The sequence below is a fragment of the Theropithecus gelada genome, chromosome 1, assembly GCF_003255815.1.
Source record: "Theropithecus gelada isolate Dixy chromosome 1, Tgel_1.0, whole genome shotgun sequence".
Lineage (NCBI taxonomy): Eukaryota > Metazoa > Chordata > Mammalia > Primates > Cercopithecidae > Theropithecus > Theropithecus gelada.
In genome coordinates this window covers 114,559,797-114,631,885 of record NC_037668.1, presented here as the reverse complement: position 1 = coordinate 114,631,885, position 72,089 = coordinate 114,559,797, and the positions used below count along the sequence as shown (strand labels likewise).

At 38.4% G+C, this 72,089-nt stretch overlaps 1 protein-coding gene and 1 pseudogene across 5 annotated transcripts; one reads left to right on the top strand and one right to left on the bottom strand.

Annotated features, from left to right (window-relative positions):
• Positions 1–21,320: 21,320 nt before the first annotated feature.
• On the bottom strand, positions 21,321–65,201 carry SH3GLB1 (SH3 domain containing GRB2 like, endophilin B1). Of its 4 annotated transcripts, XM_025387047.1 has the most exons (11): positions 64,774–65,201; positions 53,781–53,922; positions 50,020–50,148; positions 46,966–47,099; positions 45,208–45,300; positions 41,197–41,235; positions 39,622–39,645; positions 35,047–35,136; positions 34,562–34,662; positions 27,072–27,300; positions 21,321–26,376 (listed from the first exon to the last, which is right to left on the bottom strand). In XM_025387047.1, exons 1-11 carry the CDS (start codon positions 64,843–64,845, stop codon positions 26,269–26,271), a joined length of 1,161 nt encoding a protein of 386 aa, XP_025242832.1. In that variant the 5' UTR covers positions 64,846–65,201; the 3' UTR covers positions 21,321–26,268. The 4 variants fall into 4 exon arrangements, with proteins under 4 accessions (XP_025242832.1, XP_025242821.1, XP_025242843.1 ...); XM_025387036.1 differs by lacking the exon at positions 39,622–39,645 and having other exon boundaries at positions 41,149–41,235; XM_025387058.1 differs by lacking the exons at positions 39,622–39,645; positions 41,197–41,235.
• A 1,177-nt stretch (positions 65,202–66,378) lies between these two features.
• On the top strand, positions 66,379–67,736 carry LOC112636205 (annotated as a pseudogene). The gene is made up of 2 exons (XR_003122143.1): positions 66,379–66,728; positions 66,773–67,736. The product of XR_003122143.1 is annotated as a mitochondrial import inner membrane translocase subunit TIM50-like (transcript).
• The last annotated feature ends 4,353 nt before the right edge of the window (positions 67,737–72,089 follow it).

Below are 72,089 nucleotides of genomic sequence, written 5' to 3'. Positions count from 1 at the left end.
ACATAGGAATTTTACTTTGTTGTCTATTGAACTGTAGGGCACAACTCGTTAGTGGCTTATGATTAAGGCATGTCCAGATAGCTGGCAATGCTTTGTTTCTGTGTATGTCTGTAAGGGTGTTTCTGGAAGAGATTGGCATTTGAATCAGTGGACTGAGTAATGAAGATCCACCCTCATCCAATCAGCTGAGGGTCCAGATAGAACAAAAAGGTAGAGGAAACATGAATTTGCTCTCTCTCACTTTCTCTTTTCTGGAACAGAAACATCCTTCTCCTGATTTTGGACATTAGAACTTCAGGTTCTCTGGCCTTTGGACTCTGGAATTTGTACCAGAATGGCCCCCTAGTTTCTTAGGACCTCTAGGTTCTTAGGCCTTGGGCCTCAAACTGTCAGTTACACCATTGGCTTCATTGGTTCTGAGGCCTTCAGAGTTGGCCTGAGCCATGTTACCAGCTTCCCTGGTTCTCCAGTTTGCAGATGGCCTGTCACAGACCTTCTCAGCCTCCATAATCACATACACCAATTTCTCTAATCAATCCCTCTTTATCTATCTATCTATCTATCTATCTATCTATCTATCTATCTATCTGTCTATCAGTCATCTGTCTGTCTATTCCTCCATCTCTCCTCCATCCATCCATCCATCCATCCATCCATCCATCCATCCTATTGGTAATACATGAATCATAACCAGCATTATAAAAAGAGAATAGAACAGAGTAACTTTAGTAACTTTTCAGTTGTGTGTGTGTGTGTGTGTGTGCGCGCGCGCACGTGTGTGTTTGTACTTTGTCTCAATGTAAAATGCATTTCTTACTATGGATCATAGTGAAAAAGTTTGGAAAATGAAGTACTGTATACTTTTATGCCTGAACTAAATAGTGATAGTGCTAGTGGAAAATAAAGGATTGATGGGAGAGACACGTTGAAGCAAGAGTGGACATGACATGATATTTTTGTCTTTCCTTCTTTCTTTTCATTTTTTCCCTTTCATTCTCTTTCCCTCCTTCTTTCCTTCCTTGCTTCCTTCCTTCCTTCCTGGCTTCCTTCCTTTCTTCCTTCCTTCCTTCCTTCCTTCCCTCCTTCCTTCTTTCCTTCCATCCATCCCTCCCTCCCTCCCTCCCTCTCTTTCCTTCCTTTCTTGGAGTCTTGCTATGTTGCGCAGGTTGAAGTGCAGTTCCTGGCGTCAAAGGATCCTCTTGTCTCAGCCTCCTGAGTAGCCAGGACTACAGGTGTGTGCCATCATGCCTGGACAGGACTTAACATTTGATTGACTGTAAGAGTTCAGTTAAAAAGGTCACCAAGACATTGGAAGAATATGGGTACCATTCATGTAAAAATTAAAGTAGGGGGTTGTAGCATCATTAATGCTGCTCACACATTTCTAGCTCTTTGCCTGTGTGTACATGATAAGCTTATACTTCTTGGACCTTTCATGCGGGTGGAGTCATGTGAAGCGTTCAGGGCAATAAGATGTGGGTAGAATTGATGTGTGTCACTTCCAGGCTGGGGCATATAAAAGCTGATGTAAGACCCTCTAGAACTTTCATTCCCTCTGCTGTGGCACCTGGTGATGTTTGAAATAGTGGCTGCTCTATCAGTCTGGGATCTGGAGTGAGGAGATTTGGAGCAGAGCTTGTTAGTCAACCTGTGGTGGACATGTTGCATTAGTAAGAAATAAGCTTTTGCTGTCTTAAGCAACTGAGAATTGGAGACTGTTAATTATCACAGAAAAATTTAACCTATTCTAATTGACAGAGGGGTAGTGCTAGCGGAGGGAATACTACTTTTTTGTATTACTGAGCTGGAAAGGGGAAGCACACAAGTAACATATGGTTTCTGAGGAAGCTCTAGGCTAAACAATCTGATCTACAGGATGAAAGGAATATGCATTGAAAGTGTAGAAAGTTCCATTATCAAAAAATTCTAGACCCAGAAGTATAACAAATGTAGAAATTTTACCTCTATCTCCTTCCACACTCCTTAATCCATCTGCTGGGCCAGTTCTTGAGCCAGCTGCTCTCCTTCCTGTGGTAGACAGAATAGTGGCCCCCAAAGATGTCCATTTCTAATCCACCCTGTGAATATGTTACCTTACAATTGGAAAAGCAATTTTGCAACTGTCATTAAGGTTAAGGATTTGAGATAGGACAATTACACTGGATTGTCTAGGACTCAATCTAATCACACAAGTCCTTAGAAACAGAGAACCAGAGATGGCAACAGGAAAAGCATTCAATACACTGTTGCTGGTTTTGAAGAAGTAGGAAGGGGGCCACAAGTCAAGGAATGCAAGCAGTCTTTAAAACCTGGAAAAGTCAAATAAAGGATTCTCCCTCAGAGCCTCCAGAAAGGAATGCAGCCCTGCCATCACCTTGATTTTAGCTCAGTGTGACCCAAGTCAGATTTCTGACCTAAAGAACTGTAATACAAAACATTTGTATTCTTTAAGCCACCAAGTTTGTGGCAATTTGTTAGCACAGTAATAGAAAACGAACACACTTTCCTACTCCTATACAGAAACATTCCTTACACTTTCTTCCTTTTGCTTCTTGCCTCCATCATCCCTGCAGGATGAAATGCTTGCCAGTCCTGCTGATATCAGCTTAAACTCCACCTCTTCAATGGAGTCATCCCCCAATCCCTCCAGTTGAAAGTAAATACTTTCTTCTCTGTCCAGCTATCATGCTTTGCCCATAGCTTTGCACTTTCGATCTGGTGTATAATCACTATTTATTTATCACTGATTTCCACTGTGCTGTTATGTGCGCGAAGTCTGATATATAAATCACACATAAATGATATGCAGTAGTTAAAAAGCAACACTTCAAGGAAACAACTAGGTTTTTTTTCTTCTTCTTTTAACCACTGGGTCACTGCAGGTGGCAGAGAACATCTGAAAAGGCAGGCCAGAGATGATAATAGAGTTTTTTTTTTTGTTGTTGTTGTTTTTACGTTTAGTATTGAATGTGGTCAACATTAAAGTTGTTATCTTTACCTTAAAAGTCTGTACTGTCTATGAAGTCTTTCATGATGCATACTAATTGCATAGTCAGTCCATGCCATGCTTCCCAGCTAAGAGAACACTCATTTTCTTTTCAGGTGTCTACCTTTTCCTCATATGATTTAAGAGACTTCATCCCCTGTTCCTAGGATAGAGTCAATAAGTCTAAGCTAATTATAGTAATCCCATTCCTGTTGCTATTAATTGGTTTAGAAATGACCAGAGAAAGTTGAAACAGAATTGTCCTTATAAAATGACACTGCAGGAGGCATCAGACTACCCAACTTCAAACTATACTCTAAAGCTGCAATAAACAAAACAGCATTCTACTGGTGCAAGAACAGACACATAGACCAACGGAACAGAATAGAGAACCCAGAAATAAAGCTGCACACCTACCACTATCTGATCTTCAACCAAATTGACAAAAATAAGCAATAGGGAAAGAACTCCCTATTCAATAAATGGTGCTGGGGATAGCTGGACCCCAGCAGAAGAATGAACTGGACCCTTTCCGTTCACCATATACAAACTAACTCAAGATGGATTAAAGATTTACGTATAAGACCTCAATCTATATTTTATAGATTCTATATTGTAGAATTGTAGAAGGAAACCTAGGAAACACCATTCTGGACATCAGCCTTAGGAAAGAATTTCTGACTAAGGTCTCAAAAATAATTGCAACAAAACAAAAAATTGACAAGTGGGACCTAGTTAAACAAAAGAGCTTCTGAACAACAAAAGAAATTATCAACAGAATAAATAGATAACTTATAGAATGGGAGAAAATATTCATAAACTGTGCAGCCAACAAAGGTCCAATATACAGAATCTATAAGGAATTTAAACAATGTAACAGGCGAAAAACAACCCCATTAAAAAGTGGACAAAAGACATGAACGAACATTTCTGTAAAGAAGACATACAAATATGAAAAAACGGTCAACACCACTAATCATTAGAGAAATGCAAATCAAAACCACAATGAGATTTCATCTCACACCTATTGGAATGGCTATTACTAAAAAGTCAAAAAAATAATAGATACTGGTAAGGCTGTAGAGAAAAAGGAATGCTCATACACTGTTGATGGGAATGTAAATTAGTTCAACCACTGTGGAAAGCAGTTTGGAGATTTCTTGAAGAACTTAAAACAGAACTACCATTCAACCCAGGAATCCCATTATTGAGTATATATCCAAAAGAAAACAAATCATTCTACCAAAAGACATGCACACTCGTATGTTCATCACAGCGCTATTCACAACAGCAGGGAACCAACCTAGATGCCCATCAACAGTGGATTGAATAAAGAAAATGTGATATATATACACCATGGAATACTATCTAGCCATAGCAAAGGATGAGATGATGTCCTCTGCAGCAACATGGATGGAGCTGGAGGCCATTATCCTAAGCAAATTAACGCCAGAACAGAAAACCAAATGTCACATGTTCTTATTTATTAGTGGGAGCTAAATATTGAGTACATAAAGCTGGCAATAATAGACACTAGAGACTAATACGGGGGAGGGAGGGAGCAAAGGCTGAAAAACTAACTGTTGCGTATTATGTTCAGTATTTGGGTGACAGGATCATCTGTATCACAAACCTCAGCATCACATGATATACCCATGTAACAAACTTGCACATGTGCCCCCATATCTAAATAAAAGTTGAAACTATTTAAAAAAGAAATAAAATAACACTGCAGAGGGCACTGAATCTCCTTAGGCTAAATATAATTTTAATGGAAGGGAGGAGATTCTCTTTAAGGCCATGATCATATATTAGGTAAAAGCAGAGTTTTGTTTGTTTTTTTTTTTTTTAAGTCAGTGAGGTCAACAGGGATCTTAATTTACTTCTCATGCTTTGCTTAGACAAGATAATGCACTTAGTACTGCTTGGTTGGTCTCAAATGCTTGGCTGCCTTTCAAAGAGCTTTTGATTTGGGGAAGGATAGGACAGGGCATTCCCAGGCAGTCTTATCAGTACCAGACAGTACTCAGACTGCAGCCTCCATTGTGGGAGTGTTCTTTTGTGAAACCTTTGAAAGGCTGGATCTGCTTACAGAACCATTCACTGTGGGGTCCCAGAAGTCACCGTGCAGGGATGGTTGAGCATCCCTAAGTGCACACTGGTCATTAAGCAGGAGCCTTTTACTCTTAACCATTTCCAATCCAAGACATAGTTAATAGATCCAGGGAGAGTTACAACATCATGTGGATGGGATGATGAGAGGAGGTTACCTGGAGGAAGTAGGTCTTTTTATCCATTAATTTGCTCATGAACTCAGGCTTTCTCAACAATGGTTCCTCATCTGAACCATAGTACATAGAAATTGATTTGAATGACTATCTTCTCAATTCTTCCAAGAATGGTACATAGCTAGTGCCATTCATGAAGCATAGTAGAAAAGTTAATTCACATAGTGAATAAATGGGACATTAAGGCTTAATTCTTTCATGGACTATAGTTCATTTATTCAGTATATTTACTGAGCGCCTACTTTGTAGCAGGCATTCTTCTTTTTTTTTTTTTTTTTTTTTTGAGACGGGGTCTTGCTCCATCACCCAGGCTGGAGTGCAGTGGCCGGATCTCAGCTCACTGCAAGCTCTGCCTCCCGGGTTCACGCCATTCTCCTGCCTCAGCCTCCGGAGCAGCTGGGACTACAGGTGCCCGCCACCTTGCCCGGCTAGTTTTTTTTTTTTTTTGTATTTTTTTAGTAGAGACGGGGTTTCACTGGGTTAGCCAGGATGGTCTCGATCTCCTAACCTCGTGATCCGCCCGCCTCGGCCTCCCAAAGTGCTGGGATTACAGGCTTGAGCCACCACGCCCGGCCAGCAGGCATTCTTATAGGTACTGGTTATACGGTTGTGAACAAATGAAGTCCCTGCCTTCATGGAGCTTATATTTTAGTGAAGAATTCAGATTCAGAATAAACATAATATCTATGTTACATACCTGGATCTTAAAGAAAAGATGGGATTTGCATAGTAGAAGAAAAGGGGAGGTCATTTAACATGGTCTGGGAAGGCCAGGCCATATGGAGATGGATCTTGGATCCTGCTGCTTCCTGCTCCTTCCTGCAATGAGAAGGGCTGAAAGGGCAGGCTCTTACCAGCTCTGACCACTGAAGTGCGTAATTCCTAAGCACATGCCTTTTTGTTTATGGGGTCATGGTCAGATTGCACTTTTTGGGACAGATAATCCTGAAGTTAGGTGTCACCTCAGATGGGATTAGGGATTTGGTGACAAGGCTGGGGATCTTGACCCACAGGAAGAGTGACACCTACCTACATGGTGTGAGTTAGGGCTCCTGAAGGGGTTCTTTGGCCCATCGATTATTTTCCCAAGGCCTTTTATGGTGCTCCAAATGCTACCCTTACTTACTTTTTTGGTTTAAGGTAGAAGTTCCCAAACTTGTCCAGGCGCAGTGCCTCACACCTGTAATCCAAGCAGTTTGGAATGCTGAGGTGGGAGGATTCTTTGAGCCTAAGAGTTTGAGATTGGCCTGGGGAACAGAGGTGAGACCCCTTCTCTCCAAAAATAAAAATAAAAAATTAGCCAGGCATGGTGGTGCATGTCTGTAGTGCAAGCTACTTGGGAGGCTGAGGTGGGAGGATCACTTAAGTCTGGGAGGTGGAGGCTGCAGTGAGCTATGATTTTGCCACTGCACTCCAGCCTGGGCAGCAGAGCGAGATCCTATCTCTTTTAAAAAAAAAAAGAAAGAAAGAAAATAAGTTCCCAAACTTTTTTTATTTTACAGCACATTTAGTGTCTCAATACTTCTTTCATGAAACAAGCCAAAATAAATATCTAACTCTTTTGTTTACTAAGTAAGTCTAAATAACTTAATAGTAGTATTTGTTTAGGGTCTGACAGATGTGTCTGGGCTTCCCTTGAAAAAATTTAAAATGTCCTGCAGTGCCCCTGTGAGTTCACTATGGAACACTTAGCATATGTTTGTCATTATGAACTTAAGGCATAGAATGTCCCTAAGATATAAAGGTTCTTCACAGGGGTAACTCATTATCAACCTTGAATGCCAGATGCATCCATAAGGTTTGTTATGGAGTGGTCTTAGCCTAAACAGATGGGACACAGAGTGACTGACTGTGTTGATGGAAGAAAAAAGTTTAAAGGCTAGACTCTAAAGTGCTTGTGGTCATCAGATAAACCTGTGAAGGGAAAAGGCTGCAAACCAGAAGGAGAAAGACAAAGGTACTGGGAGCCCTGTGTGGGGAGCCCTTAGAGGCATATGAAGTGAGAAAAAAGGGTAGACGATGAAGTGAATGCGAGTTAGCTACACCCTGTGGGGTCTGTAGCCCCCAGCATGTACCCATTCAAGTGAGAGCCTCTCCCTGGTGTGAGAGGCCATACCGAAGGACTGGCTCTCTTTAGTTGGACCAGCACACTGATATTCCTGGTGTTCCAAAGGTGCCCCCCATTCTTTGCCCTACCTGCTCCACCTCTTAAGTGAGCTTCCGGGATGGGCAGGACAGACCATCTCGGTATCCCACTCACTGTGTTTCTGTACACAAACATTTTCTAGACTCTACCTTGAGCCAGGTGCTCAGGTGCTAAGGATGAACGAAGCGCAGTCTCTGTTGATTTGCTTGGAGTGGAATCTCAACGTATACCTGGATGACCTTCAGACTCCCCTAGTCTCTTTCCCTCTTGGCTGGGGGAGTTTCCGGTTTATCATGCTTTAGGGAAATACGGGTCTTTTGACTAGCTCTGTTCCACACATTGCCTTCGTACTTTGACAATTCATTTCATTTCCCTGATTCACAGTGCAGGAAGAAACTGAGTGAGAACTATAAAATACCTAAGACTCTAAAATGACAATGATTGCAAGATGCATCCAATATTTATATATCACCAATGAAGAAAAAAATACTGCCAATTATAGTTGTAAGATCTCGCTGATTTTAAGGTATATCTTGTTTTTAGAAATGTTGAAATGTGAAAGACGGGTGCGTCTTAGAATAGATAAACTATGGTAACATTGAGTAAGCATCTATGATGGTTAGGCATTGGGGTTAGGCACTATTTATGTTATCTCAGTCAACCTCTACCTTCTGTATCCCTAATGATCAATATCTGCATAACTAAGACATATTCTGTTTTTTGCTACATCACCAATAGACTGACCTCTTAGTTTAGGTTTCTCCTAAAGCAGAGCCCAAGTCAAGGACTTACAGAGGAAGGTAGGTATTTGTGAGGAGATAGGGAGAGTGCACAAGGAAAAGGAAACAGTCAATCAAGTGTGCATTGTCAAGGTCACTGCTTTAGGCTAAAGGGGCTCAACTCTGCAGGGACCATTGAAGCCTCCAGAATTGTCCACCCATAGGAGGGAAGGTTGGGGCATTTGCCTAATGGCTCCTGTTCTTCTTTGGTTGACAATTGTCCTTGGGGGCTTTGACTACTCTCTCTTTCTGGCTGAACATGAGTGTGGGCTGAGTGGGCTCCTGTGCTTTTCGAGAAAGTCTTGTGGTGGAAGAACAGAGGCAGGGTCCACTCGAAGTGACGCTATTCATCACAGCTGCAGGTGTGGGTGAGGGGATGAGATGCAGGGCAACAAGGGCATCTGCCGCACTCATGAGAAAACATGGGGGGGCTTAAACTTCTCCTTGTGCCTGGGCTAGTTATTGGGATACATTTCTATCACTTGCAACCTCGAGTTTTGATGGACCCAATCGTTTGATGAGTCAGAGGACTTTGGATCCCCAGTTTTAGTCTTGCCTCTGTGTGGTCTTGGGTAGGAATAATCACTTCCCTGGGCCTCAGCTTTCTCCTCTGCTGAATGAGGGAGGTGGACTTCAGGACTTCACGGGTTCTGAGGGGTCCCTTGGTCAATATTCTATCACTTGACCCCAAGTTTCTATTGGCCATGACTATACTGATGATGAGTTTCAGCATCAGCTACCTTGCTACCCACCCTTTTCTCTTCTTAAATAGCTCCTTGAAGGCTACACAGACAGTAAGGGGTGAGACTAGGAGTTACGTGCAGGTTTGTCTGACTACACCAGATGACCCTGGTTCCACTTAGTAACACAGAACTTAAATCAAATTTTCATCGTTCTCGAATCCATTCATTCATTTAATGAAATTTTACCGAGTGCCTACCCTGTGTCAGCTACCATGCTAGACTCTGGTATATGGCAGCAAAAGACAAAGTTCTTGTTCTTTTGGAATTTATATTCTAGTGGAGAGGGACATATAATAAGCAATTGGACAATTAAGTACTGAGGAGAAGGTATCAGAGTAAGAATGAAGAATAAGGCAGGGTAAGGAGATAGAAAGTGGTGGAGTGCTATTTTGTATAAGATGCAGCCTGGTGGCCAGCAAGGTCTTTGCCTATGACCTTCATTTGTATGGCAGATGTCTGAATGCCAACCTCTGAAGGTTGACAACACTCCCTAATCCCTCCCACTGCTCCCCTCCATTTCTAGCTGGATCCTTGCGTGGAAGGTTGTATTTTCCAAAGATGGCTATAACAGTATCTTCTACTCCACATGCTCCTCTTAGAATGTGGCTTTGATGCACCTCACCTCAAGAGGTGGGACCTCTGCTCCCTCACTTTAAATATGGGTGGGTTTCTGACATTGAAAGAAGTATTATTTTGTGACTTCTGAGGCTAAGTCATAAAAAGTGATGCAACAAGCAGAGAATTGAACAGATATTTGCACACCTGCATTCATAGCAGTATTATTCACAATAGTCAACAGGTGGAAGCACCCCAAATGTCCATCAACAGATGAATAAAGAAAATATGGCATATACACACAATGGAATACTATTCAACCTTCGAAAGGATATCCTGTCACGTGCTGCAGCATGGGTGAACCTCAGGGACCTTGTGCTGGATGAAGTGGACCAGTCACAGAAAGACAGATGCTGCATGATTCCACTTCTATGAAGTATCTAAAATAGTCAAATACATACAAACAGAAAGTAGAACAGTGGTTTCCAGGGGCTTGGGAGAGAGGAAAATGGGGAGTTGTTGTTTAATGGGCATAGAGTTTCAGTTTTGCAAGATGTAAAATTTCTGGAGATTGGATGCCTAACAATGTCAATGTACATAACACTAGTGAATCATACACTAAAACATGGTTAAGATGGAAGATTTTGTGTTACTTTTTTTTTTTTTTTTTTTTTATGTGGAGTCTCACTCTGTCAGCCAGCCTAGAGTGCAGAGGCATGATCTCAGCTCACTGCAACTTCTGCCTCCTGGGTTCAAGCGATTCACCTGCATCAGCCTCCTGTGTAGCTGGGATTACAGGCGTCCACCACCATGCCCGGCTAGTTTTTGTATTTTTAGTAGAGACCGGGTTTCACCATGTTGGTCAGGCTGGCCTTGAACTCCTGACCTCCGGTGATCTGCCCACCTCAGCCTCCTAAAGTGCTGGGGTTATAGACATGAGCCACCATGCCCAGATAATGTTACATGATTTTAACCACATTAAAAAGAAAAAGGTGATACAACTTCCACTTTGCTTGCTGTAAAACCTGCACTTGAGTCCTGTGCCACCATGAAAGTGGTCCAACCACCCTGAGGCTGCCATGCTAGGAGGAAGCCCAACTCACCTGTGCAGAGAGACCACAGGAAGTATCCCTGAGATCACAGGAATAAAGAGATGTATGGCCAGCCTCCAGCTTCTCCAGCTACCACCTGACTACAATCTCATTAGAAACCCTGAACCAGAACGACCCAGCTAAGTTCTTTCCAAATTCCTGATCCACAGAAACTTTGAGAGACAGTAAAAGTAATTGTTCCTTGATGCTACTAAATTTTGTCATAATTTGTTCCATGGCAATAGCTAACTGGACACCTTGTCTCTGTCTCTCAGGTGAATTCTGACCACAGGGAGAAAGGATTTAAGTAGCTCTAGCCTATCACTGTGCAGTGGCTGATGGTCTGGCCCTGTAGATGCAAAGCTCCTTGAGAGAAGAGCTCTATGTCATCACTGTAGTAGTTGTGGCCTCATCCTCCAGGAGTGCTTTCTATATTTCATTCTACAAATATTTACTAAGTGCCTAATAGACTTCATTGAGCTCTAGCACAGTCCACAGTCTCTAGAATATATTAAGCATATAAGATATGCTCCTTGCTTTCAAAGAATGTAATTTAATGGAAGAAACAAACATATAAGCAAATAATTCTTCCTAATTCTTTTCTTTCGTTGAAACACAGTTAACACTGGGGCATAATTTAGCCTGGAGGAGAGTCAGACAGGGACCTCTGAGACAGTGACATGTAAGTTGCAACTAGAAGGATGAGAAGGCATTAGTAATATGCTTGATAAATGTGTTTACCTTGGCTTGCTCTAAGCTGCGGGTGTGGTCCAGGTCTGCTCCACAGGTCTCTCATCCTGTTTGAACTAGTGCTACCAGGGCAGACATTTCTCATGGTGCTGGCAGAAGCCCAAGAGGGCAAGCCCAACTGCACAAACATATCACAGGCCTCTGCCTATCATGCCTACTAACATCCCATAGGACCAAGAAAGGCACGTGGCAGAGCTCATCATCAACGGGGTAGCCGAGGACACTCCTCTCATAGAGGTAAGAGTAAGGGGTATGTCTACCCACTTTTTGGGGACAATCCTCTACAGCGGTCACATGTCCTATATCCTCCACTGTTAAGACCTTTGCCTGGGCTCCTGCTTTTTAATCTATGCTATTGCTTTTGTAGATTGTGCTGACAACCACCAGGCTGTTCTCCCAGGCACTTCTAGCTGGGTCATGCCCCCTTGCCTGCTCCCTGCAGCCCTCCACGTTGGCCCATGCCAATGCCTTGTTTGAGTCTCCATCCTTGTCTGTCTGCTCCATTTCACAACACTTAACTCTCTGTGTCAGCCGTATCCAGCTACGACAAGAAAATCTGATGAAAATGTAAGGTGCTGGCAAAAATCATTTTATGGAAATACATTAAAAAATCATCTAAGCTATTACAGTATTGAAGAATTGAACTGGAGCAGGATCATAAAACTCACTTATAGGGATGCCATGAAAATTAGCTAGTCAGTGTTCATGGTTTGAACATAAAACGAAAATTGTTATTGATTTACATATAATGTCTTTGTTGGGTCTTCCAAAAGCCTCCTCAGCTAATATATAACAGAAATGGGGAAACTAAATGTTAAGTTTAGGACCCAACCATCTTGCATTTAGTTTTGTTTGTTTTTGTTTTGCCAGTGGTGGTAAAGATAGCAACCCTCCTCTCAGAAGAGAGCTGGCTCTGGACCTAGACATCATGAAGAACTGCAGTGTGGATTGCAAAACACCATCGCATTCATAAGTCATGGCTCATTAGATTTTTGGTGAAAAACTTCAAGGGGCATCTGTTTTCTCTCCTCTGTTCTTGCCCCACCCCTCATCACCAGGAGAGACTGTTTTATAGTAAATTATGGCCAGTTCTCCAGGCTGACTATTCAGGGCCTGCTTGACTTGGCAACCACTTTCCTCTTGCCAATGGGCATTCCTTCATTTCACAGCTTCTTAGCCCTAGCTGCTGAGAGTAGAGAAGTGGAAATGAAGAGGTGGGACTCAAGCCAGTTCATTATGCATCTTGTTGGTGGTGCTAGTAAGGGCTTGGTGGGGAAAGGAGACTGGAACTTTCCCCAGGCAAGGGAGGAGGGCTCCCGTGGCTGCCGTTCAACCCTGCATCCTAGTGTAGAGGGGAAACCACCTTCCCTTCAAGCCTGTCTTAGCAAGGCCAATTGCGAAGGGCTTTTTCGTGGGCTTTGGCTGTGTTCAGAGTCAGATGACATTGTGGTGTAATGATAATGGTCTTAATCACAAGAGGATGTTCTCAGTGAGTGGGCACCAGGCACCATGCAAAGTGAATTATTTCACTCAATCCCCACAAAAACTCTAGAGTTGGGAACTATTATGGCCCTCCCTTTAAGAGGAAGGGGACGAACTTGCCCAAGGTCATGCCTCAGAGCAGCAGTAGAAACTGTGGAGAAGGAGCAAGCTGTTTGTTCTCCTGTCATCTCCCTGGCCCACCCCATGGACACACCTTCCTGTTCACGGACCTCTTCCTCTTCTAGAGGCACTGAAGCATGTGTGGATGTCTCTGTCATACTCTCCTTCACCTTGGTGGAGGGATTCACCAGAGCTCCTGTCCAGCCCACTCCCTACCTGCTTGTGTGTGTGATTTCCATGTGTGCATTGTGGGAGCTGCCTACACAGCAGAGCCTCTGCCCAGCCTCGGGTCCTCTTCCCAGTTTTCAGGCAACTAAAGGTCCACGGGCGGTTGGTCACGCTGACTTTGGATCCAGACTGCCTGGGTTCTAATCCTGCTTCTATCACTTATCAACTCTGTGACCCGGGAAGTCACTTAACTTCTCTACGCCTCAGTTACTTGAGGCTAACAATTGTGCTTACTGCCTAGAGCTGCTGTCGGGGTCCAGTGTACATGCTGTCGTGTACAGCGCCATCAATCACATGGTAAGTGCTCAGAAAACACGAGCTATTATTAATGTCCTACTACATGTTGGTTACTGCCCTGGAACTAGAGGATCATAGAAAAGCCTGGGCTTGGAGAAATTTAGGGGTCTTCAACAACTCTGCACTGTTCTGGGTTCGGCTGCACCATCAATTTTCCGGCACATGACAGATTAAGTAGGCTTTGGTGCAGTGACCTAAGAGCCTCATCACCATTTGTATTATACAAAATGTACTCTGTGTTCCAATCAGCTGACTTTCCAAAGAACCTTTGGACAAGTTACTGATAGAGCTGTGTAGACTGGAGACAGAACAGAAGAGGTGCTCATTTCCTATACCAGGGATGAGGTTAGAAAGAGTCCCTGCTTACACTGAGAAGGGGCTTCTCAGCCCATTGTCAATACCATAATAGTGGGTGCCACATGGGTTTAAGGAACATGAAGGAAGGGATATCAGTTCCTGGAATAGCACCCACTGGGCAGGAACACCAAACTGGGCTTGAGTTGTTTGCTCAGCTGTATTTCAGAGGCTGTACTCTACCTTGGTTACAGAAAGGGTAAGTCTCTGCTCCTATCCATTGTAAACACTGGCCATTGGCCAAGTTAAGTGGTATAATAGTGCATTGGGGAGTCTTCTGTAGATACTGAGAGCAAGTCTTTTGGAATTAGGGAGGCCTGGGTCAAAGCCCGGGCTCTACCACTCTACCAGGCTATGTGATTTAAGAGCCTTCACTTCCGCTTTTGTAAAACACAGATAAGAGTCGTACCCAACTCTCAGGTTGTTAAAATGAGATAATGAATGTAAATCACTTTAAGCACAGTGTCTGATATGCAGCAAGTACTTAAGTTACTGCAGCTTTTATTCTTTCACTTTTTGCCTCAGGTTGCAAGGTCTCTGCTGATAGGACTTTTGGGAGAGAGGAACTGGGGAACGGACTGGGGAAGACAGGCAAAGGAATCCCTGCTCAGCCACCCTGCCCATTACTGTAGTCCCTGTGATCAGTGATGTGAAGCTACCGCAAATATAGCAAGTGACTGAAAATAGAAGGTTATCTTTCAACTGCAGCCAGGTGGTTTTTAATACAGACACATGGCTGATAAGAGCTTAACAAGTTTCTGGGTTTATTACCAAACTCAGATCATTGTTTTTGCATTTTGCATTGGAATGTATGCACCATTGGTGGATATGTGTTCTCCAAATTAGGGAAATACAGATATGACCAGTGATCTCTCCAATTCTGAAGTAGTGAACAGATAGTTGTGCTGTGTGTTCAGTAAACTCTATAGTATAGCATTGTTACAGTAATAAAGAAGTCACTATTCCAGCAAAATAATCCAAACCCAGAAAGTTAATCCAAACCCATTTAATAATATGCACCCTAGTTGTTGTGCTGTATGGCAGTGAAACAAAATTGATAAACTATTTACAAATATGACCATATTTTCCTTAGTTCCTCCATTGAACAGTCATATTATCAGCCATTCTCTTTGCTAGTTGTTCAGTGTGTTCATGGTCAGTATCACTGTTGACACAATTCCCCCATCCAAGCCATGCCTTCTGCTACCTACTGCCCTTCTTCTTTTCCCTCCAGGGCATTCTTTTTCCCCAGGCCCCATAGATCCTTTAGTCTCAGCAGCCCACCTAGCTCAGCTATCTGGGTGTTGGGGAGCTCAAGTTTGCAGAAAATGGTCTTAAAATTAGCTAGAGTGGACATCATGCTGGGAGTCAAAGGAAAAGTGGGAATGGGCCATGAAGGGAGGTCTAGAGTGCTGGCTTCCTGTGCCTGACAGTCTTGGAGTAAAGGAATGATGCATTAGTATCAAGAGAAAAAAGAAAAGGGAGATGTAACTCAGGAAATCTATTTTCTCTAGAGACTGAGGAGCCTTGAAATGAGCTCAGCAGATTTACACTTAATATCTCTATCTAAACTTTGGTTTTCTCATCTGCAGAGGAAGGACAATCTCTACCTCATAGCATTGTTGCAAGAATGAAATTAGAGAATGTGTAAATCACCCCACACAGTGACTGGCATGTGGTAAATGCCAATGATTGGCATCTATTTTTTAAAATAATGTGCTCTTGTCCTGCCGAATAGGGTATATAAACTCCTCAGTGGAAACTGAGACACTGGCTAGAAAGAAACAATAAAATTATATCACTTTCTTACCTTGATAAAAGAAAGATACATAGAACATATTCCCTTACAGCTGAATTTCAAAATAAACTTCCAATCCATGGGCTCTTTTCCCTGTTCCTGGAAAAATTATATCCTGAGCATGCTCACGTGCTTACCAAATTACTCATTAATGAATGCTCTATTTATTGCATAGAGTCAGTTAAGTGATATTACGTTTTAGTTTAATTTGATAGCTTGGAGTAATTTTGGGGGGGCCTGTCATTACCCTCTTTCATTGTTTCTGCAGGTGAGTCAGCTTTGAGGTGAGAGACAGGTGGCTTCTCTGCTATATGTAAACAAGTGACTCTCAAACATGTGCATCAGAATCACCTGGAGAGCTTATTGAACCACAGGACGGCAGAGTCCACCCCTGACAGATTCTGGGGCCTGCATTTTGAGCAGCTCTGACTTAAACCAACACTGATTTCTCTGCACTTTCAGCTGTGGCAGTGATGGGACTGGCAGCTCCCTGCTTGGCTTGACGACCTTTGTAGGTTTCTTTAGTTGGTTAAGCAGCAGTTTATAGCTACTTTATGTTAAGAGCAATACTTTTTCTGCCCCAAGGAAAGTTTATTCAGCCTTTTCTAGTGTTACTCAGCCTTTTCTAGAAAGTTCAGACTGAAGAGCTTTATACTCTAAAATATAAAGAAAACAACCCCATCAACGAGCTGTCAGTAGAACTGTGCATGCTGTTCAAGTTAATTCACAGTTAATTAAAACATGAACAACTTTGGCTTGTTTAGAACATGGTACAGTGCAAGAGCTGGATGGATCTTAGAGATCATCTGGTTCAATCCTTTTATTTTACAGATACAAAAATCTGTGGGGCTGAGAAATTAAGTGAATAATTTGCCTGAAGGTACACAACCACAAATTTAATTTCTACTGGACTTGCTGGGTAAATGCTCTCAGAAAGAATGGCTTATGGACGATTCTAAAACCACAATCATTTCAGTCTTCTGTGACATGTAATTGATTTACATTCAAACAGCCTGGGTAGAAGGTAAATTCATTTAGTTTCCTAGGGTTATTATAAAACAAATTTATCTTGAGGCATTCATCAGGAAGTTACATGAAATGAAGCTGGTTATTTTATTGAGTGTATGATAGAAATTGTTTTATAGTCATACAATGCAATTGGAAGCATATGCTTTGAAAAACTTCGGGTGAATATGATCATGGTGATATTCTATGATGTGGCAATCGTTGTGGCAGTAATGGGGCTGGCAGCTCCATTATTGAAGCTTCAATTGTCCCATTTTTCCATGTGTAGAAGCAGACCCTGACTGTTTTCTGAGAAAAATCTTGACCCTTTCTCCAAGTACTGTTTTTTTTTTTTTTTTTTCTTTTTGCAGAGGCGCAGTGACTTTCTATATAGATTTCAGTTACTTTTTGGTGAAAAGAATTTAAACTCATTTTCTACATGATTGGTTAAAGTATAAGGATTTGTACTCCATATTCTTGAGATCTTAGCCTCCAGCCTTCAGCTGCCAAACGTCTATGAAAAGCTTTGTTATGAGAAATATATATGAAACTTTGCCCGAAAAGTGTGTAGTTCATTCATTACTTTAGAAATTCTAATAGTGACAATAATAATAGTTAGAAATTGTTAAGTATTTACTATATGCCAGTTACTGAGTCTAGCCCTTATGTGCTTTATTTCTTTTAATCCTCGCAACTGGTGTTTCACCAACTTTGCATGCATCAAATCACAAGAGGGCTTGTTAAAACACAAATTGCTTTGCCCCATCCTTAGGGTTTCTGATTCAGTAGCTGCCTGAGAGTGCATGTCTAATAAATTTCTAGGTGATGCTGATGCTGCTGGTCTGAGAAGTACTGTTTGCTACAAACCCAGGAGGTAAGCATTTTAAATCTGTATTTTGCAGATGAAGAAACAGGTTAAGGTTGTATCACTTACTGAACACACAGCTAATAAGGTGGTAGAGTTGAGATTTGAAAATTTGCTTCTTTGATTCCAAAGTCTATAGTCAATTTCTGTGCTAGGTGGTTTTGCAATAAAACATTCTGGGCAGAATAGTAATAGTAACATTTTATAGCTTAGGAATAGAGTAAGACTCTATTACTCCTAACATTGGGCTCCAAATATATTAAAGCATATGGATGTCATGAGATGGTACTAATCAATGCCAGAGTGTGGGATAAAGTAACACAGCCCTTAAAAGGGACTTTATCATGAAGGTAGAAATAGGCAGGTGAGCAGCTCCCTGACACCAAGGGGAGCTATGGGACAAAGGGGAGCCTTGGTTCCGGGACTGCAAAGTGTCCAGCAGTGGAATTTATCTTCACCACACAATCTGGTGAGGGCTTTCTCCTGGGAGAATTGGCTCTGTGTGTGTAAATTTAAAGAGCCCTTGCCCTTAAGAGAGCTGTGCTTTCTGGGAAGTCTGCAATTGAGCGTTAATAGGGAAGAAATGGCTCTCATCATGCCACAGAGCTCTGACTTTCTGTTTGAGGCAGCAGTGAGCCAAGCACTGTGGGCTATAGGTAGCATTGAAGAAGGGGGCGGGTTAGAAGTCAGCAAGAAGCACGTCTGGGTAACATACTTGCCATCGTGTGGTTGCCTAGGCAGTGGGCCCCTGTTGTATCAGTGAGGAAAACTCTTGACATGTAACTGAGGTAAGATTTTGAATCTTGATGAGCAACCTTATTGCCTCCAGTTAAACGATATGAATTAAAACAGCATTCCATACCCACTTCTGTAGAATGCTCTATCAGATGCCAGTGGTGACCTTCCAATTTTACCAACTAAACCTGATTCACTGGCAGTGACCACAGAAAGTTTTTGAGGGAATTAGGTTAGGAGTATGAGCTGGGATAGAAGGCCCTTCTTTACTAGCAGCTAGAAAGAAGAGGATTGACTTGTGGATGTGTCTCTGGAGATTCTAAAACATACGCAGGGGAGGGGAATCCTCCACTTGCTGATGATCTGACAGGCCAAGCCTCAGCGACATTGTGTTTCCGGGCGTCAATGTGAGTAATTTTGTGCCTATTTATATTCTCAGTTTGATGAAAACTTCAATGCAGCAGCCACATAAGATTTAATCCATGAATCAGTGCCAGCACTCTGGCCTCTTAACTCTGCTTTGGTGTTGGTGTCTCAGTGCTCTCTTGATGAGTGTTTCTTTATGAGTAGCTGTCTCCTGAGCAACCAGCGTGTTTCTATATGCGAACAGTCAATCTGAAGCCGGATCATACATCCTTCTTTGGTTCTCAGAAATCTGGGTCAGAGTTGTCATTCACAAATATCAATTGAGCAAGATCTTCTATTATACATTTTCTCATGTAAATTTTTTGAAAGAAGGGAGAGGGAGAATGTATAGAAATGGGAAAAAGGCAAGGTGGAAAAGAGGCAAGAAAAGGAGAAAGGAAGGCAATTTAGCCCATTTTACAGAAGACATCTATATAGAAAAGCTCAACAATGGAAATATCCCAATCCAACCTTGAGGTGACTGACCCTAAATCTGAAGTATAGATGTGGCCAGCAAAAGTCCAAGCTGTAACAAATTATTGTTTTGCAAAGTACGAGTCAGTGATGAGCACTGTAGAATTAACCAGAGCCAATGAGGTAACCATGATGATAGATTGAGGTAGCCATGATGATAACCATGATGATATATTGTGGGGATTACTCTCCAAGCAAAGTAGATATGTGCTTTCTGTAATACTGATGTCCGAAAGAGCCAATGTTTCTTAGGGCAAATACACATAATAGCACCAAATCTGAATCATTGATTTTTTTTTGTAAACACAACGCTGTAAGCAAGCTATGGGCTTGCGAAAACTCAGCTTTAGGTGTGCTAGGAGTCAGGGGACACAAAATCCTGTTCTGGAACTAAGTTGGCAAGTAATTGTGATCCAAGGCAATGCATGTCATAGTTGTGTGTGTGTATGCAATTCTGCCTGCAGAATCCAGAATCTCTTCATAGAGGAATGAGTGTTTGAGTTTATTCTTGACAAATGAGGATCTTCAGGTGAAGCTGAACACAATAAACTATATAGAAAAGGCAAGCAGGTGTCAAAATGCCTGGTTGTCGGGAACTGCCTACTACAGGTCAAGCTTCAGAGAACTTTACTAGAACATGAGACTAAGCAGAAACATGTGTCCCAAACCCTGGTGCATCAGACTCTGAAGAGTTGTTTATAATGGTAGCCCATCTCTTCTCACCTCCAATTAGTTGTTCATCTTGTTCCGTAAGCCTGAAGCCTCCTGTATAGCCTTTCTTACTGACAATCCCCTTAAGTTATCTTACTACTAATTCTTTATTGGTTGAGTAGTTTGAGTTACAATCAACAAACAGATGTTAATTTAAATGTATTACGGTTCATCCAAGTATTAAAATAGGTTGGTCCCTGGAGTTTTGCTGTGATTACTGCAGTTCAACCCTGGTCCATCTATCTTTTTGAATACTGCTAAGCAACTTTTATAATTCAGATACTTCTTTAAATAAATTTCCCTCACTATAGATGAATTAATTCTGTGATCTCCAGTCCTGGAGATGCGACTGAGACTTAGCTAATTAATAATACCGTTACTGAGCTGAGTCACCTGTCCTGTGTGAGGCTCTCACGTAGAGGTACAGCCCCCGGAAGCACTAAGATCAGCTGTGGGCCAAGGGTGGGGGAGTATCAGAAGGGGCAGTTTGGCAAGGCTCACCACTTAAAAAGACTGATTACCACTTTCGTATACTGTTGTTAAGCATGGTAATGTTGAAATCTTCCACTATACATCTTGTCTGAGAGTTTTATCGGTTAGATTACTTGAATACCTGACTGGAAAAAATCAGCCGGATTCCCTAAGAATGAGGATTGTGTAGGTATAAAGACATACAAGACAATGCCCATTCACTGTGACAGCTTTCAAGGAAGATTTTCTTTGGCAGTGGCAGTGATATTTACTCCAGAGGTTGACAATAGCAACTGCTCTAACATACTTATCTATAAATCCTAGTAAGCTATATTATCATCCACTAGGTGCCAGCCACGAGTGGTTAATCCTTTCAATGCTACAAGGTAGGTTTATATTATTCTCATTCTAGAGATGAGTAAGCAGGCTCAAAGTGGGAGAGGTTTAATGACTCACAAAAGGCCAGGCAAACAAGTGGGAGAGCCACTGTTCTGCCTACCTTCCAAAATCCTACTTTCCCCACTAGGGCTACATTCCCTAAATCCATAAACAGTAAACCTGCATTAAAGATACTTCAAGATTCAAGTCTACTTAAGATTGTTCTTCTACTGTCTCTGCAAGCATCAGAAAGGTAATAATGCTTCCAGGAGACTGAATAAAAGCAAGAGGCAACTAGTACTACAAACATTTCCAAAGTAACACAAAATATATGATAAAGAGAGAAGAACAGTAAATATCATAATTGAAGAAAAATTTAAGACTGGTCTTTTAATTTTGCAGGATCTTTTAATCTCCCTCTTACCCTTTATTTTTAAACCAAAGACTCCAAGAACATTCTAGTTGGAAGCCCTCCAAAAGAAACCGTATTCTCTCATATACTGCTGATAAAAGTATAAATTTTGCTTGAAGTTTTCTAGGGGGCAACATGGCAGTAACAAAAGCTTTTAAAAACTGGCATACCCTCTTCACTAGCAATTCCACTTCAAAGTATTTATCTTCAGAAAATATGAACACATACGAGATTTATCAAGACAATGTTCTTTAAAGCACTTTATTAATGAAAGTTGGAAACCTAAAAATTCAACAGTAGTTTAATAAAATGTGGCACATACGATGGAATATCATGCAGCCATTAAGAGATGTAGAAATATACTTGATACAGCAAGATAGTCATGGTATTGTTGAGTGAAAAAAAGTTACAAAACAGTATGTACACTTTGATCCCATTAAAAAAATCTATAAATGCACAGAAAAGTCTGGAAGGCCATATACTTAAATAACAGTGGTTCTCCCTGGATGATGGAATTTTCAGTGATTTTTCTTACCAAATTTTTCTTCTTTTTGCTAACATGGCTATGACTTGTATTATAAAAAAGCATTAACAATTCTTTAAGAAATGTCCTTTGAAGTAAGAACGAGAGCAGAACTTAGCAATCTAAGAGGCACAGGGATGTACACGTGGTTTCTGATACTGTTTTAACGGTTTGTTTAAGGTGTTTTGACGTTAGTCACCAATTAAAAGGCACTGTGTTAAGTGAAAACGTGGACGGTGGTAGTGCTTAGATTAAGCAATCCATTCCTAGAAACCTTCCACAGCAAACAAGTACTGGCATTCTAAGCAATACTTCCCACTATGTATATCCTTATACCTTCATACCCACTTGTAATATAGCCCAGAAATTTCCCCTACATGGACAGGACAATGTTGTTGGTAACGGTTACAGAAGGCAGAGCGGATTTTTCAAGTGATGTCAGAGAATAGGCCTAAAGGTGAAATGCATGTTCTCTTAGTTCTATTGCAGTGGTTCTCAAGCTTTAGAGTGCAACAGTATTACTCAAATAGCTTTTACAACAGATTGCTGGGCTCCACTCTCAGAGTTTGATTCAGTAGGTCTCTGAAAAGGCTTAAAAATTTGCATTTTTCTTTCATTCAACAAATATTTATTGAGTTCATACTATGTCCTAGGTCTTGTGCTAAGAGTTGGGAATGTAACTGGCATAAAAAGAATTACAGTTTTTATCTCAGGGAACCTACATTCCAGAGTGATAGATATACACTAAAAAATAAATTATAAAAATAACTATAATTACAATGACTACTGCTAGAACACAATTAAGATTAGAAGACTTAGTTTTTGTCTTAAAATATTTAAAAAGCTGTCACATGGAAGACTAATTCTATGAGCCCTTGAAAACAAAAAAGAAGTACAAATGAAGGTAGAAAGTTCTTGAAAATAATAATTAGCATTTTAAACAAGTCTCCAGGAGATGCCAATAGTGTCGGTCCGGGGTCTCACACTTTGCGAATCACTGCTCTATTGAGTAGACTTTTTTTCTTTTTAGTTTTTCCTTGAGACAGAGTCTTACTCTATCGCCCAGGTTGGAGTACAGTGGCACAATCTTGGCTCACTGCAGCCTCTGCCTCTGGGGTTCGAATGATTCTCCTGCTTCAGCCTCCCGAGTAGCTGGAATTACAGGTGCATGCCACCACGCCTGGCTAATTTTTGTATTTTTAGTAGAGACAGGGTTTTCCCATGTTGGCCAGGCTGGTCTCGAACTCTTGACCTCAGGTGATCCAATCGCCTCAGCCTCCAAAGTGCTGGGATTACAGGCATGAACCACTGCACCCAGCCCTGAGTAGACTTTCTAATGAGCATAATATGGGAGAAAAGGCACGGGTGGTTGTGGAACTCCCTCTCCAGCATTTGAGACTCACATGAGGTAAAAGCCACTTCATCTTATCCAGAGGTCCTGAGGTAAAGTTGGCTATAGGCTAAGCTATGAAGCTATCTCTCCATTACGGCACCTCATCGAGGCTTAAAGTGCTATATAGTAGGGCAATATTTCAAAATTTCAGGTGTTTGGGATATAGGGAAGGAATTTTTCCGGAATTCTGTCAGCATGGAGGTGAGTGGGGCCTCTATCGGTAAACAAGTCTGGGTTTTTGCCTTGCCCTCCATTGTCTTCTCTACTCCACAATTTACCACAGAAATGTTTTCCCAACACTAGCTTCCCAGTCTCACTTTGTTCTTTGTTCAGGGGGAGGATACCAAGAGACTACGAAGATGGCTCTACCCCACTGGTGATCCTGGCCTCAGGATTTATTTCCCATGTGACGCAGAGTGAGGAGGCACATTCCCATTTTTGAGACCCGATTTCTTGCAACATGAACTTTTCTGATTAGCACCATAAAAAGTTTTAACACCATGACCTTTTAGGTTAGATTACTTTGAGGAAAAAGGTAGACACAATCCAATCACTTTTTTTTTCCATTTGTAGAAGAGCCTACAATTATTTTAGTTTTTCATTTATATGTGCATGCTTTACATGTCACTATACTTTTAGATTAAGCTCAGTGGCACAGAACTTAAACAATTCTGAATTGCACCATGAATTAATAGGCTTTCCAAGCTTTTTCTTCCACGCCTAAGAAACTTCACAGGCCTTTACTTGAGTAAAAACTAAACTTGACTTTAAGCCAAAACCAAAATAAAACCCAAACAACCAAACCCCATTAAAATAAAAAGCAATAAACCTAAGAACAAGCACATATATTGTGGTGGTTCTGTGGTAGACAAATGTACCAGAAGCCTTTGAAGCTTAACATTATTGAGGGCTTCTGTACATAACTGGGTAATTAAAATCAACTTTCACTTGATGGAAAGCTGAAAGTTCTGAAAAATGATTTATACTGACTGTGGGAAGGTTAAACTTGGGGTCTGATTTAAAGAGGGTGGAGGATAGGACTGAGAGAGAGTAAACAGAGCCCAGATGTAAAAGAGGTATCTCCGGTACACAGCGATGTGCAAGACCTATAGACTTGGTAGGTCAGAGTGCCACAGCGGCTAACAAGGGGAAACTGGTATTTACAGGATGTGTTTACTATGTGCCAAGACTTTTCCCTAAAAAGCACCTGAAATACAAGATAACATTTGCTATTTAATCTTCACAACCACTCTAGGGTGTCATAATTATTGTCGTCATTTTACTGGTAAGGAAAAGGCAGTTACACATCTGAGTTGAAGCTTAAAAAGCACAGTATGTGAGGAAGACTGGATTTGAACCCAGGACCATTTCACTCCATTACCGATATTCTTTCCCCTGTATATTTCCCATAAACCTAATTTACAGTTGCTGTTTAAGTCAACCTGAAGTTTTGGTATGATCTTTCAAAGCCTAAATCTGGACTTATAGAACATAATAGATGGTAATCTAGGCTGCAGAACTTCCTTTCTCAAGGGAGAGAAAATTTCATTTACTTGGTTTTATAGAAAACTGACCAGCTTGAGCAGCTTTTGAGGGTTTAAGAATATGGCAATTCAGAGTGAGTCAAAACATCTTGTACAACTCTAACACTGCTGCAGAAGATTTTGTCTCATGACACAGAAATAAAAGGGTAACAACTACTTTTAAAGTTGAGACTGTGAGTTAAATTGTCAACATGTTTACCAAGCTCTTATTAGGAGCTCTTAACACAAAATTTTAAAATGGTGTTTAAGTGTTCATTTTTTTTAAAGTACCAAAAAGTATCATTTTAATAGCTTAACATTCCCTCAATAAACGAACTATACTTCTGTACTTCATGCTTAAGTTAGAGTAAATTACTTTAGTTGACAGAATGTGCTATGCTGTCTTGGTTACACATCTCTTTATCTGGAACAGTTCTTCCCCAAACCATCTCCCACTTCCAAAATTGGAGTTATGTGACTCCCAAATACAGTACCCTGTATCTTCCCCATCACAACACTAATCCTATTATAGGACAATTGCTTAAGTTTCTGTATCCTTTAATGGTCTTTAAGCTCTGCGGGGGCAAGAATTGTGTGCATATTGTTCAGGATAATATCCCCAGTTGACCAGCACAGTATCTGGTCCTCAACAAATGTTTGTTGAATGAATGAATAAGAACAGAAATGTTACCATGGAAAAAATCTGCCAATTTGCTGATTTATAGCAATGGCCCAAACAGCAATTTTCTAGCTTCCAATGTGTCACTAATAATTTCATTAGTATGTGTTTCATAACCAGAGATCCTCATCAAGATAGCCTGTGTTCATTAATAAGTTTTCAATGTTTTAATAGTAAGCTGAGTGACCCAAAATTTATTTTGTTCGTATACAATTTATAATGTAGTTGCATCATTCCATATTTTTATACAAATTTGTTGTTCAATAAGAACAAATTCTCTTTACTGTACCACAGTATGTTATTAATGGATCCAATCCCGATTATGCATTAAATTGTGCCAGTTGAATAATCTTAAAAACTTTGTTTAATGAAGTAAATTTGTCCTAGACTTTCTAGAACCTTAACAACAAATTTATCTGAGAAATATGGTATTGCTTTTCAAGAACTAGTTGTTCTTAAATTTAAAAGAAACCATTCTGTAGTGTTTAAAAAACCAAACAACTCTCAAAATAACCCATCAAAACATAGTATTGATTATTTGATTTCTGCTGGAAAACCAGGTAAACATAGTATAACTGCGTTTTTGTGTATGAAAGTATTCAGAAAATTCTACTTTTCACAAAAGAGGTTTATATCCTACAGCTCTTTTTAAGACCGAAAGTTTAAAATAAATTTTAATTTTATTCTTTGGCTATTAATTATACCTAATAAATGAGTCACTGATATCAATTCACAATAGATTTATTTTACATAAAAGAAAAAGCTTGCTGTTAATGAAAAATCCAGTAGAAAACAGTTCTGCTTTAAGTTGAGGCTCAAAAGTAGAAGCTGCTTATTAGTGAAACCTCAATAAAAAAAGAATTTTGTAAGAAAACATTCTTGGCATGAAAGCTCTAACATAAATTCTGTAATGAAATATTTACCATGCAACTTTATCGGCAGAAAGGCCGGTTTCTGATGGCTGCTATTTTCAGTCTCTTAACACATTAACATGGAAGATACTTAACCTGCTTTATTTAGAGTTAATTGTATATAAATACAATGTCATGATGGGTAACCTTTCCATAGTCCACCTATTTAATTGAGCAGTTCTAAGTAGGTAATTGGCACCTTGCCCTTCTGGTTTCCCCTTTCCCCCATTAGCCAGTCTGAATCCATTCCAACAACACTGAACACAGTGATCACCTGCAAAATAAAATACTTCTAGTCATTAACTACATTAAAAAATAAACATGTAGAAAAACAATCAGATTTGTATTTAATCTGTTTAAATTATTCACCAAAAGGACTTTAAACATTATCATCAATTGTGCTGAAAAACAAAGGATTTACTTGTTGTTACTATTTTTTTTGAGGCAGGGTCTCATTCTGTTGCCCAGGCTGTAGTGCAATAGCATGATCATAGCTCACTGCAGCCTTGACCTCCCGTGTTCAAACGATCCTCCCACCTTAGCCTCCTGAGTAGCTGGGACTACAGGCGCACACCACCATGCCCAGCTAATTTTTCATATTTTTTATAGAGATGAGGTGTCGCTATGTTGCCCAGGCTGGTGTCGAACTCCTGGCCTCAAGTGATCACCCTGCCTTGGCCTTCCAAAAGTGCTGAGATTACAGGTGTAAGCCACCATGTCTGGCCTAGATAAAGGATTTTATTGGAGGGAGTTTTATACATCTTCAAGTTATTTGGCAGTTAAAAGGTTTAAATATTTCTATGATATTCTATTACATTAAAGAATATTAATTAAAATTTTATGTTAATATAACTATCTGTAATCTATGAAACTGTTTCCAAATAACTAATGAGGAATTTGCATTTTGTATAATATTAGAAGGTATGTCAATTCCTGATATATTTTCCTTCTCATACCCACAATACTCACCTCATCTGCCAGAAGTGATAATTCAGTACTGTTTGCTGCATCATAATCATAGAGAACCCTGGCCTTTCTGCTGCCACTACACTCCTTAAGGTCACTGAGGTTGGAAGGAGAGGTGATTACTAGGCCACTTGTTGAAGCCATGGCGGAAGAACCAATCGCATTTGGTAAAACTGATGGTACAGGTGCCACAGAAGTCTGATTGTTGTTACTAAGATAATTGGATGGAAAACTGTTGAAGAGAAAACAGTGAATTATCTATTTCCAAGTGACTAAAGTTCCTTAATACCACCACTTGGTGGCGCTGTTTACTTTCTACCAAACTTCACATTGGAAAAGATTTACAGATACTACTTTAATGACAGTGTATCTATCTTCCTTTTCCCTCTTGGGCCAATTATACTAGAGACAACTCAGGTGGTATTCAAATATAAATCCTTGAAAGTTTGTTTCAAAACTGTCCTTGTAATATTAACTTAAAATTAATGGCTGTATTTTTTTCCCCAGGAAAAATAGATGGTTTATTATGGTTTATTTTGAAAGCACTGCCCAAAAGCTTCCATTAGAATGTTTTCTTAATTTTTTCTTTATGAATTACTAAATAAAAATATTGATGAAAAACTACTTAAATATTAGATACTACAAGTATGAGGCTTTTTCAACTTGATTCTTTGAGAAATATTTGAATAACTAAACCCTTTTTTCATAAACTGGTCCATTCACATTTTCCTATTCAAATATTTATTGTCATTTATATGTAAATGTTATTTATTTGTATCTACATGTTCAGCATGACTATGAGAAGCAGAAGACATAACGATGAAATGATACTATTCCCTTAAGGACATACACACAGTGAGAAGGCAGACATTCAAATAATATGACTGCTAATTATCTCAATGAAATCGAAGACTCAATGGTAGAATGGGACATATTTTACAAGTTCATTTGTTCTATTTTTTAGAAAAATTTTCTATTGGAAATCACTGATTTTTGTGATTAATGTGCTCATAAATAATTTGAAGATAATTAGAATTTTCAGTTTATTTTAAGGCTAGTTTTCCCAATAATACTAAATAGAAAACAGTAGAAAATAGCTGGTCTGACATCATTCTAATTCAACCATTTCTAAGCTAAAAAATTATCTACGAAAATTCGTTAAGTTTTAATCAATTCATTAAACTACAAAAGTCCCCTTTTCTCTTCATGACCACTATACCATCTGGAAATCATTTCAGGCATCAGCAAAATTCCCTGTATCCTTAACCTCTTCTCTAAACCTTCCCTTCATCCTCCTGTGCTAGTGTTTATCTCCCTTACTCCTCTTTTATCACTGAACTTAGAGGTCAATGGAGGAGTCTTATGTTCTTCATCACTGTTATTTAGACTCTTTTCTGTAAACAATTCTGGCCAATCCTTCAACTTCATGTTATTCGACTACACTACATTATCTTTCCCTCCCACAGTATCATATTTTATCATATTATCATATTTTATCATGTTATCTTTCCTTCCCACATTATATTTTCTCCATCTATTGTATCATTCCCATCACTTAAAGAGATACCCAGTATCTCTTGTTGTGATCACCTAAAGATGCCTCATTCCCCTACTTTCATTTCTAGAAGATTTTAGCACCTGGCTCACTTGACATTGTATCTTAATTCTTGGTGACTTTAGTATCCATATGGACAGTTCTTCAACACTTCAGCCTCTTAGATCCTCGAACTCTTCTATTGACTTTATACCCATTCCCACAGTCACATCTAGATCTTACCAATTCCAGTAACCACAACCCTTCCAATAATAATAGTTTCTACTATCCCATTCTTTGACCATCGCCTTTTTCTTTCAAGTGCTCTCACATCAACAAGCCTACCAGGGTCTATGATCCTACCAACACCTTCATGTCCATAGTTAATTATAATAACCCCTTACATATGCTCTCATTTCTTATGCCTCTCACTTCATTGTACTCATTTGGTAAAAACCTATTTACCTGCTCAGTATCCATGCATCTACTTTAACAGGAGAAACACAGAAAAGCTTTGTTTTACATTCAATTTATGATTAGGAACCTCAAGTGCGTCCACATGCCACCAGGCAATGATACAACATTTCTCTAGTCCATTCACTTTCACTTTCCATTCCCCTGATGACTATTTCATACCCTCTTGCCCATCCTCAAAATTTCACCAGTTCTCCCCATAACCATTACACTCAGCTGATGAGTTTGCTTCCTTTTTTTTCCCAGACGGAGTCTCGCTCTGTTGCCCAGGCTGGAGTGCAGTGGCACGATCTCGGCTCACTGCAACCTCTGTCTCCCAGGTTCAAGCGATTCTCCTGCCTCAGCCTCCTGAGTAGCTGGGATTACAGGCGCCCACCACCACGCCCAGCTAATTTTTGTATCTTTAGTAGAGACGGGGTTTTACCATGTTGGTCAGGCTGGTCTTGAACCCCTGACCTCGTGATCCACCTGCCTTGGTCACCCAAAGTGTTGGGATTACAGGCGTGAGCCACAAAAGAACAATCACGAACTCTTTTTTTTTTTTTTTTGATACAGGAGTTCACTCCTTTTGCCCAGGTGTAGCGCGGTGGTGCAATCTCGGCTCACTGCAACCTCTGCCTCCCGGGCTTAAGCAAAGAATTCTCTTGCCTCAGCTTCTTGAGTAGCTGGGACTACAGGCATGCACCTCCACACCCAGTTAATTTTTGTATTTTTTGTAGAGACAGGGTTTCGCCATATTGCCCAGGCTGATCTCAAACTCCTAAGCTCAAGAGATCCGCCCACCTTGACCTCCCAAAGTGCTGGGATTACAGGCATGAGCCACTGCCCGGCCAGGAAACTCTTTAATGAGCTGTCTATGCTCCTGATGTTAATTCCTCCACATGTGCACAAAATCTCATTCCTTTTTGCCTATCTAGGATATCACTCTACCAATTCTTCCCTTTCCCCTCCCACATTATCATATTTTCTCCATCTACTGTATCATTCCCATCAGCTTACAAACATGTCCTTATTTCTCCTATCTTAAAAAACAAGCAAAAAATTGCTAGACACTCCTTTCTCCTCTGGCTACTGCCTCATTCCTCTGTTCCTCTTTACACCAAAACTTCTTGAAAGATCTACCTAAACTTACAATTCCTCTCCTCCCAGTCTCTTACATTACAAACATTACTTTGTGCCTACTGTTTCACCAAAACCACTCGTCAAGGTTAGCAATGACATTAATGTTCCTAAATCCAATGGTCAATTCCCAGTCCTCCTCTCACTTGACCTATGCAGTGACTGTTCTCTCCCACTTTCACACATGTTGTTCACTTGGCTTCCAGGCCATACTCTTAGTTTCCATTTTACCTCACTGCCTCACTCCTTATCATCCTCCTTGCCTTGTTCCTCAACTCTCCATGCTAGAGTACTTCAGGGCTCAGTCCCTGATCCTCTTCTTTTCTCTATACTTACTTCTTCGAGGGTTTATCTAGTCCCACAGATTTAAATATCTTTGATATGCTGACAACTCTCTAATTTCTCTAATTCACCCCGCCCCCAATCCAAGTCCGACCTGCATATCCTAAAATTGGATACCTCCACTTAAATGTTTAACAGACATCTCAAACTTAACATATTTAAAACTGGGCTTCTAATGTAACTGACATACTTCCCACACCTCCATCCCTGAAATCTTTGCCTCCTCTGGCATTCCCCATTTTAACTAACCACAACTCCCCATTCCTTCAGTTGTTTAGGTCAAAAACTTGCAGACGGGCGCGGTGGCTCATGCCTATAATCCCAGCACTTTGGGAGGTTGAGGCGGGTGGATTGCCTGAGGCCAGGAGTTCAAGACCAGCCTGGCTAACATGGTGAAACCCCTTTTCTACTAAAAATGCAAAAAATTAGCTGGGTATGGTGGCCACACCTGTAATCATAGCTACTTGGGAGGCTGAGTCAGGGGAATCCCTTGAACCCAGGAGGCAGAGGTTGCAGTGAGCCGATATTGCGCCAGTGCACTCCAGCTTGGGCTGGAAGAGTGAAACTCCATCTTAAAAACAAAATGAAATGAAACAAAACAAAACCTTGCAATAATTCTTGACATCTTTGTGTTCAATATACATACATACAGTCTGTCAAGCAAATCCTTCTGACTTTAAAATACAGCCATAGTCACACCTGTAATCCCAGCACATTGGGAGACTGAGGCGGGTGGATCACGAGGTCAGGAGATCGAGACCATCCTGGCTAACACGGTGAAACCCTGTCTCTACCAAAAATACAAAAAATTAGCCGGGTGTGGTGGCGGGTGCCTGTAGTCCCAGGTACTTGGGAGGCTGAGGCAGGAGAATGGTGTGAACCCAGGAGGAGGAGCTTGTAGTGAGCAGAGATTGTGCCATTGCACTCCAGTCTGGGCAACACAGTGAGACTCCGTCTCAAAAAAAAAAACCAAAAAAAAAAAACAAACCACCCACAGGACTTGACCACTTCCATCCTATCTACCACAATTACCCCAATCCAAGCCACTGCCAACTTCTGACTGAATTACTCACTACATTATTGCAGTAAGTTTGAAACAGATCTGTCAGCTTCCACCCAACACCTATCCTCAATGTGGCAGCCAGAATGATTCTGTTAAAGCCTAAAATTATGTCACTCCTCAGCTCAAAATTTCCACAGGCTCCTCATCTCTGAGTAAAGACCAAAGTCAAAGCCCTATATGTTTTGGCTCCACATTTCCTCTATTCGTCTCTAGCCAAGCCCTCCTTGCCGTTCCTTGACCATACCAGCTATGTCACGCTCTCAGGGTTTTTGTACTTGCTGCACCCTCTTCCTGGAGCATCTCTCAGATGCCTGCATGCGTGCTTTCTCACATCTTTCTCTACTCAGACCAAAGTAGCTTCCTGCTATGTTTTTCGGTACACCATTTTCACCTTCTAATATACTATATAATTTATATACATACTGCTTTTCTGCTCTCTTCTGCCTCCATATAGAATGTAGATTCCAGGAAGGCAGGAATTTTGGTTATTTTATTTATATACTATATCCTCCACATCTGGAACAGTGCATTTTAAAAATGAAAAGCAAATGTTTCTCTGATGGATAAAGGGTTTTAATGATAAGAAGAAATAGTTTTAAATATAGCTTTTCCTCTCTAAAATTAACCACCTCTCCTAGTATCCCTTCCTTAGTGAAGTCAGTTCTTCAGCAGAGATTAAATACATACATTTCTGAAAATAAGAAAAAGCTCTACTTATATGAATATGTATATACACATAGCTTTTTTAGTTCTCTAACCATATTTTACTTTCAAATCTACTAGTATGATTTTAGCCTTTGATTAGCCACTGAAGTCTACCTATGTCAATTTTGCAGAGTTAAGATTTAAAAAATGAACTGAAAGGCCACTTTTGCCTTCTAAGAACTTTTATTGATACATTAAAAAATCATACCAATTACTCATTCTACAAAAATTTCAATTAAGCCACTGGAGCGTGATATGTAAAAGCCTTCCAATTGTTAAAAAAACTGCTGATCTTGTGACTAGTACTTCTGCTTTCTCATCTTTAAAATATGGATAATAATAGTACCTACCTCATTTGGTGGTGAGGATTATAAAGTTAATAATACACATGAGGTGTCTGGTAGAGCACCTATGCACAACTTAGGCTCAGCCAAAGTGATTGCTGTTATTCAGTTACTTCTACTACCTGTTGGTACTGTTATTGCAACTATTAACGATACAATCTGGTTCTATTCTTCATAAATAGCTTTTGAATGTGTTAGTGTGGAGCTGGATGATTTGTGAAGTTCTATATTTGAATATTTCCATGTATTATCTTAAAAACTTCCCCCAGTGTCATTGGTCATTAGCAATAATATAATTGAGGGTGGAGAGATAAGCTAGACTTTCTCTTCTAGAACAGTAGCACTGGTTTTACTTTGTATTGCTGGAGCTTATCTCAAAGTGCAGTAATAACGTAATAACTGGATTTTGTTTAAATGGCCGAGTCCTAAGCATAGGGTGGCTTTAAGTAGAATGCAAGTATAAGCAACCCCTATGCTGCACTTCCAGAGTTTCAGGATAAAGTGGAAAAAAGTACTAAGGCTTCTTGGGCTTAAAACAGTTATAATGATGTGAAGATACAATGGTGTTCTGCCTTGAGATATTACCACTAATAAAACCTCAAATATACAGATATGTAAATGCTCCTGTATATCCTATTAAAATAACTAATGACTAGGCTGCAATTCATTTTTGAGGTTCAAAATTGGTTTCAGGGGAGCGCCCAATTTTGTTATAGGCCAAGTTTTGAAGTGTTAATGTGCAGAAACAAACACCAAAGTAACTTTATTTACCTTATCCCCTGAAACGATTTTTTGATATTCTTCCTTCAAATGCTACATTTCGCTCCCCTGTTTTAATGGTTCCTCACTATATAAATTCCAAACTCCTTACAACAACTTACTTATAGGCCATTCATGGTATGACCTTGCTTAACTCCTCTAGATTCATCTACCATTCCATTCTTGAACACTATGCTCCAGCCTGAATGGACTACTGTCAGTTCCCTGAACTTGCCCTACTCTCTCTTTCTTGTGGCTTTTTTATATACATATTCTTCCTTGCTTAGAATATTCATCCCTGTCCCTTTTTTCATCTAGATTATTCCTACCAAGATAACTTCACCTGGGAAACTCTGCTAGATGTACCTCAGTCACAGTTAGATGCCTTCATAATACCAGGCACCTTCTATTTTTCTGCCAACTACATGGCCTGACTACCAATGGCTTGCTTTGTATTTCTACCTAGGCTAAGTATTGCGAGAGCAGAGACCATGTTTGCCCTAAACATTATTTTATTTTCAGTGTCACCTTATAATGTGAGCTCCATAAAGGCAAGCATCTTTGCCTGTTTTGTTTGCTGATATTACCCCAGAATATGTAACAGTGCTTGGCACATGGCAGACAGTCAATAAATATTTGATGAATGAATGACTGAGCTATGTGTTTTACATACTATCATTTTGCTTTTAAAGTATATTATCATACTCAAAATAATCACATCGGTAGATATGAGGTCTTACGAAATATTCTAAAACTTTTCTTTTTTTCAATATAGTAAACAAATGAGTAACGAGTAAGTATAAATTAGTTTATCTTTAAGGGTAACTGTCAATTGAATTGTATCTTCCTCAACCAATAGCAAAAAGTATTAGTAGCAGGAAAAAAGTGAACTTTGAAACACTTTTAACCTTACAGCACTGAAAAGGTATTTACTTTTTTTTTCTCACCCCTGTTAACATGCCTCTGTGCCAGAAGAGCTCAAAATACTCTGTTACCTCAGAAATCTGATAATGACTTTCCTAAAAAAAAAAAAAGAAACTATTTCTAAGAAAGCTAGTAAGAGCCTTTAATTCCTCTAATCTTCGTCCCTACTATTAGTTCATATGCAAAAATTTGAATTTCTCCTCTTTACATGTGAAAAGTAAATTATCACCTTCCCAGTTGTTTCTGGAGGTCTAACATATACTGGTAACACTGTGCGTAGTAAGTCATCTGGGCTTCTACAAAGTCATTCAGACAGCGAAGGTGATGGGCCTGTGAAGGAAAATTATAGTCAGTTCTTATCTCTATAGTCAACTTAAATGGCAAATGCAAGGGGGAGACAGACCACAATATTGTACTGAGGTAGACTCACCAGTATCTAACATTTTACTACAAGGCTTATTAAGATTGGCCTTGGTGAACAGTACACTAGCAAACTCTGCTTAGCCAATAAACACCAACTGTATATTTAATGAGGGTAGGAGAACTAGGTGATAAGATGTAAACAAAAATTTTAAATATTTCTTCGGATATATTGGAAAGTAACAATTTAAATTTCCTTGATGAATGACTGAGAAGTTCAGTTTTTCCTCCCAAAATTGCCTTAGGACTACCAAAGTCTTGTTCCAGATGAATTTTCAATGAATGAATACTCACATGTGTACTGCTGATTCCCTCTAGCAGAAGTCTGGTAATCTCTGCTTGACGATCAAATTCACTTTGAGTTATTCTTAATTCCTGTTCAGACTTAAATAAGAATATAGTTTTAGAATCTCTTCAGAAGACTCAGTCCATCTTATATACATTTATTTTAGACGGTTAAAAAAAAAGTGCCCCAAACCAACCTCAAGTTATAATCTGGCAATTCCCCAATTCTGCTTTGTATCTAAAATGGTTCCCGGGTTTCTAGACCTTAGCTTTTCTGTATTACTTCACCTGGACAACTGATTCCAGTACTTGACTCAAAAGAATCTGTTACACTAAAGCTTAATAATACACTCTTAAGAGCCTAGAAAAACTACTAAGAGAAAGTCAAGATATTTTCATAAATTTTCTAGTGTCAACTTTGCTAAATTTTAATATTTTACAAAATTTTAAGATGACCACTTTTACAAGTATAAAATAATATTGCTGCAAAAAATTCTCAATTATTACTATAGTTTTTACTTTGAAGTGAAAGAGTCTTCAGTCTCAAATGCAAAAGACTTTAAAGTGACGCCATAGGATTTTCACCTTGGGTTTAGTTGCCAAACACTTGTTGCTAGCACCACAGTTTTCAGGTTCATTCAAAGGATTTTTTGTCCTACATTTTAAATGTCTTCCTTTTAAATTTTCTTTTCAAACTATGCATAAAAAATGCCTTAAGCAGAATACTATCTATTAAGATACACTAGGGTTTTAAAAAGCTTTTTAAGTTATGATTGAACTTCAATCAGTGGTATGCTGTTAAATTCTTCTCCAAGAAATAAAAAAAGAAAGCTCTCATATCCAGATTTTCATGACATAAATACTACCACCACAGCTGATTTCCAGCTACTAAGGTGAAGTCACATATTGTGGAGCTGGGAAGAGATGTAAATAATAGTATGCCACTATTGGTTTCAACCATCTGATAAAAGAGGCTTACTGCTGTGACAAAACAGTTCACTGAAAAATCAACAAGATCTAAAAATAGCAAATAGTGGCAAAAAACATTTTCTCAAATCTTTAGTCAGAGTTGGTTGTTAATAAGTGGGAAAGAGAAATAAAACCTTACAGCTTACTCGGAATAGTTAGCTTATTCCCCACTGGGCATTATCATTGGTAACATCATTATAATGATATGTTTGACTATCTCTCCAGCACAAATAGCATTTTCTACCTATGCAAATGCTTTATGACATTTCCAAGATGTAATAAAAAGTAAAAAAAAAAAAACAACAACAAGGTACGAACTTTTTTCTTTCAGGCCTCTTCTCCCTCTCCTCACCCTTTGTTAGCAATAGTTAACCTAGTAAGCCAGTCTACAAGGAAAAAGCAGCAAAGTAGATAATCAGTTGCTGTAACAGCCCACTGGCAACAACCCCAGCAGGGGGGACTAAGAATTGACCTCTAGCTTGGACTTACGGAAATAAGCTTGAATTAGTAAGTCAAAAGTCGAAATTGAATTTACTTGACTAAAACCAGAACCCATGGTTTTTTGATAGCAGGGACAAAGTAAGCTTCATTTGGAAGCTAGTATGAAGTAGAAAAAAGTCCCAGAAGAAAAAAAGAAGCAATGTTCTTCCTAAGGAGAGCATTAAGGAAAACCAATCACATCAATGTTACACATGCACTATTTACTGTTCTGCTTGAATACAAAAAGGCTTTGAGTGACAGAAGTAAATACAGCAAATCAAAAATAAATGCACTTCATAAGTAAACTAGGCTAGTCCCATATAGGTCTTTGATTGTGAAAGTATGGTTTGATTTAATGGTCTTTAGTAGAAATGGCAGAAAAATCCTACTAGTTGACATTATTTCTAGGTAAGGTGTAAGCAAAAAAACTAGGTAGCAGATTAAGGTGACCAGGAAGATTGAGACTAAAGTGGAAATAATACTTTAATGCTAAGTACACTGAATAAAAAATATCAAATGATCTCATTAAGGATGAGGGATCAGCTTTCTAGGTTTGAGTAAAATTTAATCATGAAGAAGGGCACCATGTTACAAAGCTTAGGAGGTCCTTCTGTACAATCTAGACTTTATTTAGAGAGGGTAGATGATAGGGAAAAATGCATCTCATTTCTGGAATAAGTTTTAGTGCATGCTGGGTGGCTTCAAATAGTCAAATGTCCCAAATCATCTATACTTCTGGCATATATAACTGTTCATAATTGATCTGAGAGGCAAAAAAAATTTAAATTAGGTTTAGCATAATCAATTTACTTTGGAAGAAAATTATCCACATTAGAAAGATAGATAAGAAAGGGCTGATATTCTGTCGTCTAAAAAATCTCAAGGGAAAAGACTTTCTACTGCTAAAAATAACTGCTACTAGACTACATGATAGCATAACATGGGTTAGGTAAGCTAGAAGAGTTTTTTTTAAACGTAACTGGAAGATGGGCAAGAATCTGTTGGCCCATGATATCATGATTGGGTTTTCTGTAAGCCATAAATTTTGGTAATGCTTCTGAGGCATTTGCTGTGACTATCTTGATCAGTGTTGCCTACTATTCATATGGCTTAAAATCTTAAAATACTCCAGGAATATAAAGTTTTAACATTTATACATTTTCATTTATTTATTTTTTGAGACAGAGTTGCTCTTGTTGCCTAGGCTGGAGTGCAATGGCCGATCTCGGCTCACTGCAAACTCCACCTCCCAAGTTCAAGGGATTCTCCTGCCTCAGCCTTCCAAGTAGCTGGGACACCACGCCTGGCTAATTTTCTATTTTTAGTAGAGGTGGGGTTTCACCATGCCGGTCAGGCTGGTCTTGAACTCCTGACCTCAGGTGATCTGCCCCCCTCGGCCTTCCAAAGTGCTGGGATTACAGGTATGAGCCGCTGCGCCCGGTCATTTATACATTTTAATTATAAAAATGTCAGAAGTGACATGTGTAGAAGAAAAAAACCCCTCAAATCCATTTTGATAGGTTTCTTTAGATTTTATATATACGTATATAATATGTTTCATGAGTTTCTTCCCATGTATTGTATCAATTTATTTCCTAAACTTGCTGAGACTGCAAAATCAAGTCAAATTTTCTGGCATATCTTTACGCCAAAGAGGAAGACATTCTAGGTTTTTTGTTCAACCTATATTCTCTTCTGTGTTGCTCTGCCCCTTTTCATGCTAGAAGTTCAGGAAGAAATCAGAATCCAGTGTGGAACTATAACTAAATTGATGAACAGACTTCACAAAGGGGGATAAGAGCTTAAGGTAAGAATTTCATACTGGAGATCCAAGTCATAGAATCAATAGCTCTACAACCTATGCATAAAACAGACTGTATAATCAATCCTACAAAGCCAGAAAAGAAAAGTTAAAGTTTATAAAGCTATTACTTGTCAGGGGCCACAATCATCACCTGTCCTCAGCCCCCAGTGTTATCCTCATGTAGATGTCAGAGTTTGGTAGGCCCTAACATAAGAAGGAAATGAAAAATGCTTCTGAAAACTTCAAAAAGCATTTGAAACAAGTCTGCATGTACTACAGTTTCTAATTTTATCCCTTAAATTGTTGTTTAATTACTTGCTTTCCCAGCCCACCGACGATTAGAAATGGTAACATAGACAGAAGAACTGCTAGCAGCAGTCACAGACAACTTCTACAAGAAACAAGTCTGATACTGAGGGAAGAGACAACATAGTTGAAAAACAACAAATTCAATTGTTAACAGTATAATAAATGTTAATAATGACCTTAACTATAGTAAAATCAAATACTTGCTATCCTATATTTAATGCAGCAGTAAAATACATTTTTACAGATTTTTCAACTAACGTGACTGAGAAAAATTAGCTTTGGTGCTGGAGAGAACAAGCTTCAGTTACCTAAAAAATTCACTTGTGGCTGGGTGAGGTGGCTCATGCCTGTAATCCCAGCACTTTGGGAGGCCAAGGTGGGTGGATCACTTGAATTCAGGAGTTCGAGACCAGCCTGGCCAAAATGGTGAAAAAAACTGTCGCTACTAAAAATACAAAAAATTAGCCAGGCGTGGTGGCAGGCACCTGTAATCCCAGCTACTTGGGAGGCTGAGACAGGAGAATTGGTTGAACCCAGGAGGCAGAGGTTGCAGTGAGCTGTGATTGTGCCATTGCACTCCAGACTGGGCGACAAAAAAAAAAAAACCTAAAAAAAAAAAAAAAAAAAAAAAAAATTCATTTCTGCGAAATATGATACATCCCATTCTCTGAAGATACAGGACATGGTGTTAACTATATTTTACATTTTAAAAATTGTCATAAAAAATAATTAACAAGCATTTCGCCTGCCTTTTATAGTAAGGAACTGTAAGATTACCACTTAGTACAGGTATCTAAGATTTATCAGTGTGTGTGCAAACCACATCTCTGCAGCATTGTTCAACTGCTTGGTGGAGCTTCTATTAGTTAAAGAGACCTGAACATACCCATCATTTTCAGATTTTATAAGGTATAGTAACATAGACTGTGACTGGACCCATGGTTGTTGCCCAATAAATATTTACTGAATCAATGTCAACTAAATTCTTGTTTCATAGTTCTGTAGTTTAATAATTTACTTACTTTTGTCACCTCCTCTGCCCAAATCTAGCCAGCATTAAAAATTAGAGAAAAATATAGAGCATGAAAGTTGGAATTTATTTTCTACAACTTAGTATAGATAAATATAAATACTTGTTTAAATGGCATACTCTTTTTCAGAATAATATTAATAGATTAAACACAGTAGTAACTAAATCAGTACAGCTTAACATACTGTGTAAGTATGACTTTTATATGTATCATTACTATCAATTCTAAAATCTTACGCTAAATCTATAAATTAATAGTTTTCTCAAATTGAGAACACCTAATCTTTCTTAGCTCCAGTATTCTCATCTGGAAAATTAGAGATTTGGACTAAATGATTTCGAATTTCTCGTTTAAGTATAAATTATAAAATTTTAGGAAATGAAGCAAAGCAAGGATTAATGGCTGCTGATACAGCCTTTTTGGAGAGAAACAATAAGCTGGAGATATAATAAATATAAAATTACCAGCTGTAAATATATTTTACTATAAGTAGGTTACATTAATAGTAAAAACAAATGATTAATGAAACAAAGTCCTGTTGTTTTTAATTATGTTTTTACCTGAGACAAAAAGAAAAGCTATGCTTTATATGTTAAATTAGCAATGACTGAAATATTCTCACCCTTTTCATTTACCTATAGATAGGACAATGGAAACACATTAATGCATTCTCTTGCTATCTAAGGTAAGCCCTAATTCAGCCAGGGCTTCAGTAGTTACAGTTTTTAAAAAAACAAAAACAAAAATGCATTTTATATATTCTGTACAATCTTTCCTATTACTTTCCTGCTTTTAGTTTAATGCTAGTGAATGAAAGCAGCCAATTAATTGCCAATTTATTAGCTGTACTGCAGATCCCTTGATACTTCTAATGAAGTAATATATCTAGAAATAAAACACACTATATCTATACATTTTTATTGGCTAATGTGCACAACTGTTGGCTATGTTCAGATTTTACAACTTTCTATTTTACTAAAATAAAAAACTTCTAATAGTTCAAACATTTTCTCAAACTAAGCTCAACATATACATTGGATACCATAAAACAATCTGCCAAGGCTATCACCATTCCACCAAAACTTTTGTAAGTGAGTTAGCACTGGATGGAGAACAAGCCTGGCCGTTACAGGAGTACCTAATCTAATGGGGTCTGTCTTGGCCTGAAATGGCAGAAGAAATTAATTCTATGTTGAGTTTGGGTGAAAATAAGGTAAATCTTGAAGCTACTGAGCAGCAAAGTCAAAGTGTTTACCTTACAGCTTTCTTTAAGTATATTTTGTTAATTTTCTTTGCCAAAAGTGAAAATATAAATGCCAGCTTAAATTAGCATCTTTTACTCAGTGCAAAAAGGCACTATATAAAGTTCCAGTATCACTTCAGCTAGTATTTTTCCTCATATTTTTGTTGTTAAAGATAATGAATACATGGTTTCAATTATTTCAGAATTTTACATGTAGCTAATAGCAAGAGAAGGCACTTTATTCAAGATGTAGAAAACACAGTAGGCCAACAAACCTTCAGCCATTTTACATGCAGGAAGTTGAGCATGTAAGAGAAATTTACCATAATGTTATCTCCTTCAAGGCGAGCTGAGTTTAGTTGCTTAAGTTCATAGTAAGAGACAAAGAACACATTATACCAATGAACACAGTGAAACAAATTACTTCTGCACAATAAATAACACATTAAACAAGTAAAATCAAATATTTTTTCTACTTAAAAAAACCCCACTACATTTATTGTTTTATGAAACTGCATATAGTGGTGCCTATTCATTTTTTTCCCCAATATTCAAATTTTCAAAACAAAAAAATACGTTGATGCTTGACTTTAAATGAGAATCATTTAGGGAAAATGTATCATTTTTAAAACTGTCAGTTACCTACAATTTTTATTAAATTTTCACTAAGAAAGTCCTTCTGCCTACCCCAAATTTTCCTATTCAAAGATCATTTCTATTTTATGAATTTATGATGCCTTCAACCACATTCTCTTTCAATCAGCCTCAGCCAGGTCTTGGCATACTCTGAAGTCTTAAAGGCATGTCAATCCTTGTATTTCTAATAAACCTTAAATTCAAACGTGTTCTTAAAGGCTGTATGATGGTGCTCTAAATTTATTGAGTTTACAGATTAAAGATTTACACTGCTGTGGAAATGCTTAAGTTTGCTGTATGATGTTAAAGAAATATTTTCCATCAAATTTGGATGTCCCAAAATAACAGAGGCCTAAACCACTAAACACCGAAGAGCTTTGAAACCGGCTGATTTTTATCTTTAACATTACTACAACTGTAAAATAATTTTTAAGTTTAGATTAGACTAAAATAGGATTAGTAAATGTAGGTGCCTTATAATTGAAATGCATTACAGTTTTGTACCCCTTAGGTGAAATGCCTGGGACCAGAAGTGTTTCAAATTTCTGGTTTTGGATTTGCATTATACTTACTGGCTGAGCAACCCTAATGTGAAAAGCTCCAATAAGCATTTCTCTTGAGCATCATAAAGGCACTCAAAGAATTTCATATTTTAGAGCATTTCAGATTTCAGGTTTTTGGATTAGGGATACTCAACCTGTAATTATTTTTGTTCTTGTTTCTCTGGTATGTTTTATCATATAAACAATCTATTTTTCAAAACTGTGTTTTTGTTCATTGTGAAACATTAAAGTTGGCTTTCTGCTTAATTGGTATATTTCTGAGAAATGCCTTTGATGTTGCTTTACCATTCTTCAGTATGCTAACTGATAAAACAGCAATATTAGATACAAGCAGAAATTCTTTACTGATAGGGCTAAATCATCAAAAAGTTTGATCTGTTATACCATATAGTGAACTGAGAGCAGCAGATATTTTACATCATTTATCTATGAACTCCTCAGTAGAGTACCCTGTACAAAATTAGCATCTAGCAAACATAGAACTCAAAAAAAGTCACAAGAAACTAGTAAGTAAATTATTTAAAAAGTGCCAATATGGAGAGATCCCAAACCTTACTGACAGAGTAACTAGTTACAAACTAATTAATCCATGGAAATTTATAAAGACGTGAAATCAAAGTAAGTCTAAGATTAGATTAACCACTTCAGTTGCCAACTAGGAACCAGGAAATGTATCAAAGAAGGAAAAAAAAGCAAACCCAAACTCCTAGTGATTCTTCAAGTAAATGGAAGAGAAATACAGGGGGGAAAAAAAGGATCACCAAATACAGGCATACCTCCAGGCTTTATGTAATAATAAACTAAGAGAACTTTTTCTTCCCAAAGTATTTCAGACTTACTGCTATAAAGTTTGAAGAAAAACGAGTTGGTTATCTAGAGGAAAAATACAATTAAAATCAGGAAATTGAACTTTCTGTCTAGACTAAAAAAATAGTTTTTGGCTAGAGTTAAATTTTGCTTTATGTAATACATAAGTTCTAGAAGAGCTGTGTATAAATAAAATTGTTGAACTGAATAAAATCATTTGTATCATCTTTTACTTTAAACATAAATTCCCATAGGAAAAAAACCTTTATCCTCAAAAATACACAGCAGAGAAAAATTGCCAAGATCTTTTCCAGATATCTCAAAAGGGAAACATCTCTCAAAATTGGTCTACTATTATATTTGGGTCCTATATATTTTAATAGTGGTAAAATAATTTAGAAATATTAAAGGACTTTGTACACTTTTAAATCTATATGTGCTTTCCGGAACTTTTCCAGGTAGAAAAACAGACTGTCATTCCTATAATAGTGCTTATTAAACAAAGTTTTGTACTGAAACTTGGTAACAGTATTTTTATTCCACAATTATCACTGGGCACATGTAGGCATCTTGAATAAAGACATTCTGTCCCAGTTAAAATATTTATTTCCAAACGATCCTTAAGTTTGTTCCTGATTATGAAATTATTATCTTTAAAAACGAGTTTATAATTTACTTTTCAAATTCATTATTAGCAACTAGAAACTAATAAAAGAATTCAATGTCTCCTGCTATCTATAGTGTTCATTTTCAAAGTTCTGATGCTGCAGATAGTCTGTTTAGGGAAGTTTTGCTGTTTGTGGTGATGATGTAATGACAAACCGTGAAGTGAAAATGCCAGTAAATTTGGAATTAATGTCTTATCAAAGATAGCTCTTCTCTAGCAGTAACTAAATACAGTGTCTCCAAAAAAGAAAAAAAAACATAGAAAAAAATAACTTATTCTGCTCATACAAGGTATTGGGGTAGTCTCATAAGACATTACTATCCAATACCAAGTTAATCAGTTTTAAATTTCACTCTAAACCAATTTTCAACGTTTTTATCCCCCAAACAAGAGAACTATAAGACAGTACCAGCACTGTGGTAGTATGCTCATGAAGGCAGTGATTCTTGATGTTGGCAGTGGTAGTGACTTCAAAACAGAAGGCGGGGTAATATACCATAGCTCAAATTAAGTATTAACTTATTAGCTTCTTCTAAAAAATTCATATGTGGCTTATTTTGTACTATTTTAAAGTTATTACAATTCAAATCTGATGTTTTCAAATTCTGGAATGACAATATAGACAGTATAACTTGGATTAACTAAAAAGCTTATAAATAAATCTTTAAAGAAAAATTTAATTATTATATTTAATGTATACCTACTCAATATTCTGAGATTTTCTGGAATATATACTACAATTTATTTATCCAAATGAGTTTCCTCTCACTCAACATCGTTGCCTGAAAGTCCATACTACCACTGTTCGTTTGAATGGTTTTGGAACTATTCTTGGTAAACATTCTTTTAGTTAGTTTGAGCAGTGTGCGGAAAGGGAAGTGAACTAATGTTTAAGTCAAATACAAGTATTCTCAAACTTGAGTCTCATCTTAATTACTATCTTTTTTGCTATTTCCCATTATAATAAATCTATCTCCAAAAATACTTGTCACCACTGAGGATATTTAAAAAAACATGACACAACATTAGGAGCTACCATAATTTTTGTTTTTTAGCAGCAGCTGTACAGCTAAATATCACGTGTGTGTGTATATATATACATATACATACATATATACACATACATATATACACACATATACATATACACACATATATACATATACATATATATATATTTTTTTTATTTTAAAGACAGGGTCTGGCTCTGTTGCCCAGGCTGGAGTGCAGTGGTGCAAACTTGGCTCACTGCAACCTCCACCTGCCATGCTCAAGAGATTCTCTCATCTCAGCCTCCTGAGTAGCTGGGACTACGGGTGGGTGCCACTATGTCCGTTCATTTTTGTACTTTCTGTAGAGAGACAGGGCTGTGTCATGTTGCCCAGGCTGGTCTCAAACTCCTGGGCTCAAGCCATCGGCCTGCCTCAGCCTCCCAAAGTGCTGGGATAACAGGCATGAGCCACTGTGCCTGGCCATATCACATCACCTTTTTGATACGACTACTTTGCACTGATTTGGATGTATTAAGTTCTGATAAATTTGTTTAGAGAGCACAAAAAACAAGACCCTAAAGTTAATAGTCTGTATCTTTCATGATATATTAGCAAAATATTTTACAAATCTTAAAGTTATTAATCAAAAATATTTTTCTATTTACTTACTGAATTTCTAGTTTCTGCAGCTTTTGCCTTTTTTAGTCTCGTTTTTGCAGCATCCAAATCCAGTCTCTTATTTTGCAATAGTTTCCTTTCTTTCTATAAATATAGAAAAGAAAAAATAAAGGCTAAAGATGCTAAAATTTTGTAAGAGCATACACATTTAAAGTATTATTCCCTAGTAAACATATGTATCATTTGATAAAGATCTATGATTACAAACTTGGCTATAAAGTTACCATTCAGGTATCTGGCCTCCCTTCCATCCCCTTGTTACTGTTTTAAATTTTAAAATAATTGAAACATTATAAATGTCTGGGAAAGATGGCAGGCAATGATGGAAACAAAGGAATATCAGTTTTAATATTTTGTGATCCTATCCCGCCTCGGGAACATTTGGCAATACCTTTTTGGTTGTCACAACTGGTGGAGGAATGTTACTGGCTTCTGCTAGCCAGAAGCCAGAAATGTTGCCACACATTCCACAAGTCTATCTCTACAAGGAATCGTGAAGCCCAAAATGTCATTAGTGGCCAGATTGAAAAACTGTTTCAAATTGTTACAGATTATCCAGAAGGTGCCTAGAAAGAAGGAAGCATAGGCCTGGGGCGAGGTTCCTTGATGCCTGGTGTCGTACACCTCAAGGATTGGGCAGACTGCACTTAATTAATGTGTCATAGCACCAAATGCAACCCAACCACTCCAAAATGGAATTTCAAATTTACAGAATAATGAATAAACATTAGTATAGTATCTTAGAATTATTCAGGGAATTTCTAGCTTCTGTATAATATGTAAGTTTATTATAATTCAGTTTGCTTTAATCTTAAGATTCCATACGTCAAATTTCATTGCACTAAGCTAACTTTTATTTTATTTTAGTTTAGTTTATATTTTATTTTACGTTTTTTGAGATGGAGTCTTAGTCTGTCCCCCAGGGTGGAGTGCAGAGGTGCGATCTTGGCTCACTGCAACCTCTGCCTCCAGGGTTCAAGCGATTCTCCTGCCTCAGCCTCTCGAGTAGCTGGAATTACAGGCACCTGCCACCACGTCTGGCTAATTTTTTCGTATTTTTAGTAGAGATGGGGTTTCACCATGTTGGCCAGGCTGGTTTCGAACTCCTGACCTCAAGTGATCCACCCACCTAGGCCTCCCAAAGTGCTAGGATTACAAGCGTGAGCCATCGCACCCGGCTGCTAGTATCTTTTAAATCATACTTTAACTTGGTAGTTCTTCTGTCTCAGGCCAAATACTTATTTATACAGAAACAAATCCATTGTGAACATATAGAAAGTTTCTATAATATTCAATAATATATTGTAATAATAAATTTGTAAATTAAAGTTTGAAGTATTTATAATAGCAGCTTTGTAAAAATCTTAGAAAATTTTCAGTCTCTATCACTAAGAAAATAAGTTAAAATCCTAAAAAATGAAGAGCTACATGGTATATACTATGGTGATATTTTAGACCGTATTTTCATAATCATTCCAGGAACCTCTCTGTAGATTTTAGTGTTGGTAATGAATGAAAAGGGATAAAGGCATCTCAGTAACATTGTAGGACACACAAATGGAGTAAATGTATCAGTAGTCCTTTATTTTGGTTTAATTTTGTGTTCTGGTGAACATGTACCGACCTGGATTATTTAATTTTGTAATCCACTACATCTACACAGTCATGAAGAGGCCAAATTATTCATTAAAAAGTATAAATATACATCTAAATGATTTTACTAAATAAAGCGGACACTTTTCAACTCACAGCAATTGTTTTGTAATCTCCTTCTATAAAATTTCTTAAAGGAGTAAGAAAATTTAAGGCTGACGTTTGAATCAGTTCTCTGTCTGCTGTTCCAATTCTTTTTTGGGTTTCTCCACATTTAATAAGGGCATTACCTGCAAAGGAAAAACATTTTTAAAAAATCGCTGTCTGGTAATATCAGAAAATAAAATCATGTAAGATAAATCAGCAATTTGGTTTGTTTAAAAGTTAGCTGTCACTTGTAAGTAAAATCAAATAGAATTAACTGTAATTAAGGTAGTTTTATTTCAAAAGTAAATTTAAGAGTATAAGTGTCTAAATGAAGGAGACAAAGATAAACTTCCTATTGTAGTATAGGCAATTGTACCAATTCTACCAATGGGACTAAAGAAGGCAGATATACCCCAAAATATTTATGGTCACAGCTCAAATAGTGTAGTCGGCCCTCTATATCTATGGGTTCTGCATCCATGGGTTCAACCAACCACAGATCAAAAATATTCAGGAAAAAAAAAAAAAAAAGGATGGCTGAGGAGCCAGGCACAGTGGTGGCATGTGCTTGTAGTCCCAGCTACTTCGAAGCTGAGGTAGGAGGATCGTTTGAGCCCAGGAGTTTAAGGCCAGCCTGGCCAACACAGCGGGGCCTGTCACTATTTAAAAATAAATATATAAAAAATAAAAAAAAGATGGTTGCCTCTGTACTGAACATGTACAGACTTTTCTCCCTTGTCATTATTCCCTAAAAAAATATAGCATAACAACTATTTATACAGCATTTACATTCAGATGATTTAAAGTACAAGGGAGGATGTGCATAGGTTATATGCAAACACTATGCCATTTTATATAAGACACCGGAGTATCCATGGATTTTGGTATCCTCAGGGTGGGGGGCCTGGATCCAATCCCCCATGGATACTGAGGGGTGACTATGGTTATACTTATAAAAGAATAATGCTTCCAATAGATCAAGTCACAATTTGTCCTCTGTTTCTACATCCTTGCAGTTACCATCTCAAGTGTCTATAAATAATAGTGCATACTGGTATCTTAAGTTAAAAAAAAATCCATGCTTTTGCAATACATATACTCTGATACTTAAATAGGGTAAGTACAGTAGAAAAGTAGAGGTAGAAAGTAGAGTAGAAAGAAAGGAGACCCCAAGATCAGAGTTCCATTCTTAGTTCTACTTTGAATAAGCTTTAGCTCCGAGGTTCTTAATCCCTTCATTTTAGAATAAGCTTGGATCTGACTGATAAGGAAGGTAATACGGATAGTAGTTAAGAGCTCCCTCACTGGATACAAATAGATCTTCATTTGAATTACTATACTAGCTGTGACTGTGGATTAATTATTAACTTCTCCAAACCTGTTTCCTTGTCTTTAAAATGAAAGTAATAAAATCTATCTTAAAAGCAGGATATAAATGAAAATTTACTTAATATGTAAATATATATACTATATAATGCTTAGCCCATGCCTGCGATACTCAATTTTTAGTTATTAATTACTAATAAGGTAATAGGTTCACAAAGCCCAATTCTGATAACCAGAGTACATTCACTAGAATTACTAGAGGTGCAAACAGATTAAGCAGATTTAAAAGGGAAGAAAATCTAGAAGCCTTTACTAATGTTCATGCTCTGCTAAAACCTTCTTCAGTCTGGTGAAGGAAGGGGCTGCTGGGTCTCTTTCACATAACTTTACGATCCCAGCATCTAACTGAGCCTGGCACAAGCAGGCAATAAAACATCTGTTTAATGTGTAACGTATTTCTAAAAATTAACAGTTAAAATTCAGAAATAATTTTATTTTGAAGTTCTAAGCATTTTCAGACTTAAAAATTAGATTTTGAAGAACACAATGTAGAAGTTTCAAAGTTGTGAATCTAAAAAAGCCTGTCAATGGATTAGTGGCATTCAACAATATTTAGGTTACTTCTTATATAAAGATAACTACTAAAGTTTAAAATTCATTTAATCCTAGAATGTATAAACTATTCTGTAAATCAGAACTATGTGTAGAAATTAATTTAATCTACCTACCATTTCATACCCAAAGACCATTATCTTGCAGATGTATAAAGAGAATTATTATTAGACATAAACAACAGGAAAAGAAGCTACCGAAAATCTCATGTTATAAGAAAATCAGATCAGAGTGACAATAAAGATGTGTAACTTTGAGCTTCAGGGCTATACATTTAAAGTCTGTACAGCAACTAATAGAGCTAGTGTAACTAAACCATGGCTATAGAAAAGTTGAAATACATAAGAGAAAAATAGAAATGAAATGTAATCCAAACATCCAGAGATAACAATAGTTAGTATTTTTTGGTTACTGACATTATTGCAAAATTATAACAAAAGCACTGATTAATTCAAGCATTATGTGCCAAGTACCTTTAACATAAAATAAGCCCTAAGAAAGTTTTTTCAAAAAATGAAGAGACATATGCAAACAATAATTGCAATATCGTAAGTATTACAACATAGGTATTGTAAGATCACTGGGAGAATAAGTGAAGAATTCATTTAACTTTTTAGAACTAAAAGAGATGTGAATTCTCTGAATAACTAAATATATGCTTAAATATATTAAATAATAAATTTAACTGTATACATTTGCCTATATTTCTCACTTCATCGAAAATTTTTAACATAAATTTGAAGTTAAAACCAGTTCTACTGCTTTTTTTTTGAGACGGAGTCTCTCTGTGTCGCCCAGGCTGGAGTGCAGAGGCTCGATCTCGGCTCACTGCAAGCTCCGCCTCCCAGGTTCACGCCATTTTCCTGCCTCAGCCTCCTAAGTAGCTGAGTCTACAGGCGTCTGCCACCACGCCTGGCTAATTTTTTGTTATTTTTAGTAGAGACAGGGTTTCACTGTGTTAGCCAGGATGGTCTCGATCTCCAGACCTCGTGATCTGCCTGCCTTGGCAACCCAAAGTGCTGAGATTACAGGCGTGAGCCACGCACCCGGCCTACTAATATGTTAATGACATCTCTATCTAAACATAAAGATATCCTTTAACAGAACTTTTTGCTTTTTACTTACCATAAGCTGTTCCTGGGCCAAACTCAGTCCCTGCATCAATCATATATTGTCCCAGAAGTTCTGGGTTGTTAATACGACTTGGAGCTTTTCTATCCAGTTTCTCATAAACAAATTCTTCTATCCTGGCATCTAGGAGAAAGGTTAAAATTACCAACGATTTCTAAAAGCAAAACTAATTAGAAGATTGTTTTTTTCCCCTATCAGCAGCCATTTATCGTCTCCTAAATATAAAGTTAGCATTCATTCCAGCACATATCTTAATAAATATGTATTTTAAATTTTATGTTAGACTATTATATAACTAATAAATTATATTTTAGAAATTTGATAAAATATCTTGGCACAAAAGCATTTTAAAATAAAATAAAATAATTATTTGAGTATTCTACAAGATTTTAAGTTCCAGAAAAGGACTGATTCATTCACTTAATATTTATTGAAGGTGTCTTTGCCCTGTTTGTAGCATTTTAACTCTAATTTTTACTCTGAATGTACGTTTATAATTTCAAAATCAGGATTTCTGGCTAGGAAAATACAGATATAAAGTACCTAGAAGAACCAAAGACTTACATCTGACAGTTTTAGCATGAGCATTTGCTCTCTCTTTTTCTTGCCTAGAGTCTAAATATAGACACAGGTGCTTAAGGAATAGAACAATCCAGGCGTGGAATAGTCTACAGACAGATCAGCAATATGATGCCTTGGCTTTAGTTTATGTTTAAAGTACACAAGTGTATAGATATTATCTCTGAGCATGCATTCACTCAAAATATTTCACCATTAAAAATAAGTTTAAAATACAAAAGGTTAAATGCAATAACAGAACATTAGAACACATGGAAAGGGGGAAAAAATAAAAGCTGAATAAACACTTGGTTAGCAAAATGCTTAAGACCAAAGACATTAACATTTACAATGCTGTCCAACCTAGAGGTATTTCAGGAACAAATGAGAAAATGGCTTAAGTTTCCAGAAACAATGATTAAGTATAAATCGAAGCTAAGTCAAATAGGTTCCCTCTAAGTACCTCACATAGATTCCTACGCATGTGGAAGTTTCACACAGTGCACTGAAAATTTAAAAAATGAGCTGAACCAGTAACAGAACACTTCAGGAGTTGGTAAAAGGCTTAGTTATAATACCTAAAATAGAGTATGGCAATAATTCTTGCTTTTGTGGTAGCTTCTAGTACAAAATCAGAAGTTTTAAAGCACAAATATCTCTAAATAGTTAAAACCAAAAAGAGCTTTTTAAAACATAACCATTTAGAAGACACTAGTTAAATTTCAGAACTTCATTTTGGCCCGGTGTGGTGGTTCACACCTGTAATTCTAGCACTTTGGGAGGCTGAGGCAGACAGATCGCCTGAGGTCAGGAGCTTGGGACCAGCCTGGCTGACATGGTGAAACCCCGTCTCTACTAAAAAAAAAAAAAAATTAGCCAGGCATGGTAGCGCATGCCTGTAATCCCGGCTACTCAGGAAGCTGAGGCAGGACAATCACTCGAACCTAGGAGACGCATCTTGCAGTGAGCAGAGACTGTGCCACTGCACTCCAGCCTGGGTGAAAGAGTGAGACTCTGTCTCAAAAAAAAAAAAAAAAAAAAAGTTTTGTGTTTTGACTCTGATTCTTAATTTTGACTGCTTTTCCACCTATCTGGTCAAAAGTTTAAAACGGAATCTTACGTTGACTTCGTTCAGTTAATAAAATATTTGGTATATTAATAAATATTTAATTTCAATAGGTTACAATAAAATCTTAAAACATGCAGGCAATTCTGCTACAATGTAATATATATTTCTGCATAACATATTTTTGAAAAACCCATTTCCAGATCATCATACATTGAAAACAACACAGGAATTACAAGAAAAGGAGTGTTGGGTTTGGCCACTCAAAACCTGTGTAACTTAATAACCAGAGCATTGGCTGGGCATGGTGGCTCACACCTGTAATCCCAGGCTTTGGGAGGCTGAGGTGGGCAGATCACCTGAGGTCGGAAGTTCGAGACCAGCCTGGCCAACATAGAGAAACCTTGTCTCTACTAAAAATACAAAAATTAGCTGGGTATGGTGGTGGACACCTGTAATCCCAGCGACCCTCAGGAGGCAGAGGCAGGAGAATTGTTTGAACCCAGGAGGCAGAGGTTGCAGTGAGCCAAGATTGCACCACTGCACTCCAGCCTGGGTGACAAAGCAAGACTCTGTCTCAAACAAAACAAAACAAAAAACCTAGAGCACAAACAAAAAACAAAAACAATTCTTATTACTACTTCCTGGCACAAAACAGGGGCAGGAGGGAATTGTATTTTATTTCCCTATTTACCAATTGTGAATGAGCTTATTTGCCAATCAGAAAAATATGTTTAGAACAAGAGGAAAAATGTCCATTACTTTTAATAAAAGTGCCAGAGTGTAGAATTTAAATGGCCTTAAATGAATAAAAAATATTACATGGTGTCCAAGGACATTAGGACTCACTCAAAGTGCAAAAAGCTTATTTTGTTTGTTTATTTCCAACTTTTATTTTAGATGCAAGGGGTACACATGCAGGTTTGTTACCTGGGTATATTGAATGATGCTGAAGTTTGGGGTACACATGAACCTGTTACCCAGGTACTGAGCACAGAACTTAACAGTTAAGTTTTTCAACCAAAAGGCATATTTAAAAAGTCACTACCATTTAACTAAAATGATAGAGAACTGCTAGTATTTATAGTGCTTGGAGTTTAAGTTAGTATCTAAAAGCAAGCATATGTCATATCACAACATGATCCCAAATATTGGGGAAAAAAGGAAAGCATACATTGTACCTTTGTTCTTCAGTTTTGATATGCAAAGCTCACAGTGAAAAGACTGGATGTTGATAGGTTCTAGTCCAATTTCCACTTCTAATTAGCTATGCTGCCTTGGACAAGATGCTAACTCATGAGTTTCATTCACTAAACAATTATTGTGCACCTTAACTGCAATGTTATTGAGTTGACTAATCTGAAAATGTAGTAGTTGTTTGAATCAAACGAAGTAATTTACGTGAAAATGTAAAACTTAAACATAGGCTGGGCACAGGGGCTTACGCCTGTCATCCCAGCACTTTGGGAGGCAGGTGGATCACGAGGTCAGGAGTTCAAGACTAGCCTGGCCAACATGGTGAAATCCCATTTCTACTAAAGATACAAAAAAAAAAAAAAAAAATTTAGCTGGGCGCACTGGCATATGCCTGTAATCCCAGCTACTTGGGACTCTGAGGCAGGAGAATTGCTTGAACCTGGGAGGTGGAGGTTGCACTGAGCCAAGATCGCGTCATTGCACTCTAACATGGGCGACAGGGCGAGACTCTGTCTCAAAAAAAAAAAAAAAAAAAAAAACCACACACGAAAACTTAAACAGAAAAAATGGTACCTAGTTAAGCATCTATATAACTTTGTCTTAATTATCTAGGGACAATTCTTCCCTAGATGAAAAAGGAAAACATATTTATATATACACCTCCTCATAAATCTTAAAATTCAAAGTCACTGCCTAAAAGTGAGATTTTTTATAAGGATTCTATAAAAGACTGAAAAAATGTCATTTTAAAATTTGTTAGGTACGTAACTGTTTATATCACTTCCTCTTCACAAAAGCACACACAAAAAACCCCACAGACCCTGAAGCTACAATAAAAAAATCCTATGTTTTCAGATGGCCATTAAAACTTTTTTTTTAACATTAAAAAACCCACTAATAGTACTTAAGGTACACAAGAGGTAGAGTTTCTTACTTGGATTTGGCTGCAATAACACTTCAGTTTGTTTCATTATTTTTTCTGTCCATATTTTGGTACATTCAGCTTTGCTAAGGAGGTTCTCTAAGTGAGCATCCAATTCTGTCTTCTCAGCCTGGCCAAGCTTTTCTTCTGTGAACTGTTATTGGTTGTAAAACAAAAATTAAATATACTGCAAATAAATTTTAGGGAACCATATCAATAAGTAAAAAGCAAATTCAAAGCTAAACAATCCTAAACATACAAATAATCATACTCCAGCTTTGTAAGCCACTGCTTATGAATACTTTTTTTGCTCCTATGTAATTTATCCATACCTCTTTTGTGGATGACCTTACCTTACAGTCATCACATACCTTTAGTTCTGCTAAAATGTATGGTATGAATTCTATAGAAAACCTAAGTGTACTTCTTGGTATATAAAGCGTGCAACTATTTCAACTACCTATTCTAGGTAGACTACGATTAATGGTAAGATTTTTGAGTAAGAGCTTTGAGTCAGTTGGATCTGAATTCAAATCTTAACTTCGTTGCTTGCTGTGTGACCTGAGCAATGTATTGAATATTTTTTCTTTAGTACCCTCTATTACAAAAGAGAGACAATACATATTTTATAGTGTTTGGGGGATTAAGTATGATTGTGTATGCAAATCACTTTGGTGCCTTGTAATTATTAAGTTTTAAAAGAGCTGTTAATGTTTATTGTGGTTTATGTCTTATTAGCTCTTTAATAACACCTAGTTAGATAGTTTCCCAGAACATACCATAAAACCTGTCATTTATAAAGCTGCTGAGGATATGTTCCAGCAATTTATTTATAGACTAACTTTTGGAATATATCCTATTCATACTATGAAGACATCTTTTAACCATAAAATGTGGTTAAACATACTCAACAATCACTTTTTATTATTGAATATACTGGTATTTGAGAAAAGGTAGCATTGCCTATACAATAATAAAGAGGTAAAAGGATTCTGTGTAGATCTAGAGCCTTCTGGATACTTTTAATTAAACATTAGAGGTGATGACTCAAGCTGTTTATCATGCATTATTTTCCCCTAGAATATGTGGCTTTCTCCCATCTTCACACAGGTATATCACTAGCACTAATTCTGTGCTCAGTAATGACTCACTTATGGCTGACAAAACAGTGTTCACCTTGCCTTTTTCTCCTTTTGTTTCTTAAAAATCTCTTTTGCTACTCTATTTTCTGAGTTTTATTGTTTCTTTCAGTATCTTTCTTCTTGGTTTAATACTTTCAGGTTATTATCAGCACCTTGAGCTGAAGGGTCCTCTAGAATTCTATTCTTAGACTTCTGGTTACAATCTCCACTGAGGCTTCCTCTTTAGGGGCTAGAAATAACAGCTTAAATAGCTTTTGTAAAGCCTTGGGTCTTATTGAGAATGGTCTATAGCCAGCCCCTGACCCAGTGGGTGGAACCAGATATAACAGTTCCAAAGCTATTGCCTAAGCCCATAAACTTGCAGTGTAGCTGGAGGATTGGGCACTGAGCAAAAGCAAACCCTGATCCCAAGGTCAGCTGGATAAACTATGCAACCTTATTCTTAGGAGAGAACCCTGTAGTCTTTACAGATCCCTGGAGATTCTAAGCAACAGACCTCCTACTAGACTTTTACATGTTCAAAGTCTACCACCAATGGCTAGATAAAATAACTCCCAGATACAGCGACCAATAGGAAGGGAAGAAAGGGAATACCTTTCACTCAGGTGAACATCACCTATAAAGAATGATCTAAAAAAAATTCTCTAGCACCTTAAAAATTGAAACTGCATGCATAAATTTCCCTTTAATAAGCCAGTTTATCCACTTGTTTGTTCATTTTGTTTATTCCTTCAACAAATACTTCAACTTACTAAGCACCTACATATGTGCTAGGCACTCTTGTAAATACATGGGTTTCAGCAGCCAACAAAACAGACAAGGTTTCTGTTCTTAGGAAGCTTACATTTTAACGGCAAAGGCAGACAATAGATAAATAAGGATATAAAGACACGAAGACAGTAAAGAGGACCAACATGGTTGGTTTTATTGTTTCTGAATGACATAAAAAATCCAAGTACAGAAAAAGAATTCATTCTTCAGGGAGAGCAGGAGAATCATGGAAGGCTTTAGTGGGGGAGGGATGGGCAACTTGGGCCTAGACAGGGGAGCAAGAGTTTGAGGAGTGTGAGATGGGGGTAGTTAGAGAAACAGTATCTCTGAGTAGGTAACAAACGACCTGTGACTGAATGATATGAACCACGTTAAGATCCAAGGAAAGAGTGTATAGTCCTGATGATTTATCTTCCAGTTGCACAACTTCTTTAAGCTCATTTGCATCATCCTCACACATATTAAATATTAATTTATCTGTAGAAATCCTTAACTTACAGTTAATAACCAATAATAAATTAATAGAAAAATCAACACATCAATAATTTAAAAGCAGTACTTATGGTCAGGAGCAGGGGCCCCCGCCTGTAATCCCAGCACTTTGGGAGCCTGAGGCGGGCAGATCACTTGAGCTCAGGAGTTCTAGACCAGCCTAGGCAACATGGCAAAACCATGTCTCTACAAAAAAATACAAAAAATTAGCCAGGCATGGTGGTGCACACCTGTAGTCCCAGCTGCACTCCACTGCACTCCATTCTGGGTGACAGAGCAAGACCCTATCTCTAATTAATAAGTTAATAATAAAATAAATAAATATAAAATAAAATAGTCACTGAATTTATCTGATACAAACTGGGGTTCAGGGCAAGTTTTCTCCTGACAGTATTTCAGGAAAATCAGCAATTAGAAAGTTAATTATTTGGAAAATAAAACATTTCAATCTTCAGATGAAAAGGACTGTTTGCTTAATTATTTAATACTTTCTTTGTGACTCTCATGATACTGCCTCCCAGGTATCTCATTAAATAAATATTCTTTTAGTGAAAAACAGTATGAAAGTATAACAGAGCAAAGATGGGTATTTGCACGAAGTGATTTATTTGTATGAGTCTGAGGAAGAAAGAAAATATGTAAACTGATAAAGATTCTACAAACATATACAATTAGTAGGTTTCTTCTTCTTCTTTTTTTTAACTATTCTAGTTCAGAAGATATATGGAACCCTTACACATGAGTGAGATAGTCTGATTACAGAAAACCTGTTTGGAAAATAGCAGTACTGTGGGAAGGGTCACATGACAATGTTTCTATGTTTCACATTTCAGCACATTATATATAGTCTTATTTTCTAATATCTTTTTTTAATGTTTTATTTTTTCAACAAGACCATTTACATCTTTCTTATACTTCTGTGTCAAGGCGTAGTGTATGTTCAAAAATTCCATTAACTAAGCTGTGCATTCTACATCAAATACTAGAAAGAATCTTAAAATATAGGTAAGAATAATTGTAGAGATTAATAAATTGAGGCTCAGGGTGATTAAACACTTTGTCCAAGGTGTCAGCGTTGGGATTCAGTGTCACATCTGTTTGAGTCATAGTCTTATACTATACTACCCTTCCAGTAAATACTTGCTGATTTCCAAAATTAGTATTTTCTATTCTTATTACTATTATCCAATCATATTCTGTGCTTCCTTTCTCCTATGTCTGTTCACAGCACTCTGGACAGCTTTCTCCTCCAGATCAGTTCTGCTTCCTACAAGATATTCAATAATTACTCACCAAAATTAAAAGTAAATTAAATCCTATCATGAATGAATAAAGCGGAGGAAGACACAAAATAAGGACATTGCTAATTCTATCACATTTTAGAATTGAAATTATAAATTTAAATCTTATTGCTTAAATATATAATTGTAAAATACATAATATTCCCCACAATTTTATCATTGTGGAAGCAAAAGGATTTTTCCATAATTAATCAGAAGTACACTGTATTAAGATAACAAATACAATATTTAATACATTTTCTCTAAAGCATTGTAAATAATGCATCTACTACAGACATTATGAGTTATCTCAACTAAATTAATATTTAAACTACTAATCAAAAATATTTATGGCTTATATATATTTTCTTCTACTGCAAGATGATCAGCATATGATGTGCTTCTTGCCCTCAAGGATTTTATGATCTACTAGAATACTGCCTTGACATAAAACAAAATTACAGTAATGGCACTCTTTTCAGAAGGGCAAAAGACCTATTATTTCTTTTAAAAAAAAGATCCTAAGTTACTAAAAAATTGTAAATTAAGCCATAAAATTTTAGTTTGCAACATCTCAAGTTCAAAATCATTACTAATTTTGTAATCTCTTGATAATAGGTATTAATCAGAAACTAGTTGATTTTAAGCATATCTTTTAATGAATAGATGGCAGTATAGTTTAATAATTAAGAACTTTTGTGTAAACAACCTAAAATAAAAGGCAAACTGTAAACAAGTCATCTTAATAAGTTATTAAACTCAATGTTTTCTAAAATATAATTTGATACATAATTTTTTTCATATTTCATTTGTAATACAGCAAAGTGACATAAGAACAGAAAGTTTAATCCCCTCTCTTTTATATATTTTCTCTAAATATTGCTTTGCAGAAAGAATTGTCTTTGAGTTGGCTACATTATACTAGGCACTGTAATCCTTCTTTTACTACAGGATAGGCACATATACTCACATTATTAAATAAGGAGCCTGGATTCCAAACTCTACTTTTAGGAAAAAAAAAAAAAAAACAACACTGCAAGTAAAATAGGTGTGATCAAAGACATCTATTTAACGCAAACTCTAATCACCAGTATTACTAAAGAGTAATATTCTAAAAGAAATTTAAATTTCTTGGAAAATATGTAACTCAGACTCTGAATAATGTATTAGTAAACTAAAGTGGATCTTTCTCCGTTGGTTCTCAATTTTGGCTGTTCTTTAGAATTACTTGAGACAGCCTTAGAAAACACTGATGTCTGGTCTGATCCAACCCCTAAGATTCTCATTTAATTGGACTGGGGTGCAGCTCATATATTGGCATTTACAAAGATTCCCCAAGTATTTTAAGTGCAGCCAAGACTGAGAACCGCTGTTCTAAACTCATTCATAATTATTTAAATATGTATCACTTGATTTAGTGCATGTTGCATTACTTTACTTTCTTCTTTTGCCCATTTAGGAATGTCAGCTGTTATTACTGCTACTTCACTGTGCTGGAGTTTTGCTTCAAATACATTATCTGTGTCGAGGTTCTTTCAGTAAGTTGGTCTCCAAAGAACATTAAAGAAATTGACTTAGGTGTTTGAACATTTTAAATATAGTAGCAAAGCAACTAGGAGTACATCAATTGGGTGCGGTTAAGACTTTCGGATTAATTTGTAGCTCTGTCATTACTTTAAAAACACTTTCAAGAAAGGCCGGGTGTGGTGGCTCATGCCTGTAATCCCAGCACTTTGGGAGGCCAAGGCAGGTGGATCACCTGAGGTCAGGAGTTCGAGACCAGCCTGGCCAACATGGTGAAACCCCGTCTCTACTAAAAATACAAAATTGAGCTGGGCATGGTGGCACATGCCTGTAATCCCAGCTACTAGGGGGGCTGAGGCAGGAGGATCACTTGAACCTGGGAAGTGGAGGTTGCAGTGAGCCAAGATCATGCCACTGCACTCCAGCCTGGGCAATAAGGCGAGACTCTGTCTCAAAAAAAAAAAAAAGAAGAAGTTATAGATTTTCTAATTACCTTACTCATGTAGTACATAAGTGTGAATTTTAACATCAGGTTAACAAACTATCTTCTATCTACTTAACTAAAATAATGCAAATAGCACCAAAGGATATGAAAACAGTTTTAAGTAACACTAAACATGCAAAGTTTTTATGTAACAAGAAAAGGTATGGATTTCTAATGTGACATATTTTATTTATTAGAATTTAAGAAACATGGTGAAGTTGTCACAGTGTGAATTCTATAAAAGAAATAGGATTTCAGAAGCGCTTGACAGAGTTATTTGGCCAAGCTGGAACTCCAGCGATGGTCTGACAGGAGCTAGTTAATGGCAACATCATATTCATCTTTACATCCTTAGCTTAGACACACCATGACACTTGCCGAAATAAATGGGAGATCAAGGCCAAGCTTAAAACTATATTTTAAAAACTATATTCCTTAGAAAATAGGTGGTGTTCATGAAATTCACAGCATGACTTTAATAATCAGTTTAGAGGAAGTGTTAGAAAATTTAAAATGAACTCCCTAAGTAATTTGATTTGAAAAATTCTTTTTAGAAAGTCTATGCCCTTATTTTAATGATGGTGAGCAAAGTTTTGCTTCAGTAAGAATTCTGAATTAAAAACACATCTCTTGTTCCTTTATCCACTTGAAAGATTTATCAAATAAAGAGTTATTCACAAAATGGCTATTTACTACAAAGAATATTTATGACAAATTTGAGATTATTACTATGAAGTCTTTGAGGGCAGGAACAGGGTCTCATTCAGCTTTGTATCTTTCAACACCAAGCACCTAGGAGGTACTCAATTTAAATACAGGTTGAATGGTTTATTATTTTATACTGGTATTAGTTAATTGCAAGGTCAGCAAACACAATGTTAGAAAATTCTAATAAAGATACTGTTATTTAACATGCTTATTGTTGCCCTTCAAAGATTAAACTTCACATATGGATAGTAATTTGCCTGGCTAAAATGATATAAAAGTTAAAATGAACCATGTTAGATGTTGTGAGAGGGGAATAAGAAACAGAGTTGATGCCTTAGCACATACAAACTTATTAAAGATGTGAAAGAGTAACAGAATTTTAGAGTTCCAAGAGATCTAACACAATAGTTCATTAGAAGAAAAGTGCCACCTATTCATTCGGAATTGAAAATGAATCAGGATTTCACAGCAAGCTCTTGTGGTCTAAGAAGCCTTATTAGCTGAGATGGATTTAAAGCTATATCTTCAAAAAAGTTTCTGTATTTTACTTTTATTTTTTAATTTTTTTTTTTACTCTCTCCATTTTGGAGATGAATAAAGTTGTATCTTAAGGAAAGGAAAGAATAGGCAGACAGGACACTTAAGAGGAGTTTAACTATATGAACAAAAGCCTAAAATAAGTACAAGATATTTTGAAAATTAAAAAATAATTTGGAATGCAGTGTTTATATAAGTGAGAGAAAGAACCAGATTGTAAGGGAGTATTTAATGCTCAACTAAGAAGTTTGGACTAAAAAGATGGATTCAAAGAACAAATGGCATTTAAAACTCTAGTAAAATAACAATTAAGCAAGGGTGAATTACCTGATACTTTTGTATTTTACCATCTTGAGGTACTTACAAACAAGCACCCAAATGGGCTAGTTAAGAATAAACATTCCTACTCATTTATACATTCTAGTTTAACATTCTTTTTAAAGTACCAAGGCTTAAAAACAAATTTTAAAAGGAGGGAAGTGGAACGGTGATGGGACTCATCTATGTGCTTTACTAGTTTGATCTGACCTTTTTTTAAAACAAGAAACATGTTTAATTTTTAACTTAGGAATTTTTAAGTAAAATGGAAAACAATGTATGGCATTGGCCAACCAAAGATTGGCATATTCCTTAGGGTACAATTTGATTTGAATGAAAATTATTATTTATAAACATGAACGTTTAATTCTCTACTATTCTTACTGCTTATAAAGAGATACTGGCATAGCTCTTAAGCTATTCTTAGCATGCAACTTGGTACTTTGGCATTATACTGATGTCAATCCAATTTAATATGGAAACTCAGGGACGAAATAAATACTGAGATGAGAGAGCAGTGTTTTGTTGAAAACCACCACATAGCATTCGAAATTTCACACGTTCTGTTTTAGAAGCATCCTTTTTTTTCTTACAAATTTTATCTTTAAAAAAGTATTGTGGAAAATGTCAAACATACAAAAGTGTAACAGTACAATGAAACCTCATGAACCCATAACCAACCTTCCACAACTATCAACATTCTGTTAATGTTGTTTCAGTGACCTGTTTTTTTTTTCTTCTGAAATATTCAAAAGCTAATCTCAACTGGTGTGGTGACTCACGCCTGTAATCCCAGCACTTTGGGAGGCTGAAGGAGGTGGATCACCTGAGGTCAGGAGTTCAAGACCAGCCTGACCAACATGGTGAAAATCCATCTCTATTAAAAATGCAAAATTAGCTTGGCATGGTGGTGCATGCCTGTAATTCCAGCTACTTGAAAGACGAGATAGGAGATTCGCTTGAACTGGGGAGGTAAAGGTTGCAATAAGCCGAGATTGCGCCGTTGCACTCCAGCCTGGGCAACAAGAGCGAAACTCCGTCTCAAAAAAAATAAAAAATAAAACACAAAAAAAACCCTACAAAAACCAAATCTCGGATATGGTATAAGTTTATCCATAAATATTTCAGTATGTATCTCTAACAGCTGCGGACACATTACAGGATCCTGTTTCTTCAAAAATTTTTCCCTTAATGAATGGCTCAAGCCAAAACCTTGGAGTCATCCTTGACTCATCTTTCTCTCAGCCAATCTAACAGCCAATACTGGATAATTTGGAACCTTCACTGGATAATTTGGAATCTTCACTGCTACCACTGTAATCTAAGTTACAATCGCCTTTTACCTGTATTATGTCCACAGTTCCTTCATTGGTCTCTTTAATGCCCCTGTAACTTCAGTCTTTGTACTTCTTCCTGCTGCCTGAAATACTTTTATTCCAAAAAAATTAGGTCTGTCTCTTCCTTGAGGTCTCCTGAATTTCATCCTATTAGAAAGACTTGCCCTGACCATCCTATCTATACCACAATACTAATGTTAGAAAATACTAATAAAGATGTTAACAACCACCATCCCTGCCGTTATTCTATTCTTCTGGCCATGATTTTTATCACCACCTGATGTATTTACAAGCTTATCTTCTGCTACAATGTAAGCTTCAGGAGGGCAGACACTTTGCTGATTTTATTCACTGCTGTATCACCAGTGCCCATAGTAGCCGCAAGCAGACATGCAGTAGACACTTAAATATTTAAGACTGAAAAGAAAATTATTTGATGGCTAACAGATTAGCAAAAATTTTTAAACTTTTTCCTAAGGAATTTGAAACAAGGAATTAAAATTCTTCGGGAAGTACACATTTTGAGAGCTTTGCTAGATTTAATTTTTTAAATCGAGTCTATCCACAATTTAAATCAGACTAAATTCTAGTAAATGTGTCCTCTTTAAGGGGTGTGAATTACATGTCTGAAACATATTTAACTGTATTTAAAAGAGTAGCATTATATAGTGTCAAATCCTCATAAGCATCTAGAATTACAGGTAATGAGCACTAGGACAAAAAAAAAAACCCACAGGCTCTAGTCCTCTATTGCAGTCAATGTTAAAAGTGTACAAGTGTCTCACACATCAGAATTCATTTCAGACCCTCAATCACTCATTCTTCTTGCACCTTGTCTTTGAACTATTAGAAGCTAGTGAATTTAAATCAAAACATTATTTTAACTATAAAGGTTCAATGTCTTTACAATATATCATATTTTAGGGAAGGAAGGGAAGAAAAGGATTAAGGCAGCTAGCTTATTACTCACCATGCAGATTTTAGAACTTAGAAATCAAAAGCTAGAAGGAATTTCCCATCTCTAAAGTGTTACTTGCTTGTTGATATGGAAATGCTCAGATTGTACCAGATGATTTTTAAGGTCTCTCTAGGCCACAACATTCTATTATTCTAGCTATCTTAAATCTGGAATGCTTATCCCGGAAGAAAAAGCAGCTTGGAGTACTAGGTCAGACAGCACCTGGTTATTTACTAGCTGTGTAAGTTTCTTAACCTCAGTAAGGGTGCTTCCTCACATACATAAAAGGGGTTAATAACATCTATCTGGCAAAGTTATGGAAAAGACGGGAGATATGTCAAATGCATTGCGAAGTGCTTGACAGGTTTTTCATAATACAGGCAGCTATCACCTTGCTCTAGCTCTACTATTCTTTTGCCAGGGATAGTGCAATGTAGGATCAACTGTGCCAACAAAATTGGGGCAAAGGCAAGGAAAGTAGTAAAGCCACAGAATAGATTTACATTTCAGCACCAATTTGGTATGCATATTAGAAAATTATTTTTGTTTTCTTTTTACGAAAGAGAAAGTTGTTGCTACCGTGACTATGCCATTAACTTAAACAACAGATTGTTTACAATTCATGTTGTGAAATTTACATCTGTTCACAGATTTACTGAGTTGGCATAATGTGGGTGATGACTATGGGAAACGGCCCAAGTTCCTTAGTACTGACACTTCCTTGATTGCAGAATATCGAGAGGTGGTCAACTTCTTCCCTTAAAGTGTATTTGAAACATACTACTGTGACTATAGCCATAAAAATTTCCCCGCATCTCTCCTTGATCTACAGCCGGTGCTTCCCATTTTGAAAAAGAGTGAGAACCCCCCAACCCTAGGTTTCTCGTGGTCTTGGCAAAGCCTCAACGCCAACTGGTGATCTCCATTTCCCCCGCGGGCTGCCAAGCCCAGGACAGTCCTTTCAGGGAGAAAGAGGGCCGGAGGAAACTGTGTTGGCAGCTCTCTGGGTTGAAGGACAGGAAAAGGAAACTCCCTTCTTGGACTCGGAGGGGAGGGTAAGAGACGAAAGGAAAGGGTGGGGGGTAGTGCAGGAATGGCCTGTGTCTCGATTACCCCAACGGACTCGTAAGCCTCCGCCAGCCCCGGGGTGGAGCACTGGCGTCGTGGGATTAGAAAGGCGGACAGTGCAGCCTTAGTGTCGTGCAGGGGTGGGAGGAAGCTCCCGGCCGGCCCCACCCCGCCTCGCTTCCCGTGGAGCGGCGGTTGGGCAGGAGCGGGACAGAAAACCGCCGCCGGGCCCGGGGAGGGGACCAGGCCGCGCCCATCTCCTAGGCCTCTGGCTGCAGCAGGCCCGCTGGGTGGTCGGCGAGGCCAGGGGCGCCGCGTCGGGCTGGGGTTCCCTCCCTCAACCTTCCCGGGCGCCGCCACCCCTTTTCCCCCCAGCACCAGGATACCTGCACGGCGCGACTGAGGAAGGTGCCTGCGTCGGCCGCCAGCTTCTTCACGTTGAAGTCCATGATGTTCATCCTGGGCGGCAGCCCGGCGGAGCCGGCTGACCTAGCGACGGCGAGGCGGAGGCGCCGCGGCCGGGCTGGGACGCAGGGCTACAGCGGCGAGGGCAGACGTGGTAGGTGGAGGGAGGCGGCGCCAGCCCCGCTGCCGCAGCTGTCGTTTCCGTGAAAGGGGTGGATGAAGGCGGGGCGAGGGAGGAGAACGAGCGCCCGCGGCGGCGGCGCCAAGGATGGGTCAGTCGGTCCGGAGAGCGGCCGCTAACGTCGACGATGGGACCCGTGGGCTAGCCGGAGATGGACCCGCAACCCGGCAGTGTGGAGCCGGGCCCCAAGGGGGAAGCGAGCGCGGGCCGCGGGGTGGAGCCTTTCTCGAGGTTATCGCGGGAACAGCGACCCCTTGAGGATTGCGGCGGCGCAGCCCCGGGACGCGCTGGGAGCTCCGCCCGGCTGCTGTGGAGGAAGCGGCGAGGGAGAGCCGCAGGGTCTCAGCGCCTCTGCGTGCTTGCACTTAACCTCCGAGAACCCAGAGCGAACGCGACGCACATTTCTCTTTTTGTTTTAAGAGTAAATATAGGAATTACAGCGTAGAATTACAATATCTGGAAATTTGAACTGACAGGTATGGCACCGCGCGACCCACTTGGTCCCTGAGGCCTGGATGCCGCACAGCGAACGTTTGCGGAATAGGGTTGGATTTACTGTCCCCCACCGAGCCGGTTGCTCATTCATTTAGCATAACTGAATACCTCCTGTGTGCCAGGCACTGAATCGAGTGTCGGAGATACCACGCTGAACAAGACAGTGTCCTGCCCTCAAGCTCCCGGTCGGTTACTTGACAACCTTCCGGGACCTCAACACTACGTGCCTACTGTGTGAAAGCAAAGTGCCAGGTGGAGGACACAAAGATGGCGAGCGACACAGCATAGCCCTTAACAATTAATTGTGACTAATTTTAATAACAAATGAGAATATGATATGACATCCGTTCCAAATCCTGTCATTCCAATTAACTTCTTAAGCATCCTTCACGATACAGCCTCTGCTTGAAAGGAATTAAAACAGGTACAAGCATGGAAGGAGATGTTGCTATCATATTTCAAGAATAAGAAAATACTCTCTGTTTTGTGTGGTTGTGCAGCAGGCAATGAAATGAGCTCACATTCAGGCTTCCGTGTTTCACTGAAACCACAGTCACAGATGCAATAGATGTGAAAAGACGAGTGCAGTAAAAGCATTATGAGGACAAGAAGAAAACATGTAAATATTTGTGTTGTTTCATTCTTTGTTGTGGTGGCAGAAACAGCCCCCTCTCTAAGGTAACTCCAATATAATGGAATCTCCCAGCTTTGAAATACTCCATGTCTCTAATTTTCCAGAAATATGGAAAAATAAATTTATAATAAAAAAATCCCATTTCTCATTTATTGTCTATTTTAGATCTTTATGTGGAAAAGCACTTACCCTCTTCCCAGAGCGCTGTTTTTAAAGTAGGTATATTTGCCGTAACCTATGCTCGTCTCTATAAAAGGATCACACCACCGTGACCCCCATTAAAGGATTTCCCCTTGGCAAGATGGCTGCCTCAGCAGCGCTGTTCTCGCGCTTGCGGAGCGGGCTCCGACTCGGCTCGCTGGGACTGTGCACGAGGTTGGCGACGCCGCCCCTCCGGGCCCCAGATCAGGCCGCAGAGATCCGGAGACGCGGGGGCACTAAGGCACAAGGGCCACAGCAGCAGCCAGGCTCAGAGGGGTCCCAGCTATGCCAAAAAAGTTGCGCTCTGGCTTGCTGGGCTGCTTGGAGCTGGTGGGACCGTGAGCGTCGTCTGTATCTTTGGAAACAACCCAGTGGACGAAAATGGTGCCAAGATTCCTCATGAGTTCCACAATGATCCAATTCTGGTACAGTAGTTGCGCCGGACATACAAATATTTCAAAGATTATAGACAGATGATCATCAAGCCCACCGGCCCTTGCCTTCTCCCAGACCCACTGCAGGAGCCGTACTACCAGCCACCCTACACGCTCGTTTTGGAGCTCACCGGCGTCCTCTTGCATCCTGAGTGGTCGCTGGCCACTGGCTGGAGGTTTAAGAAGCGCCCAGGCATCGAGACCTTGTTCCAGCAGCTCACCCCTTTATATGAAATTGTCATCTTTACGTCAGAGACTGGCATGACTACGTTTCCACTCATTGATAGCGTGGACCCCCACGGCTTCATCTCCTACCGCCTATTCCGGGAAGCCACAAGATACATGAATGGACACCATGTTAAGGACATTTCATGTCTGAATCGGGACCCACCTAGAGTAGTAGTTGTGGACTGCAAGAAGGAAGCCTTCCGCCTGCAGCCCTATAATGGCGTCACCCTGCAGCCCCGGGACGGCAACCCTGACGACCGGGTCTTGTTGGACCTGTCTGCCTTCCTCAAGACTATTGCACTGAACGGTGTGGAGGACGTGCGAAACGTGCTGGAGCACTACGCCCTGGAGGATGATCCACTGGCAGCTTTCAAACAGCAGCAAAGCCGGCTAGAGCAGGAGGAGCAGCAGCGCCTGGCCGAGCTCTCCAAGTCCAAGAAGCAGAACCTCTTCCTCGGCTCCCTCACCAGCCGCTTGTGGTCTCGCTCCAAACAGCCCTGAACTCCGGGCCTCCTCAAACTCAGTGCCGGGGTCCAGCGCCCCAGTGCTTCCAGACCAAAACTTGGGCCACCACTGTCCAATAAAGTACATCCCAGACGCCACACCTGCTGTGTCCCGAGAGTCTCCAGATGGGGGCATCAGGATGAGGTCCGGGACTCTCAGGTCACCATCCCACAGTGGCTGATTGGCTGCCAAGCACAGAGTAGGGGCTTTGTTGAATCACAGCGGATTTTTCACCCTGGTCTGGGAATGTAAAAACCCTCGCTGTGTCAAAAAAAAAATAATAATAATAATAATAATAAATTTCCCCTTTAATGGTGGACACGGTGTTGTACCTGAATCCTCATCCTCAAGTGTTTCCATCTTCCCAGTCTTGGAAAAACAACAATGTTACTTCTTTCTTTTGCACCCTCTGTAGCTATAATCCTGTTTCCCCATTCTCCATAAAACACTTACCTTATTTTCATAAATCCTTATTCTTAGCCTTTGATACCTTTTTTTTTCTTTTTTCCTTTTTTCTTTTCTTTTTTTTTTTTGAGACAGAGTTTTGCTCTGCCACCCAGGCTGGAGTGCAATGGTGTGATCTCAGCTCACTGCAACCTCTGCCTCCTGGGTTCAAGGATTCTCCTGCCTCAGCCTCCCAAGTAGCTGGGATTACAAGCATGCATCACTACGCCCGGCTAGTTTTTTATATCTTTAGTAGAGACAGAGTTTCACCATGTGGGCCAGGCTGGTCTCGAACTGCTGGCCTCAAGTGATCCGCCTGCCTCAGCCTCCCAAAGTGCTGGGATTACAGGTGTGAGCCACCGCGCCCAGCTGATTCACTTTCTTTACAGAGAAAGTATAAATCATCACTCTGTTTGGTAGAAGCCTCTTGAATCAAATTTCCTTATTTCCACCTCCTGTTCTCTCCACACTCTTTCCTCCATCATTGCCAAATGTTTCAAAGGAATAGTTGCCTCAGGTGTTCTGAGTAGAGCCACTGATCCCTTAATCTTGGCTGCACATTGGCATCACCTGGAGAGTTTAAGCAACCACTGATGCCTGGATCCAGTCCCAGAGTGCAGACTGGGCATTGGGATGTTTTAGGAGTTTCTCTTGGTGTTTTTAATGAGTGACCAAGGTTGAGAACTAACTTGTCACCGTCTGGAACTTGCTCCATCACTCTCTACCCTTTGCCTACAGATTGATTCTATTTCTCTTACCACATATGAGTCCCTTAAGGGCAGTGTCCATTTCCTATTTATTTTTATATATTTTATGGTTTGCACTGGAAACATAGTGAATTCCCAAATGATTTAGTAAGTGAAGAAAGTAATCAAATCAAGATGTTTACAGTGCTAAGCTCTTTTGTGACACCATCACCCCCAACCTCCATTTCCAACTACCTATTTATCCATAGATTCAATATTTCCAGTGGCAAGTCTTTTGTAGTTTGCTCTTCCTGAAAATTCTTTTCTTGGATTTCCTATATTGATAAATTGAATCATACACACCAAATCACCTAAGCCAGAAATCAGAGTCCCCTTTGATTATTTCCTCTTATTTCCCACCACCAATTGATCTATTCTGGCAATTTCTTCTCTGAAACTGTTTCCTATTTCTCATTTTTATCCTCTTTTTAAAAACAATTTTTTTTAACTTGAAATAATTTACAAACTAAGAAAACTCTTGCAAGAATAGTACAAAAACTTCTGTGTACCCTTTGCCTAGAAACCCCACTCAAATTTTGCCAATTATTCCAATGTCTTTACAGCAAAAACATCCCAGCCAAGAAAGATCATGTGCTGCATCCAGTTGGCATGTTGCTCAGATTCAGTCTGGATCAATTCTTCAGGCTTTTCTTGACACTATTCCTTGCCCAGAGTTAGCCACTATTTTTAAATTGGTATGATTAATATCTATTGTTTTTGTACTTTCACTGAATTTGTATGTTATCTATAAAGGGTACTACTATGTTATATATTTAAACTGCATAAATGGTATCATATAGATAAATCCTTTTGCATTTAGGGGTCTAACACTTATATTTGTATATTTGATGACTTTTATTCTTTGTGGATTGATTCCTTTTGCTTTGTACATTGATTCCTTTTTTTTTTTTCGGCTTATTTTTAGTGATGTAGAAAAAAAATGTTTCTTCTGTCAGAGACCTGTAAGGTTATCACTGACTAGTGAGCAATTTTTATATGAATTTCTTTCTTGGCTTGGAAGTTCTACGATCATTCAGATATTATAAATTTGAACCCAGATCAATGGGAGTACAAATTATGATTCAAATTCTCAAGGGAGATAGATCTGCCTTGTTTTTTTTTTCTCTTTCAGAGCTTGTGCCATGACAGAAAAGCTTCTTGCTATGCCAGGGAGTGAGTTTTATCTAGTCTACCATTTCATTGAGGGTACAGAATTTCATGGGTTTTTAACTTTTGTGTGTGTGTGAGGTTATGAAGTTGGGGGACAGGGTGTGCTCACACTTAACTGATTTCTGCTTGCACCAAGGGCCCATGGTCTTATCACAAGTTACCATGTATTTTTAAAAATTATAAAGGCGGGGTACAGTGGCTCACACCTGTAATCCTAGCACTTTGGGAGGCTGAGGTGGGTGGATAACTTGAGGTCAGGAGTTCGAGACCAGCCTGGCCAACATGGTGAAACCCTGTCTCTAATAAAAATACAAAAATTAGTCGGGTGTGGTGGTGAGTGCCTGTAATCCCAGCTACTTGGGAGGCTGAGACAGGAGAATCACTTGAACCCAGGAGGCGGAGGTTGCAGTAAGCTGAGATCATGCCATTGCATTCCAGCCTGGGCAACAAGAGCGAAACTCCATCTTAAATAATAATAATAATTAATGAAAATTGACAAACGAAAATTGTATATACTGTATTGTATACAACCTGATTTGTAATATGTATACATCTTGGAATGGCTAAATTGAGTGACTTAACGTATACATTACCTCACATACTTATTTTTATGGTGAGAACACTTAAAGTCAGTTCTTAGTGATTGTGAAGAATACAACATGTTAACTACAGTCACTATGTTGTACAATAGATCTCTTGAACTTTTTCCTCCTATGTAACTGAAATTGTATATCCTTTGACCAACGTCATCCAGCTCCCTCACTCTCTCCCAGCGCTTGCTAACCACCATTCCACTCTTTGCTTCTATTGAGTTCAACTTTTTTAGATTCCACATTTAAGTGAGATCATGCAATATTCATCTTTCTGTGCCTGGCTTATTTCATTTAGCATAATGTCTTTAAGATTCATCTGTGTTGTCACAAATGACAGGATTTCCTTCTTTTTAGAGGCCGAATAGTTTTCCATTGTATACATATATCACATTTTAAAAATCCATTTATCCCCACATGGATTTAAACATTCAAGCACCATCCTCATTCAATCCTTTCCCCACTCCAGACGAGGTCATATTGTGTGTTCAAGACCCTGGTGTCTAGTTTATTTTTTTATTTCTGCCACCTGAATATTTCCCTGTCTTTTTTTTTTTGTAAGTTCAAGTATGCATTATTATTAATTTATTTATTTATTTTGCTGCTCTTTACCCAGCATTTCTAAGTATTTGTAGTAGAAGAGTTTTCATGTTATCTAGTCTGTATTGGTTAAGGATTGGTTGTGTTCAGCTTAAGTAACAGAAACTTAACTGTAGTGACTTACCCAAATACTGATTTATTTTCTCACCCTCTAAGAAGTTCAGAGGTAGGCAGTCCTCTGTGTTTTTGTTTTTCTATTCTTATCAGGTAGCTTTCATCCTCATGTCTCAAGATGGCTCCTGTAATTCTAGGCATTAAATATGTTTTTAAGTCAGAAAAAGGATGAAAAGTAAAGGCAAAGGCACATGTCAACTGAGTCTGCTTCTTACTCCTTAAATCAAGAAAACAGCTTTTTCATAAACCCCACACAGTAAACTTTGGTTCACATCTCATTAGCTAGAATTGGGTCGTTTAGTTCTCCATAAATGCATTAGAGACTGATTAAGGAAATGTGCCCTGTTAAAAAATAAAGTATTTTAATTTTTTATATCTTTAAAAAAATCCATGTCAAAAATGCATATCTATCTATCTATATGTATCGATACATATAAATTCAGTTGAAAGTACACAATCATAATAGAAATTAGTATTTTATTTTTAAATCTTTCTTTATTTTTTAGACAGCACTTATTGTCATCCTGAACAAAATGGGATTTCTGTTAGCAAGGCAGAAAGAGAATAGTTATAGGGTAAGCAACTATCAATGTCTGCCATGCTGCTGTAAGGCAAGAATTGAAAGTCTCCCATGCTCACTGAAACTTCCTTTCAGTTTTTAGATTGATAAATGGGGCCACTTACATAATTTGCAGGGACCAATGCAAAACAGAAGTATGGAGCCCTTTGTTCAAGAGCAAAAGGAAAGTGCTGTTAAAAGTATTAAAATAAAACTTTTTCCTTTATTTTGTGATTCTCTTTTGACTTGTCATATTATTTTTTATTTGCTGTTTAATGTCTTTATAAACAAAGTAAAGATTATAATTTAAGTTATTAGAATGAATTTTACCATATATCTTCATGTTGTACAATAACAGTTTTATTTTATTTTATTTTGTTTTGTTTTATTTTTTGAG

Coding starts and splice junctions, on each gene's coding strand:
- SH3GLB1 (XM_025387036.1), bottom strand. CDS start 64,845: ATGAACATCATGGACTTCAACGTGAAGAAGCTGGCGGCCGACGCAGGC. Junction 45,301..46,965: donor GAGATTACAAAACAATTGCT/GTGAGTTGAAAA, acceptor CTATATTTATAG/AAAGAAAGGAAACTATTGCA. Junction 41,236..45,207: donor CTGCAGAAACTAGAAATTCA/GTAAGTAAATAG, acceptor TATGAACTTAAG/CAACTAAACTCAGCTCGCCT.